Genomic DNA, 72,089 nt, shown 5'->3' with positions numbered 1-72,089 from the left:
CAAATGTGATTGATTGATTGCAGAATATAACTATAAAAAAAAATTATAAATGTAATAAACCATTAAAAAAAAGTAAAGAATTGATTAATCGATTTACTAGTGTTAATAGTCTAACTATAAAAAAATAAAATAGAGTACAGAAAATGTTACTAAAGAACAATCATCCAAAATCCCAATGCGATTGATTCCTTGTGATTCAAGCCAGAGTAACAGCCTAATCCATTATTAATTATATGATTTGAGGATACTAGTCTGTATCTGCTGAGAAGCTGCAGGAAAGGGGGCCTATATGCCTGGATGATAAGCTTGTGATGGATGGCATTGCAAGATACAAAAGAATGAACACCCCAGTAATGTACAGTAATATACAGTAATGCAGCAGCATTTGCAGAAGAAACTGAACAGGTCATGTCATCGTGTCATGTGCCACTTGAGCTGACAACTTGCTCGCAATGAGCTCTTTGCATCTTTTAAAATCCGTGTCAGTTGGAAAGAAAGATATTACGTAGATCTTAAACGTAGGCTCAACCAAAGTTGACAAAATTAGTGATCCAATTGCAAACCATTTACTTGATATACAAGACCAACATACATAAAGAATCGTCTCGTTTCATCTCCTTTTATTTCTCTAGCTGCTTTTACAGTAGTTTAACGGAATCACCTGACTAGAAATGCCTGAACTCACAAAATTGGTTAATATTTCAAATGGTTTCGGTATCTTGCATAAAACGGAGAGTATTCTTCGCTGTGCTGGAGTAAGGTACATTTCCTCTCCTCTCCATATGTCATGGCTTGTTGTCTAGGTTTGGATGGCATGTTGCTGTTCCTCCAGTTTCTGAAGCCTATAAAGGTGAACTGAACATGCGTCTGCCGAATGAAGAAAATGCCATTTCAAAACAAAAAAAAATCTGAACCACCAATTTATGTTACTTTCATGATCAGAAATGTCAAATACTGAAGAGAGTCTTAGCAGGGTAAATCATTTTGCTATGACATTCCTGATTTTTTTTCCAACAGGTTGACACTGATATGCCTCTTAGTGGAGCTGGTGATACAGAGAGTAGCCTGTCTGTGAATGAGCTTGCATTTTTATACTGCTGCTGCTGAAGGTGATATACACCCAGTGAGCTGTCACAGTCATGATCTTTTGTTTGACCAGTACTGCTTGTCCACATATCTGTAGTTATGTGGATAATCGGCACAATGGCATTTTCTAGGCCTAGAATAAGGTTTTTTTTTTTAACTTCCAGGAACAGGCAAGGAATAAGGAGGGTAAAATGGAATCAAGATGGCATTTGGTAGCGAGGACACAGGGCCTCAATTAACTGTCTAAAACCAGATGCATTGATGTCAGATATTGGACGTAGATCTAATGCCAGCATAGCCATCATGGCTTCATTGATCTGCTTTGAAACTGGATGTCTGCTTTCATAATTGCTTCCTCTTGCACTCTGACACAAACAACATCTGTCAGGATACGGCCTGGGATCGGCCTTTACTCACCGCTGAACTGGTGTCTTTAGGCTCTGAGGTGTTTGGACGCCTGTTGTAGTGATGAGTTATGGCTGAGTATTCTCCCCGGGGCTTCCATGTGTGCGTCCTGGTTGCTGTGGTAGCGGGCATGGGTGAAGCCATGTTAGTTCATCTCACCTGATCAGTCTCCTCCAATGGCAGTCCTGCAGTCTGTCAGCTGATGTCATGATCCAATGACCAACTGCCTAGAGGTATTTAAAGGAAGTTGCTGATCAACATCACTGTATTACTGCATGTAGTCGTTTTCTTGTGACAACTGTCCTGCACCTTCGGTGCATTTCAAGTAGCAACTTTGTTTACTTTGTTCCTGTGTTTCAGTACAAGTTTGTCCTGCACCTCTGGTGCATCTCAAGTAGCAACTTTGTGTACTTTGTTCCTGTGTCTCAGTACAAGTTCATCCCTGCACATCCAGTAAGTTCCCAGAGCATCTTTGTGTACTCAGTCCCTGTGTGTCAGTATAAGTTTATCCCTGAACATCCTGTACGTTCCCGGAGCATCTTTGTGTACTTTGTTCCTGTGTATCAATACAAGTTCGTCCTGCACCTCTGGTGCATCTCAACAGAGGAGTAGCGAGAAGCCATGGCGCATGTCATACCGAAATGAGAAAAACAGCAAACAATGGGAGTATCACGCTGGGCATTGAGGTCCCATTGGGTAATAGAATGCTTTGGTGATGCACCATCTGACATTAAGGGGTAGCTCCTTTGGCACCACTTTATTTATGTATAGCACCTAGGATCTGACTTTTATCTCCTTTGAATCATTGTTATTAGTCAATAGAGGAGTTTGTATTATATATTCTGATCATTTAACTTAACCTGACAGAATAAATGTTCTAGAGTGAGATTCCACAGAGTGCACAGCTTATTACTGCAATTACTGCCCCAAGCAGCTTTCACTGGAGTAGGGGCACCTATGGGAAGCTCCAATCTCAGCTATGCTCCTACTTCGCAAATATACATTGCACCTATATTAATGTGAGTACTACTAATCATGTCATGTTCTGTCTGCTACCATTATTATTATATCAGGTCTCCTTATATTTTTTAAAATACCTTTCAAATTACACTTTGTGGTTATGCCTGGAAACACATTCATTACTTTATATAGCAAAGCAGTGAGTTTTATTAATCTAATACCTTATAATTGAAGTTTAGGACTTTACCTCAGATGTGTCACTTTTAAGTCCATAGAACCACAATGAATAAATGAGGAGAGAAGGAGGGAGGGGATCAAAGAGTACAGGTGAGAGGAAAATACCGATCAGAGAGGGGAGGTGACAGAAGCCAATAAGAAAAGGAGAGGGGTAGTGACAGACGCCAATAAGAAAGGAATGGACAGGGGCAAAGAGCCAAACACAGGGTAGAGAGGAGAGGGAATAAAAGAGATGAGAAGTGAATGTAATCAATCTGACAGGAAAGGAGAGTTGACAGAAGATGATCACAGAGGAGAGAGGGCTGGAGGGGGGGCAATCTGGGCAGCTTGAGGGAGCATGAAATGTAGAAACGGATCTCAGATCCGTAACTTATTTAGGATATAGAGCAAACAAACTGATATAAAACTAACAGGTGCCCATCATACTGAGTAGCACCCATGAATTCCGGAACCCTGGATGGCGCCCTCTGTCCATTATGGCGCCCTGAGCTCATGCTCCACCGGAGCCACCCTCACTACTCTCCTGCATCTCAAGTAGCAACTTTGTGTACTTAGGGCCTGATTCAGAGCTGCTCGCTCTGACAGAGCGCTCGCTCTGAATCAGGGCCGGGCTTTTTTTTTTTTGGAGCGGCCTCTTGGCCACCCACAGCTATAGCGAGCGGCCATGATGATGGTTGCGATGGTCAAGACCAACGCGACCATCAGGCTTGCGACAAGACCCTTGTGGTAGGGTCTCGTTCATCACAAGCCCCAGAGAGCTTTCAGCTCTAACAGAGCCGGAAGCTCTCCACTGACATCACTGTCAGTGGGGCCGCCCCCAAATGGCAAGCGTTCCCTTGGGAACGCGTCCGTTTGGGCAGCCACTCCCCCGGCCAGCCCACCAAAGGGGGCGAGCTGTCACTCAACATCGACAGCTTGCCCCCTTTGGTGCGAGACCCGGAGCGACGAATTGCCCGTCGCTAGCCGGGTCTCGTGCATGCGCTGTGGGCCACCATCGACCAGGTCAGCGCTTGTGACTGGGTCTGAATCAGGCCCTTCATTCCTGTATCTCAGTACAAGTTCATCCCTGCACATCCAGTAAGTTCCCAGAGCATCTTTGTGTACTCAGTTCCTGTGTCTCAGTATAAGTTCATCCCTGCACATCCAGTATGTTCCCAGAGCAAAAACCAAATACCAATTGGAGGGGACACTGGAGAAAACCACCAAGTGAGTTAGACTCCGTGCCTCTGAGCAGGTCTAGCCAAACTTGTGTTTGTCCGCAGTTAGGAGACTTTGTCTGTCACCCCGTCATTATTCTACAATTGTCTTAACCCCCCCCGGTTCTTAACCTCAACAGAGGTAATTTTAGTGCCTGGTTGTGACAACATCCTTTTCCTGAATTTGATCAACTGCTTCTTGTTCAACACATTCATCATCAATATCCTCATAAGTGTCAGATACATAAATATCCCCCTTATCCTGTGGCTCATCCACAGTAATATCCTCAATTTATATATCACTATATTTACTTTTACTGCCACTCATTCTCACATTTGCAGACGGTGCAGAAATGGTGGAAGGAGACAATTACAGTTTCAGAAATGTCAGACATAGCACTTGTGGACACCCTTAGGCTCTCCTTATCGATCTGTGAAGTTTGTGAACACAGTTTGTTCTTTAGCCTTAGGGGTATATGTAATAAACTGCAGATTGCAGGCATTGGCAAATTTTGTGTAAGACTGCCCAATGATTTAAAGTAGCAGTCATTTAAAAGGCAAAATCAACCTGCTTTTGCCTTTTACATAACTGCTACTTTAAAACATCGGACAGTCTCACATGGAACTCGCCCATCCCTGCAGGCTATTACATTTACCCCCTAGTTTTATTTTTGTGCCCCAATTTGCCTTTTTGAGGGGTGACACCTCTAGATTCATAGCGAGAATGCGTTGCATGCGAGGTTACAAAAGATGTCTGACTATGTTTGACCCCGGCTTTTGCAATAGACATACTGGGGCATTTACCGCAGTAGCAGGATTACCACTCGGAAAGGAAGGTCATGCTCTGAGCCTTCCCTTGCCATTACATGTAATGTATGGTATGCTGCCATTTATACATTTTTCTGCAATAATTTTGCCCTTTATTGTTTTTTTCTTTAACATTGTAAATATTGTTTAGATTTCAGGTTCACTTTCTTAAGCCGTCTTTTCCCTTGACCACTTTAGTAGATTTTGAAGTACTATCACGACTGGCAACAACTGCATGATGCCTGAATACATACCACCTGTGGGGACATTTTTCAGCCATATGTGAAAATAGTTAGCCAAACAGTTTTGAAACTTTCATCTAATCTTCAGTACACACACGTGCAGTGTCGGACTGGGGCATGAAAGGCGCACCAGACGATTGCAATAGTAGGGGCCTGTTGAAGCGGCATAACCATCTGCCAAAGTGGGTGTACCCAGTGAATAGAAAGCCGTGGCAATAATATGTGGAAATAGATGATGGAGGAGTTAACTAGAGATAGACCTCTGAAAATCCAGAGAAAGGGTTGTCCTGATCAGTGCCAGATAAGATAAAAGTTCACATGGGCCTGGAGCTGAAATGTATTATGGGCCTTGTGTGCCCCTACAGGAGGTGTGACTAGTGATGTGGGAGTGTGACCAGTGCTGTGTGGGTGTGGTCAGCACAGGGGTGTGGTTTGTTCCATGGGGTGTGGCTAGTTCCATGGGGGCGCATAGCTAGTGACTACATTCAACTACTTTAATGTATTGGGGCAGATTCAATTACACCCAATCTGAGATGCGGATTGGGACATATGTGCACCCTGTGGTTTTATAGTATGGTTATACCAAACCGTGGACATTGACACTGACATAGAATCATAATATGATGTAGGCAACTGCAGGCCACAGACAGAGCAGGAGTCACAGTCAAAGGGTTTTAGGACCCACAGCACATATATTAACCCCTTAACTGGCGACGTAGCATGCTTCAGCTGGCAAGGTCGGATCACATGCGACAACGCCGCCCCGCTGCTTCCCATGGCTCTGACTCCCCAGACCACCAGAAGTAATGCAGCAGTCTGTGACCATTGACATCACTTTCGGAATCGCTCCTCAGAATCGCTCCCCCTTAGTTCCCCTCCAAGCACTATTTGGCTGATATCTGCAAGTAAATCAGCTTTAGCAGTAGGGACTGATCATCAGTCCCTCCTGACACACACTCCGCTGTGCTTTGCATATGGGCGAGAGGGGGTGTATGCCCATGGGGAAAAGATTGTCAATTAAGTGGCTAAGAGGCCTATATTTAAAATAATATTTGTAGCATATCCCCCCAAAACACCCGCTTTTGTAGAATACCTTTAAATATTAAGTATCAGCCGTATGTCTAAAGAAGGGATAGCAGTAGTTATCTCAGACAAAAGCCATACCCCCCATAGGTTCCTATGGGGGCTACAAAACGGTCATGTTTACCATTCTAGAGTTTGGTCCTGGCAGAGTTTGGTCCTGACAGCGGCTAATGCCATGCTAAGATGGCATTAGCCGCTGTAATCTTTAGGCTACAATTTGTAAAATGTATTGGGAGAGGATTCCTCACACTGCGCATGCTCAGTAACGTGCCGGGGGTCCCAATTTAGTAGTGATGTGACCGTTAATGTGATCACTTCACTGCTAATACATTGCAGTGATGGACTCCTTTCGGAGTCCCTGTCCCTGCCTGTTTTTTTTTATACATTCAGGCAGTAAATAATTTCTTATTACCGCGAACAGCAATGATAATATATTTCAATTATCAAGTCTAAAGCCCGATAATTGTTAAATATGTTCCTAAATATTCTCAAAGTAAAGCAGTTTGTTGTAAAAATATATATTGTCATTATTAAAAGGGATTGGTATGGGAAGTTGACGCTCGAGATCCCAGCGGTCATAATCCAAATGTCGACATCCTGTTGGGGTTAGGATACCGACACCTGTCGGTCGGTATCCTAACCCTCCCCCTTTCCCTAACCCTCCCAGGTGCCTAAACCTAACCTCCCCCTAGTACCTAAACCTATTCTCCCCATCCCCCCTGCTTAAACCTAACCCTTCCCCCTTAGTGCCAAACCCTAACCCTCCCCCTAATGCCTGACCCTCCCCCTTACCCTGTTATTTACCTTCGGAATGCCGGTGGTCAGGATGCCGGCGTCGGGATTCTGACAAGTGTCAGGTTTCCGGCCACGGCATTCTAACCACCACCATCCCTGTTGTCAGGATGCTGAACATATCCATATTAAAACGATTACAATACAAATCAATATTTCTTAGCATATGTTCCAAATAATTGTACATAATAATAACAATAAATTCAGTTGAATTGCGTGCCACGGCGTTAAAACCCTAGCAATGGCACGGCATCTCACACCCCTGACTACCTGCTCCAAGCCTGCATTTGCATAATTTTTATAGGAGCCCTGTGGGGGTGTGAGCACTTTTATGCAAATCCGAGCTGCGGTCAAGTGTGCCCGTCACTAATGCTGGTTACACACTAAGCGATATGTCGTCCGATCCAGCGGATCAGAGCGTCATATCTTGCACATCGGCCAGTGTGTACCAGTTATGTTGCTGATGTCAGCGACATTGCTTGTCAGACCAGCATGCAGGTCCGACGGGCAACATCGTTAGCGAAGTCCAAGCTGCCGAATGCAGTATGGCCCCTGCCGTTGCTTCGTCGCTGCCAGCATTGGCTAATTTATTAAGCATCGCATCAATGTAGCTTGATCCACAGTGACTGTCCGAGCATTTAGATCCTGTTAGATCCGTAGATCCAACATCTGCAGGCCCAAGGTCTTCTACTTTGAATCTTTCACCCAGCAATGACTTGACATTTGCTATTTGCTATTTCAGCTTCCTGTCCCGCTAACAGTAAGTCATCCAAGTAGACAATGATAATAAGTAGCCTCATATCTTTCCACTTAAAGTACAAACAATGGTCAGTTCTTGAACAGATGAAACCTATCTCCAATAGGACGCTGTCAATTATTTTATGCCAACGACCATCAAACATTTCTTCAGGAGGCACACATCCCCTTCCGGAAACTCATTGACATTGTGTTCTGGTGATTCTATATAAATCTCTTCCTCCAGTTCGCCATTCAGATAAGCTAAGATGAAGTCTAGTTGGTGTAACAGCAAATCATACGCACTAGCTATAGCGATGACCAAACGTAGTGTGTTGTATCTTGCCACATGTGAGAGGTTTTCTCCATGTTCACCAGATTTCTGAGTGAAGCCTTTATTGCATGCAAGGCTTCTACCTGTATTAAGTTTCTTGAAATAAAAAAATTGTTTTTCACAGTCATTTGCTTTTTTGGCCTACAAACAGTCCACATATTGTATACATCCAAGCGTTTGGACTCTTTGTCAATAGCAGACTTCCACTCATACAGTCATCACTTGACATTGCTTCTTGGAGCATTTTAGGGTCACAGTAGACAAAGTTCGAATACTCTTCATCATACCTTTTTGGGGATTTCCCCCTTTGTTGCTCCTCATGGAACTCTGTCTAGCACTATGACCTTCTGTGGGGTTGCATTAAGCTGTTTATTTTCAACTGGAGTAGTTTCTTGAAACATAGCATCCCTGGGCAGTCTGCGCTTTCCATGCCACTGCTTTACTGACTGGTTGGATTTGCAAGTTATTTTTGCACAATATCTTTTGATGTATAGGATATATTGGTGTTGGTACCGGGTTGCTCCAGCAATTACTGTTATTATGTATTAGTTCCTGCTCTTACATGCACTGTGCACCTCAAGTTAATTCTCCTCATTAGCCCTTTATCTTCATAAGCAGAATTACTCACATATCATGTGCTGTCGCTTTACTGTGATTAATGAAATAAACGCGTGATTCTACTGCTAAACCAATTTTCCCCTATACTGTAGTTCTATCTACTTCTTCATAGTTTGGATTGTCCCCAGAAGTGCTTGTAACCTTCCATAACTTCTCCCACTTCAACTGCATCTCCATGGCAAATTTCCATGTAGCAGTTTTCTGCACTTGTCAGCTTCTCAAAACTCATGCTGATCCCTACAATGTACATTTTTTCATACGGGTGAAAAGGGGTCTGCACTCACTCTGTGTCATTTGCAGCTTTGCTGATTTTGGTATTGACTTATTTCACACCAAGGGTAACTGAACTTTTTGCATCCGGATTCATGCATGGTGACAGCCTAGGTTTAGATCCAACTTGCGCTACCCTGGTGGTTAGAATATTTAGTATGTTGTTTCAGCGATGTCTGGGGTGAAGGTGGTGCTGGGCCCATAACCTGTTCTCAGAGTTAGTGTATGGGGACCATACCCTATTAACTTAAGGCTGCTGGACTGCAACCTGGTCCCAGGACTGTAACTAGGGGTGTGCAAGAAATGGAGCTGCACAGAGCGCATGGCTTTGTGGATGGCACCAACTCTGCCCCATGGTCCCTGCATCTGGCTAGCAGGGTCACTGCTGCCATGCAGCCTGGACCAGAATGCTCCGGCGTTTCTGCTGTCCTTACCGGCACACCTGTTCTGCCCCCTCGGCATGACATCATGAGTTCATGGTGGGCATAGCCGGCACAGGGTGCCATAAAGTCCTCTTACAGCTCTGCCTGGTCCCATAACCTATTTGAGTGCAAGGAAAGATGCTATATATATTTATTATCCAGACAGGTCTCCATCCTGGATGACATATGCTTGGCCAGATTACATATGATGTTAGATGTGTTTGCGCAGTTGTTTGGCGCTGGTGGTGGTTAGTCCAAACGTTATACAGCTTTACCAGCTCTTATGTTTATTGAACCAGATTGAATAATAAGTAGTATAAGACATATAGATGTAACAGGTATAACGGCCATACTGAAACAGCCTAGAGCTTATGGGTATTGCTGGGCTTTGTAGTGGGCATCTGGGTTGTAAAAGCACAGGTGGATGCTAACACTATGCCCCCTAGCGGTGGTGGTGTAGTGTACTTGTGGCAGCTGTACAGGCTTTGCACACAGAGCCTGTAAAGACAAGTGGAGACACCGCACATGTGCAGTAGTGCATGTCATGGAAAGACTTGCGGAGACGCCGCGCATGTGCAGTTGAACATGTCAGAGGTCGGAGTGCTCCTCATTTACTGTATATATGTACTAGATGGGGTAATACTGTATTTTGGAAAATGTTGTAAATTCCTACTCATTTAATTGAGACTGACAAACAGGTTTACAATGAATGTCAACTACTTTAACAGTTATGATACCACATAATTATTCACATGGAAAGCTGTTAAGTAATTAGTCAAATTGGATCATTAATTACAGTACAGTGTCAGGAATAAAACAGTGTGGCTTATTAAGAACATTTTCAGAGAAATGTAAATGTCTTATGCGGCCTGCATAAAATATTACCAGTTATCACTATTACTTTTCCTCACGTATTATATCACGTTACCGCACGTTACCACACATATAACCTCAAATATTATCTCACATATTACCTCACATATTACTTTTCCTCACGTATTACATCACGTTACCTCACGTTACCACACATATAACCTCAAATATTATCTCACATATTACCTCACATATTACTTTTCCTCACGTATTACATCACGTTACCTCACGTTACCACACATATAACCTCAAATATTATCTCACATATTACTTCACATATTGCTTTTCTTTACGTATTAAATCACGTTACCTCATGTTACCACACATATAACCTCAAATATTATCTCACATATTGCCTCACACATTTATATTAATTCACAGTTTAAAAATAATCTGTCTGCCTCTGCAGAACATTTAGAAGCAAGTGCCCCTATTTAACAACGAAGGCAAACATTGGTGGGATTTTTTGTTTAGTTTCACTGTGATACTAATGAAAAATCCACTGGTATTTACCAATACTTACCCCTCCGGCGAGGTCCCGCAAACTCCTCGTCCTCGGCAAGGTCCTCCGCTGGGCTGCTGGCAACCTAACACTGCCAGCGATGGGTGCCTGTGTAATGCGCATGCATGACGGTCCATCTGAGCATGACACGGGGACCCAACAGTGCCTCGAAGGCTTCGCTGAAGCCGGAAAGGCACCGCTGGGTCTCCTTTGCCAGAAATGGGAACCGCATCGCACTCGCCATCTAAAAGATGGCGAAAGCGATGCTTGACAAACAGCGGTAATCTTAGAATACCGCTGTTTTTTAAATCCAGAAAGGGTGGCATAACCCCTTTAGCGAGCGCTAAAGGGGTTATGCTTCGTTGTTAAATAGGGCCAGAGTGTATAAAGAGCAACTAGTTTAGTTTTTCTGTTAAATATAATTTCTTATCACCACATATAGTGGCATTAAGAAATAATAAAAATATTGAATTTACTAAATGAATTCTATTGCTGGCACGCAGGCTTCGGTAAGAGTCTATCTCAGCAAAGGTTTAGAGGAAAAAGTGATAGTTCTTGCTAACTTAGGCTTACCATATCATCCCTTTCATTTGGGACACATGTGAATTACACAGGATCTGTAGCTAGTTTAAACTAGGGGAAATTAAAATTGAAATCAGCTAGCCACAGAATCTGTGTAAGTCATAGGTGTCTCAAATTAAAGGGATGATATGGCAAGCCTATGCTAGCCTAATGCACAGGCATGGGCAAAAGAAAAATAAATGCAATACAGTAGTCCATACTGAAGTTGGCGTTAGCTACTGGAGCCAAGCTCCGAAACCTATGGTGGCTGCTTTTGCTATTGAAAACAATCTGGTGATGCTTAAAATAGTTTATTTTGTGAGTTTTCTTGCAAAATTAGTAGTTTTCCCTTTTGATTGCAAACGGTCACAGAACTTTTCATGAGAGAGAAATATTGTAATTTGTTAGATCTAGATCATAGGAGTCATTAAGTATGGATAGGAATGTGCAGTCAACTTTTAGTCTCGGGTAAATTTACTAAGATTCGTGTTGGTCCCGATTTTATCCGTTTTTAAACACGGATTGTATCGATCAAAAACTGACTTTTGTTTTACAACAAAAATAGGGAATTTACCATGCTCTCGTGTTGGTCACGATCCTGTCCGTGTTTAATCCCAGAGTTTCCTCCCTGAGTTTCCCTCTTGAACAAACAGCCTGCACATATGAGAGAAGTATGTGCAGGCTGCTTGTGTGTGTTAGTGTAATGTAATGGTTAAAAATCATATCATATCTGTAATTTCATTGCTTTTTTAAAGTTTGAGTGTCAGAAATTCAATAGGTTTTGTGAAATTTCAGATCATGTCTAAGAATCCTTAATGGGACATGTGAAACCGCAAGGTTTTTTTTGTCTATGGAATTTCATTGGCAGCAAACTAGGCCATCTGCAGGGGAGAAGGGCAACAAAATGGTACACTAGCGCGGGTGGTGGAGGGGACAGCACACAGGTGTTTCAGGGATGCAGAGGGAGAGACGGCTGCAGGCATGTGGGTCAGTTGCAGCAGTGGGACAGTGCACACGGGTAGCAGCAGGGGTGAGGGGCAGTGGCAGCAATGCACAGGGGCAGCAGCGGGGGCCAGTGGGTCTCACTGGTGCTGATGGTCCTAGCCCTGAACTGCTTCTTAAGGCCCCTACACATGGAATATCTTGAACAATTTCCCTTGAACTCTCCCTGGCACTCCAGGAAATGATATGGTACTTACACAGCACATTTAACGAAAGAACTATCGTGCAAAATCTAAAGATAGCTTACTGCATGCACGGATCAGTGAGATCGGTGATGCAGGCATCTGTGTAGGAAAAATGATTCACGGCTGCACGCCGGATCAGTGCGATCTATGTGGCTTGCATCTGAAAAAAAGAAATCAATGAGATACAGATGCATGGACGAATCAGTGAAATCCATCCATGCATCTGTGTTATAAATAATAAAAACAAATGAATTTAATATGAAAAAAAAAAGGTTGTGTCCCCAACCCCCTAAAGCACAACCAGCCCCAAGCTTTGCCAAGCCGGTCCTGGTTGTGAAAAAATGGGGGACAAACATCATAGTGGTCTACCTGTATTTAGCAGAACCAGCACCAGGCTTTTTAGAGCCGGTCCTGGTTTTGGAAATACAGGGTACAAAAAGCGTAAGGATCCCCTATGCTATCCATAACCAGCACCGGACCCTGTCTAGCGGAGGTGTAATGCCACAGCCAGGGGAACCCTTTCACCATATCCGGCCAAAGCACTAGTCAGCCCAGGCCGGGGATCCCTGGGGAGGTGGGGACCCCTAATAAAGGGGTTCAACTCTTCAGGGCACCCCAGGCCTAGTCTGATAGCCCGGGTCTATCTCCGGTACCCCTGGAACGGTGGGTACCAGGTTGATAGTGTATAGTATAGTGCAAAGAAAGATTAAGTAATATTGTCTTATGCAAGAGAACCACTAGTACCAGCAAGCGGGACATTAGGAGCCTGCTGGTACCTATAGTACACCTGTAAAATAAATATTAAAATAAAAACATAACAACGAATGTTTTAATAATTTACTTTGCTGCACCTTCACCTGGGGGGGGGGATGCTGCCTTTAAGCTCTTTTACATGGCTGCCGCATCCCCCAGGACTCCTCGGCTTCTTCTTGGGGGGCCATCTCCTCCCAAAGGGCTTCTGGAGTCTTCACCTGGCGGGCGCCAACTCATCTGGGCTTCTTTGCCTCATGGACAGTGGCCTTTAAGCTATTTTTCATGGCCACTGCCCACCAGGGCTTCCGGCATCTTCATCTGGCAGGCAGTGGCCAACTAGCTCTTTTGCACGTTCACCAACCCACCAGGACTTCTGGCATCTTCACCTGGGGGGTGGCAGCCAATTAGCTCTTTTTCACTGGTGCTACCTCCCCAGGGCTTGTGGTATCCTCTTGACCTAGTGGACGTAGCCTTTGATGGCCATCGCCCACTAGGAGTTCGGCCATCCTTTTTCTTTAGGGGCTCTTCCATTCTCCCTCCCCAAAAAACTACCATGCCGCCGCCTCATGCTTTCTTATATTAGTCAGTTGAGGGGGTGGGGCAATGACATCATGAGCCGTAATTGGCTCGCAGCGGCCATCTTGAATTTCAAAAGTGCAGCTTATAATGCCCTTATAATATATCTATCAATTTTAAATAAGATACATTTGCAAAAACTGTACAACAAAGCACACCTCCAAGGATTCTTAAATTCACCCTGGACATCAGAACGATTGTCGGTCATTCAGGTGTGTACCCATCCTAACACAGTACCCTATCTTGCTGGCTGCTGTGCTTCCCCATGATCCGGGGCCACTGCAGCTCTGACTGTCCCTCTGGCCTCTGCGTGCTGCTAGTGGATTATAGCAAGCCTGGCAGTGGCACTGTGCAGGGACTGATGTGCATGCTGGGGGTGAGCTGCGTGCCCAGGGGCAAATTCAGGATTTTCTTGGATTGGGGGTATATACAGTATATATATACACACACACATATACATACATACATATATACACACACTAACGCACAGGGGTAAATTTACTAAAGTGACAGTTTTTAGAAGTGAGTTTTAGAAGATCAGATTCTAGCCATTATCTTCTAGAAGGTGCTAAATCCTGGCGGGATACTGACGGACTTGATACCGGCGCCAAAATCCAGGCAGGTTGGGATCCCGGCCAGGGCCGTCTCTTCCATTGGGCTTTTAGGGCAGTTGCCCAAGGACCCAAAGCTTCAAGTGACCCTCCAGCCCCCCTGCAACCACTGCCTGTTAGTAAATGTTTTTTTTTTTTTAAAGCACTAGTCTGTGACCTTTCCCCCCCGTGACGAGTGACCCACCCCCCTTTCCCCTGGTACACAGCCGTAGGCAGTCTGTGTCTCTGTGACACAATTGTACCACGTGTGTAGCACTGACCAAACGGAGTTCGGTCAGCACTACACAGTGACAAACACACAGCCGTCGGCGCCAGAAGCTGTGTGTTTGTTTTAGCAGCTGATGAGAGTCAGACAGACTCTCATCGGCAGCTGCTCCCACTGCCAGAGCCGGGCATCTTCTGGCTCCCACAGCGGGTAATGGGAGAGACGTCATGATATCATGACGTCTCTCCCATAATGTAGAGTGGCCCGGAGGAGCGGATGGCGGCGGCGGCGATTCAGGTAAGTGTTTATTTTTTTTTGTCTACTGGGGGGGTGGACCACTACTGGGGGGCACTACAAGGGGGGGACTACTACTACTACTGGGGGCAATACAAGGGAGGACTACTACTGGGGGCAATACAAGGGGGGGACTACTACTGGGGTCAATACAAGGGGGAGACTACTACTGGGGGCACTACAAGGGGGACACACTACTAGGGGCACTACAAGGGGGGGACTCTACTAGGGGCACTACAAGGGGAGAGGACTACTACTAGGGGCACTGCATAGGGGGGACTACCACTGGGGGCACTGCATCGGGGGACCACTACTGGGGGCTCTATATAAACGGAAATACATTGGGCACTGCATAGTACTGCATTACAACTGGGGACACTATTTAAAGGGCACTGCATAAGGGCTACCACTATTGGGGACACTGCATGGGGGTCTGTTGCTGGGGGCACTATATAAGGGGCATTGCATAGGGGTTACCACTACTGGGGAAACTGCATTGGGGGACTACTACTGGGGGCACTATATAAGGGTCTTACCACTGGGGGCACAATGGGTGGGTAGGGGCCCCAGTGCATTGCTTTGCCCAGGGCCCACACTGCTGTTAAGACAGCCCTGATCCCAGCACCAGTAACTCGACCGTCTAAGGTATTGTGGTACAGGGTGAGGGTAGCGTTAGCTAGCGGGGTTTGGATGCGGGGAGTGGGAGGTTAGGTTTAGGCACTAGGGGGGTTGGTTAGGGTTAGGCACCAGGGAGGGAGGGTTAGGGTAGGGGTTAGGGTAGGGCTTAGAAACTTACTTACCGTCACTGTCTATGAGTGTCGGGATTCTGCCTGTCGGGATACCACTGTCGGTATTCTGAACAGCGGCATCCCGACAGCCGGGATACCATACCCAACCCCTAGTTAAATGTTAAGTAGAATCTGATTGGTTGCTATGGGCAACATCCCTTCTAAAACTCACTTTTAAAAACTGTCACTTTAATAAATTTACCCCACAGTCTACACAGGGCTGTATCTACCTATAGGCTAAATGGGCAGTTGCCCAAGGGCCCCAGAATTCCAAGGGCCCATGGCCGATAGCACCCCTACCCCCCCCCATCGCATAGCTACCACTGCTGATAGTCCTGCATGGGGAGGAGGCAGAGGCGGGTACCAGCTGCAGGGTAACACACAGCACAGGGTGTGAGAGTTGCAGGGAGACAGATGCTGCACAGTTTCCTGTCAACGTGTTCTGGGAGGCTTCCCGCACACACCAATCTTCATGCCGTGTCACAGGAGGGCTCCCCCTGCTGACTCTGGCCAAACATGCTGTGCCTCCTCGCATATGGATGTCCAGGCTGGGCAGGAGAGTTCTGGGAGTGATGGTGGGAGAGGGGGGTCGAATGCTCTATATCAGTGGCGTCCCTCCCTTCAGTGACACCTGGTGCGGGGAGGGACACCTTGTGCACAGAGCTTCCACGCTTGCCGCCGAAAAGGGGGCATGGTCTTGAGTAGAGAGTGGTCTCAGGGTAGGGGCGTGGCCTCGCGGCCCAAACCTGGTCCCCGGACTGAAATTATCAATGTGTGCTGGGGGATGTTGAAGATGCGGGCAGTGCCGGCTCCCTCACTATGACAGGAGCCGAGTGCTGGACTTAATGCTACAGTGCAGCACTCGGGTCTCCTGACACTGAGGGGGAGCCTGCATCTTGGTGTCACCCCTCGGCGGGTGACACCAGGGTGCTGCCCGCACCCCCCCTATGACGCCACTGCTCTATATAGTGGTGGTGGGTTTTCACAACAAGAAGAGCTGCCAGGTAAGTTGTGTATTATTGCCCACTGACACCTGCATGATCTTCCCCAGGTACATCCCTCATCACGGTTGGCACCCCATGTCCTGTCTGCTGTACCCCCTGCTATGCAGCACTCACTGATGTCACACCAGCCAGCCTTCCTGCTGTGTATGTGGGATATACACTTTTTACTTGTATCTATTCTGCCATCACGTTATACTGCTGTAATTTTCTTTTATAATGTATGTTCACAATTTGTTTCAAATTTGTTGTACTGTACATGTTCAGACTGTGACTTGTGTTTTTTTTCCTGTAAATGACTTCAGTTTTTCTGCTGATAGCCCCCGGCACAGCCTTCACCGATAGCATCCCATCCCCAGCAAAGGATTGTTTAATAGGGGCCCCAGTACATTGCTCTGCCCAGGGATCTGCACTGCTGTTAAGACAGACCTGAGTCTACACACACTAACACATATATTCATATTAACACATACATACAGTACACATAAACACATACATACTGTATACACTAACACATACATATACACTAAAACATACACAGTATACACACACTAAAACATACACAGTATATACTCAATAACATACATAGACACTAACACATACATACATACATACATACATACATACATACATACATACATACTAGAGATGTGCACTGACCCCCGTGTTTTGGTTTTGGATCTGGATCTCTCCTGGATTTGGATATGAATCTGGTTTTGGATTTTTTTCCTTGGTGTTTTGTTTTTCGGTTTTGGTTTTGGATCTGGATTTTTTTTCAAAAAATGATAAAAACAGCTAAAATCACATAATTTGGCCCTTTTGTTGTCCCTACAGTATTATTAACCTCAATAACATTTATTTCCAGTCATTTCCAGTCAATTTTGACCACCTCACACAATATTGTTCACCAACATAGGCATATGCCAAACCAACTCACAAGTACGTTCAATAGAAAGTAACAATGCAACAAAGAAATGTACTAAAAATTGACATCGTGCATGGAATATCCTTGCCCAAAACAATTAGTCACCCCCAGAACATGCCTATTCTCACTGCCCAATCTGTATTTTCCTTATAGGGGGTGCCGGGCCACCAATAACTGACCCTAGTAAAGCCCCGATCAATCAGACTTTTTCTTGTACAGTTCCCCAAAATCTCCCTGACCATTAAAAACAGTGCTCCGTACCTTCCGTACCTGTGAGTCAGAAACAGTGCAGGTCGGATACAGTGTGAGTTACAGTGCAGCTCTAATATATTGCGGGATACGGTGTGGGTTGGATACAGTGCGGGTCTGATATAGTGCGGGATACAGTGTGGGTTGGATACAGTGCGGGTCTGATATGGTGCGGGATACAGTGTGGGTTGGATACAGTAGAGGCCTGCTGCAGTGTGGGTTGAATACAGTGCGGGATACATAGTGGGTTGGATGCAGTGCGGGTTGGAAACAGTGGGGGTTGGATACACCGAAAGTACACTTACTGTGACAGCAGTGTCGGCAGCGCAGGGTTACTAAAAGTGTCCTCAGTACATGGAATGGCAGTGCTGCAGTGCTGGCAATGTCCTCAGTGAAGGATACCGGCGGTGTCTGCAATGTGGGTGTGCCAGCAGTGTCTTCAGTGCAGGTTTGCTGGCTGTGTCGCAGTGCGGGGGTTGCTGATGGTGTCCTCAGTACATGGACTGGCAGTGCTGCGGTGCTGGCAGTGTCCTCAGTGAAGGGTACCGGCGGTGTCGGCAGTGTGGGGGTTCCAGCGGTATCTTCAGTGCAGGTTTGCTGGCTGTGTTGGCAGTACGGGGGTTGCTGACGGTGAAGGGTACTGGCGGTGTAAACAGTGCAGGGGTTCCAGCGGTGTCTTCAGTGCAGGTTTTCTGGCTGTCGGCAGTGTGGGAGTTGCTGGTGGTGTCCTCAGTATATGGAAGGGCAGTGTGGGAGTGCTGGAAGTGTCCTCAGTGCAGGGTACAGGTGGTGTCGGCAGAGCGGGAGTGCCAGCAATGGCCTCAGTGCAGGTTTGCTGACTGTGTCAGCAGTGCAGGGGTATTCTCAATGCAGGGTGCCAGTGGTGTCAGCAGTGGAGGTGCCGACAGATGGCGTGTTGGCAGTGGGGGGTGCCGGCAGCAGGTGTGTCGGCAGCAGGGGGTGGCCGGCCGCAGGAACAAGCGCCATCTTCTTTTAGTTGTTTTTGCCCTGCATCCAATGGGCTTAACGCTGATTGGCTGATCAGCGCTTTGCCAATTGATGGCAAAGAGATTTTCAAAAATGGCCGCTCGAGGCAAAACCTCGAGATCAGACATCAGATTGCGAGGTTTTGCCTCGGGAGAGTGATCCGGTGCAGGCAGCTTTGCTCGGATGGCCCCAGATCCCCAAAATTCGTGTGGGTTCGGTTCTCTGAGAACCGAACCCGCTCATCCCTAATACATACATACATACACACACACACTAAACCAGTACACATACATAATATACTTAAATCTAATGCAGCAGCTGCTGCAGGTACAGGACGAGTCGCTAATGGGGACACCTCGATTCATTAGGCCCTGTCCCATCATGACGTAATACCATGATTCCAGATATTATGCCATATTGGCTCAGCCTTCATTGCGGCCAGTATAGGGGGGAATCGCTGCGAGGTTCGAAGCTAGCTGGAGAAGTTGGGGCTGGGCGTCGGATGCGGTGACCCTCCCTCTATCCCCTGGTATGCACAGTCACTCTGAGTCTGTGACAGTGCACTGTGCAGACAGCGGGACTCGATGGAAATGTTGGCGGGACCGTGTGATGTCATGGCGTCACGCGTTACTTGCGCAGTGCTCCTCTGGGAGCATTTTGACCGGACGGATTTTTTGGGGCAAAGGGGACCACCTAGGTTGCCTAGTGGGAAATCCAGCCCTGGGTGCAGGGTGTGGACCTGGGGGCCCATGTGCACCGCACACCCTGCACCCATTATAGATGCGCCCCTGCGTCCCGGGTCTCATGCCTGATCTATATTTAATTATTCATATATCAAATCTATGGGCCGTATTCAATCCATAGGATTTAACGCAACTTTTTTTATGACCCCCCTTGAGCAGGTGAAAAATTGGGGAAAATCCCTTTTTTAAGGTACAAATGTGGAGATTTGGTTCAGAACCATTGGGACACCCACCCTTGTGATTAATTACACACTTAGAGGTTCTTAATTAGCTTATTTTGGTCAATAATGAAATGTAATTTTTGTGGTAAAATTCTGCAAAATGTAGAATAATGGGTTACAATATGTAGGACAGGTATAGAGGGGTGCTGTATGAATGGGACAGGTGTTTTTAAGCTCACAGGTGAGAGTTACAGGTGTTTTTATTAACACATTTTTAAACTGGCTTAAAATGACACATATATCTACTTACAGGCATTCTTATGCACCCCAAATTTATCTAGATCTAGAGTATTTATTTTGCAGAATAAAACACTTGCTTTCTATAATATTTTCACTGCTTTTGAAAAATGCATATAACAGCCTGTAGCGGGTAAGTTCAGACAACCAATGGGAGACTGAGATGATGCAATCAGCTAAGCTTTTTATTCCGGGCTTGAAAAGGCAGAGCCAGTGTAATGACTTCTTACATAAGGCAAACACAGTTCAGGAACAATAATACAGTTTATGTCAGAGAGCAGTTCAAACAAGCAGAGTATTCACAGCACAGTCATTGTTCAGATTGTCCAGCATAGGGAGAGCTGCTAAAGGTGCAATCTCTCCCTCACATTTTCACTGACTAATTAAACTTACCAGGTTTTTATACCTTAGCTGGTCTTAATTGAGGTAAGGGTGTGGTTCCTGCCTGGCTACAGGGAGGTTAACCCTTTCCTCAGAATGTGGGAGATGTCCTCTCTGTCCACAGCCATTTGACACATTTTAACAACCCCAAATACTTTGCTTTTGGCCACTTACAGACTTCTATACTGTTATTTAATATTAGTTTGCATTTTTGGGGGCTACAGGCTGATTTTCCCATTTTCACCCACATTTAGAGCAGGTATTACCAGCAAGAATTACACTGCAAATGCTGAAAATCGTCCAGTTTCAGGCCACCTCAAACGACCAACGATGGTCAATGCACGGGCACGAATGGTCGATATAGATATCAACCATCACCCGTGCATGCAGGCCAACCTGGTCGATATCATTGATCGCGGGTTGGTGCATGTGTTGGATGTTCGATATCGAACAGCCAACACATGCAGGACGATCAGACAACGATCGTTATCGTTATCTGATCGTCACCCTGTCTGACCGGGTGTATGCACCAATACAATGTAATATATCACAACAGGTGTATATATAAAATTGATTCTAGAAAGTTTTGAGGTCACATTAAACTAATAAAATACAAATAATATAGAAGACAATGGCCATAAAAAAAGAAAATATTGAAAATAAATAATGTCTAGTTAGATCATAAATTGTCTTAATGAAAAAAAGTGATAATGGTTGAAATCATTAAATATCAGCTCCATGTAATGAATAATAGTAGACAACTATCCTCCTATTTGCTTGGAGTTGATTTTAGATCTAAATACGTATATAGGTTCATCTGACAGTATAAACGTATCAGTTCCAAATTTGAATGTTTGCCCCTGTCATGTATGAGGTTGTAAATAAAAATGTGGATTACAGCTCTTGGGTTTGTAAGGGGTAATTTCACAATGTGAAAGGGGTGTGGCCTCATGTCAGTAAGGCCATGCCCCCTGATTTGTACTATTTCGAGGGCGTGACCTGTCCTTGTCACACTGAGCCTTAGCCTTTCCCATCACTGCTACAGCTCTGCTTGGTGACACAATGCATGGCAGTCTGTCGGAGGGGAGGGAGCGTGGAAGAGCCCCTGAAGAAAAAATACGGCCAAAGTCCTAGTGGGCGGCGGCCATGCAAAAGATTTCAAAGGCTGATGCCCACTAGGTGAAGTGGAGACCAGAAGCCATGGGGAGGTGGCAGCCGTGAAAAAGAGCTAATTGGCTGCCATCCCCCAGGTGAAGACACTGGAAGCCCTGGTGGGTTAGCGCCCACCAGGCGAAGATGCCAGAAACCCGGGGGGGTGCCTAACCCTAACCTACCCCCGGGGGTGCCTAACCCTAACCCCCCCTTCCCCTAGCCTAATCCTAACCTCCCGGGGGGTGCGTAACCCTAATTCCCCCCGGGAGCCCCTAACCTAACCCTCCCCCTCGAGGTTGTTCGCACCCGGCTTATCTTCGATCGGTAAGCCGGATGTCGGGCTCCCGGCGTAGGTCTAATGACAGGCATGGGAATTTCGACGCCGGACACTTGCTGGGATTGCGGACGGTCGGCATTTAGACCGTTGGCATCCGACTGCATCCCGTGTGGAGGAGTGCCCACGTGTGCATCTACCACTATTAATAAGATGCCGGTCATTGAAAGAGGTAGCCACATTGATAACTACATCACCTTATCCAATGATCCTGGGCCGGGATTTCCCGTTGCTGCAAAAGGTGCTTACGTGGCATGACGATGGTAAACAGTCAGCAGGTGAGGTGAGCCAGGAGCTGAGGACCAAGGGTGACCAGAGCTTAGCGACCATGAGAGCTTCCTTAGTCGGTGAGCTACAGGAGGAAACAGAGACTGAGGCCCAGTGGTCCCCTGTTGGTGAGCAAGTGTCTTTAAAGGACTTTGGCAGAGACCAACAGAACAACAGAAATCTGGTTAATGCAAACTGGTCGCTGCTGTGCCACCAAAAGGTGTACCATACTTTATTTTGAAAAAATGATTTGCTGTACCATGTAACCTCTTTGCAGGGTAAAAAGGTAAATCAGTTATTAGTTCCCCGGAAAAACAAGCAGTTGGTATTAGGGACGGCACACACACATCTGTGGGGTGGCCATTTAGGGAAGAAAACTCTCCAGCATATACAACTAAGATTCTTTTGGCCTGGTATTCATGCTGCAGTAAAGAAATTTTGTCAGGCATGCCCAGTATGTCAGAAGACAGCTCCCCGGCCAGGGTTTAGGACGCCCTTGGTTCCCCTTCCTGTAATTTCGGTGCCTTTTGAGATCTGATAGGGGCGGTGGAAAAATCTGCTCGAGGGCATCAATACATACTGGTAGTAGTGGATTATGCAACCCAATACCCAGGGCCAGCCGGCCCTTTACGCCAGGTACACAGCTGCGTACAGCACCAAGCTGCAAGGGCGTCATCCCCTGAGTCCTGCCACTGTGCTGTTCCCCACAGCTGCCAGCATTATAATGAGTCACACTGACTCATTGTATGCCGCTGTGCAGCCAGACGCCAGTGCCACAGCCGCTGCGTGAACACAACACATCACACACATTGAATGACATTTCACGGCCGGAGGAGGAGTGGCCCCTCTCTTCTCCTCCACTCTACTCAGCTCCTTCCCCCAGAGTAACACTGTTCACATGAGTCTGTGCCCGGCTAGAGGGGGAGCAGGTGCTGAGCTCTCTACACTCCTTAGCTCCTCCCCTTTTCACTTTACAACCCCCAGCTGCCTCTCCCTGTGTTTGGACGCCTGGGATATGACGTCACAATCTCATGACCGTCCCCTGCTTTAAGTCCATGGAGGAGCCGCCATCCACGCGTGCAGCACTGCAGTTCTGGCCCAAGGTAAGTAAATTGAAATACCCTGTATTCGTCATGCGCTGGTTGTCATCCTCTCCATGTCACCCAGTGCTGTTACCCTCTCCCTGTCGTCACCCTCTCCCTGTCACCTAGTGCTGTCGCCCACTGCTGTCACCCTCTCCCTGTCATCACTCTCTCCCTGTCACCCTCTCCCTGTCATCACCCAGTGCTGTCACCTTCTTCCATTCGTCACCCTCTCCGTGTCACCCAGTGCTGTCACCTTTCTGTCGTCACCCTCTCACTGTCACCCAGTGCTGTCACCTTCTTCCTGTCGTCACCATCTCCCCGTCACCCAGTGCTGTCACCTTCCTGTCGTCACCCTCTCCCTGTCTCCCAGTGCTGTCACCCTTTTCCTGTCACCTAGTGCTGTTACCCTCTCCTTGTTGTCACTCTCTCCCTGTCACCCAGTGCTTTCACCTTCTCCTTGTCACTTAGTGCTGTCACCCTCTCCTGACGTCATCCTCTCCCTGTCACCCAGTGCCTTCACCTTCCTGTTGTCACCCTCTCCCTGTCACCCAGTGCTGTCACCCTTCCCTGTCACCTAGTGCTGTTACCATCTCCCCGTCGTCACCCTCTCCGTCACCTAGTGCTGTCTCCCTCTCCCTGTCACCCAGTGCTGTTACCCTCTCCTGGCGTCACCCTCTCCCTCTCACCTAGTGCTGGTACTCTCTCCCTGTCGTCACCCTTTCTCTGTCACCCAGTGCTGTCACCCTCTCCATGTCTTCACTCTCTCCCTGTCACCTCGTGCTGTCGCTCTCTCACCCAGTGTTGTCACCCTCTCCTGGCGTCACCCTCTCCCTCTCACCTAGTGCTGGTACTCTCTCCCTGTCATCACCCTTTTTCACCCAGTGCTGTCACCCTCTCCATGTCATCACTCTCTCCCTGTCACCTCGTGCTGTCGCCCTCTCACCCAGTGTTGTCACCCTCTCCTGTAGTCACCCTCTCCCTCTCACCTAGTGCTGGTACTCTCTCCCTGTCGTCACCCTTTCTCTGTCACCCACTGCTGTCACCCTCTCCATGTCGTCACTCTCTCCCTGTCACCTAGTGCTGTCACCCTCTCACCCAGTGCTGTCACCCTCTCCCTGTCGTCAACCTCTCTGTCACCAAGTGCTGTCACCCTCTCCCTGTCACCCACTGGCTGCCTCCCTCTCCCTGAATACGTATCTTAGGGTGTAATTGTAGCTTAGCACCCAGGGTGGTCCTGCTGTATAGAGGCCCTATAATGCTCCGTACACACGGTCAGACTTAGCGATCAGACAACGATCCGACAATCGTCTGATCGTCCTGCATGTGCTGGACCCGACCATCCAGCACATGCAGCAACCCCCCAAACACTATAACGACCCGCGATGAACAGGTCCCTATAGTAAACAGGCTGACATGGTCAATATCGACCTACATGCCTACATGTACCGTCGATGGTTGATATCTATATCGACCATTCGTGCCTTAGCATCGACCATCGTTTGATCATTTGAGGGGGCCAGAAACAGGACGATATGAACAATAACAATAAAACTATATCGTTATCGTTCTTATCGTCCTGTTTAATCGTACCGTGTGTACGCAGCATAACACCATACATTTTCATGTAGGGGCCTATGTGTGTGTATTTTTTTTTTCAATCAATTCTATGTGTTTTATTACTTTTATGTGGGTGCTAATGTGTGTGTTTATTTTCTCATGTGGGGGCCTATGTATGTGTTTTTTATTTATCATGTGGGGCTCCACACAGTGGGGGTTAATGCATACATGCCAACACTCCTGCATCCTGCGGGAGTCTCCCATTTCATCCACCAGTCTCCCGCTGCCCTGCAAAGCCCTCCCAACCACCCAGAATCCCCCAGCCACACCTGTAATTGGAACTGCGGCCTCAGGAGGGGCAGAGCTTGACGCAACCATGCAAAATAGGCCGGCCACGTATTTCAGGTCTGTGGGCATTGTCGGCCGCCCAGCCCAGCAAAGCCTGTGAGTTGCCACATGGACACCACACAACACAGTGTCTGTCTCCAGTGGCAGTGGCCATAGCAGAAGCAGCAGCTGCGGTCTCTCCCCCTCTCCTACCTGCACATTGGGAGCCATGGGAGGAGGGATGATATTGGAGCTGGCTCGGTGCAGAGAGAAGCTCTGGTCTCATGGATAGAGTGCTGTTCAGTGGTGGCTGGGTCTGGGAGCTCGGTGGATAGGCTGGAGGAGGAGAAGTGCCCAGTCCCAAGGTGAGTGCCTGTCATTCTACCCCAGCAGCTCCATGGCACTGACCTCTGTGAGAACTAACCTGTGTGTGTACATTTGTGTGTAGGATGGCACTGACCCCTGTGTATGTGTAGATGGTACTGATCACTGTGTTTGTTGTGTGTAGGCTGGCACTGACCCCTGTGTGTGTGTAGGATGGCACTGACCCGTGTGTGTGTGTAGGCTGGCACTGACCCTTGTGTGTGTATAGGATGGCACTGACCCCTGTGTGTGTGTGTGTGTGTAGGATGGCACTGACCCCTGTGTGCCCAAACAGTGGAGGTTATAAAAACTCTTTGTTAGAGGACTCATTATGGTTGAGATAATGATCACATAAAATAGCGTTATTACTGATTGCACATGCACTCAGTAATTTAGTTTCCATCTGCCACTGCAGGACACCCACCTGAGCGGCAATAGACATGCCCATAGGTGGAGTTAAATCCGCCCTAAATATGGTGTGCCGTGCGAACTCTAATGCCATATGGAATCTCCCTGAAAGTATGGGTTAATGTGTGTGTTTTTTTTCCCCTGTTGGGTCCATTGTATATTATTACTAAGGATTCTGGCCCTGATTCAGAGCCGGACGCTCTGACAGAGCGCTCGCTCTGAATCAGGGCCGTCCTTCTTCATTTTTAGAGCGGCCTCCTGGCCGCTCGTATAGCTGTGGGTGACCACCCACAGCTATAGCGAGCGGCCAGGAAGATGGTCGCGATGGTCAAGACCATCGCGACCATCGGGCTTGCGACGAGACCCTTGTGGTAGGGTCTCGTTGCCGCAAGCCCTGGAGTGCTTTCGGCTCTGTCAGAGCCGAGAGAACTCCCACTGACATCACTTGTGATGTCAGTGGGGCCGGCCCCAGATGGTACGCGTTCCCATGGGAATGCCTCCGTCTGGGCAGCCACGCCCCCGGCACGCCCACCAAAGCGTTTTTGCAGTGGTTTCTAAATGACATCTCTGTTCTATTCTATTCTAAAATGTGTTTTGACTGTGGTTTGGAGGCGGTTTTGCTATCTGCAGATCCAAAAGCGCTGCAAAACTGCCATCAAAACACATTTTAGAATAGAATAGAACAGGGCTGTCATTTAGAAACTGCTGCAAAACCGCCACCAAACCCCGGGGCTTAGAATAGAATAGAAACTGCCAACAAACTGCCAAGGTTTAGAACAGAATAGAAACCGCCGTCAAACCGCTGCTTAGTAAATTTTGCCCCATCCCTCTGTTGTGTAAAAGTAAAGTGATTGCTAATGCGATCAGTACACTTCCAGGTTTTGGGACCCAGCCGTATTACATCAGACTGCGCATGTGCGTGCTGCTATCGCAGTGAGGGTGTCCTGGTAAATTTTTCCAAGTGCAGCCCATAGGCTACAATGGCTTTTGCTTTTGAAGATGACACGGTCTCTGGAACGCTACACACTCTGGAGGTTTAGCAGCCCCATAGAGAACTATGGGAGTTATGGGTTGTAGTTACCGTCCTGGCGCTCAGAATACCAGCACCAGAATCCCGACAGCAGTCAGAAAAATGACGTCAGGATCACAAGAGCAGTCGAAATCCCTGCATCAGAATCCTGATTGCTGGCATCCTGTCGATAACTATTAGGGTTAGGTTTAAGCACGAGGGGAAGGATTAGAGTTAGGCTGCAGGGGGAGGTTATGGTTAGGCTGCGGGGGGGGGTGGTTTAGGAGTAGGCTGCAAAAAAGGTGGGTTGGGGGGTGGGTTAGGCATCAGAATTTTGACTGTCAGGATGCCGCTGTCGGTTTTCCATACCCAACCTGGAGCTACTTTTGCATATGAAAACTGGGTAACTCAGAATATATCTCTGATGCTGCAGTCCCCCGTACATACACCTCTATGGTACTTAATATTTGCAGGTAGCTCCCGAAAAGGATATCCCGCAAATATTTTTTTATACATACTGTATGCCCCATACTATGGAAGTTTACACAGGGGCTTTCAAAATATTTGCCAGGGACACTCTCTAAATTCCATTACTCCCCTGTATATTCAACACTAGAATGGTGCCTGTATTTTATGTGTGTCTTTCGATGCTCCCTATGCTGTATATCAGGCCCTAGAATCCTTTCTGTATTGTATAGAGTTCAAGGAAAGCTTTGTTTTTAATAGTGGTCACTGCAATAGTCTCTGCATTGTCAGGTGAGAATAGTAGATGTTATATTTGTTTATAGCTTTTACACATAACATTTTTTTCTTATATGTCATTGCCTATTAGATAAACCACACCTACAGGGTGTCATTGCAATTAGATAAACCACACCTACAGGGTTTTTTGTCACACCCATTTTTGAATTGCAATGTGCCAGGGCCACTTGCTTGTGTTTTACTCCCCAGGCTGAGTGTAGCCAGCCAGCCCCTGACTACTAGATACCATTATAAGGTAGGAAAATGGGGAAGGAACAATTGCACAGGAATTTTAGGTGTACAAATCAATATACAAATAGGGATATAAAGAAAACAAGGGGTGCTCCCTGGAGTAATCGGTTATGTTAAAGAAAGTAGAGAAAAAGAAAGAACTCCTTTAATGGGGCACACCCCGGACGTGAAAGAACAAATTAGTGAGGTATGTATAGAAATCAGATTCATAAAATAAAAAGCTTTATTAGTATTATCTAAAAATTAAATGTAAACCAATGGACAAGATCCAATAGACAGACAAACATAAAACACATAAGCTAGAGACAGCATTAAATCAAATAGTAGTAAATAATACTGTTGTACAATGTCTGGAATCATATACCACAAAAAAAATATATATATATATCTATTGAACATAAATAGTCTCTGATGATAAATATGGTCATGCACACAAAGCCTGGTGAAGTTTAAGTAACCAATAATAGAATTAATATCTAATGGATAATAGCTGAGTATTAAATGTTATACAATAGTGCACAGAGATATAATCTAATGATCAATAGAATGATATAGTATATAAGGTAAATATGAAAACAGTGTATAAAGTGTATAATAATCATAGAGGAACAATCCTCATAAACAAGGCGAAAATCTGACAAAAACATAACATAACAATAAAACATGAAATAAGGACAAAATTTTCTTTGATGTCCGGGGTGTGCCCCATTAAAGGAGTTCTTTCTTTTTCTCTACTTTCTTTAACATAACCGATTACTTCAGGGAGCACCCCCTGTTTCTTTATATCCCTATTTGTATATTAACTTGTACACCTAATATTCCTGTGCAATTGTTCCTTCCCCATTTTCCTACCTTATAATATCTATTTATGCTGTTTATCCAGTCTCTTTACAATTAGCATGGAATTCACTATATAGTGATTTATAGATTTTCTATATTATATTGATTATCATCAATAATTTTTGACTAATAGGGTTACTCTCATTTAGTTTCTTTTCTATTATTACTTCTCAACCAATGGCAAGTTTTAATTTAAGCAGTGAACTGATTAGCAAACGCCGTACATTAGAGGAACTAGACAATATTTTCCCCGAAAAAATTCATGATATTTTCCCTAATGCCAGTTGGGAACAGGATTTCAACTCTCTGAAACAGGTACTACAAAAAAGGACAAGGACTCATTGGGATGTCACAACACTTGAAAGCTATCTCAACCAAAAAATCTCCCCTAGAAGCCTCAGTCCTAAAATTTTCCCTCCCTTTCAATTAGTCACACCCACTCTCCAAGGGGAGTGGGAAACATGCCTTCTCAAATGTTCCCAAGATTTGATGACAGTATTAGATAAAACATGACCTACTTATTCTTGAGGAGTGTGACAAGGAGATTGAGGCTTTAGTTAAGAAACTCAAATCTTGGGAAAAAGATCTTCATTTTCAAAAACACTTTGAGAAAGCTAAACAAGATTTGGATGAATATGAACAAGGGATCATTGAGAGGAAAAAAACAAAAGTTTGCCAGGGACAAACGAGATTTCATGAATGGTCTCATCTTTAAATGGAATAAGAAAACCAAAAGGGATTATATTAAGCCATATAACCCCCATTATACCTCTTCAGAGGCGGAATCATTGGATACTGAGGATACCCTAGACTCTAACACCACTGCCCCCAGATCCTCCTTATTGACGCCTTTTTTAGAGAATCCCCAAGGACCCAGGTCGAGGTTCAAAACACCAATAGGAAACAGACAAGGAGGGTCCAGAAGAGAAAGAGAGGACAGAATATGGGGCACACCCTTGCCACAGCTACAACTATTGATGCTGAGTCACTTTATACCAGTATCCATCATAACAAAGGTGTACAGGCTGTGAAATTCTTTCTCAATATGGCTGGTACATCAGATTTTCATAATCTCCTAATTGAATTACTTGAGTTCATTTTACATAAGAACTATTTCATATTCAACAGGAAATATTGTCTTCAAACTGGGGGAACAGCTATGGGGTCGGCGTGCGCTCCCACTTATTCCAACCTTTTTTTAAGGTGGTGGGAGCGCACTTGCGTCTTTAATGAGGAAATTACAATTTTAATTCATTGATATCACTCTGGATCAGATATATCGATGGCATTCTGATAATTTGGAAGAGACCAAAGTCGAGATTTCATGACTTCATGAAAAAATTGAACACCAACGACCTTAATCTCAGATTTACCTATGAGATAAGTACTGAATCAATAACTTTTCTGGACCTTAAATTATCTATTGACAAACAAGGCAATTTGTCGTCAGACCTCTACCGTAAACCCACTGCTACCAACAGCTTGCTACATCATAATAGTAGCCACTTCCCTCCTACTATTCAAAACGTTCCAAAGGGAGAATATCTGAGCCTGAGGAGGAATTATTCCAAAATTCAGAGCGATGAACTGGCCCTAAGACTGAGAAACAGGGGATACAGTAATAGGTCCATTAAAAAAGCATACCATATGGTATCTAAAATGGACAGGGATACACTTATTTTTCCCACTAAAAGAAAAATGCAGAAATGCCAGATAAGATCCGATTTATTGGTAATTTCTACCATGAATGGCAACCAGTACGAGCTACCATTCAGAAACACTAGAAAATTTTGTTGCTTGACCAAGATCTTCAACAAGCCTTGAGTCCAAAGTTCAAATAAGCTGGTGCAGAGTCAAAAACCTCAGGGACATGTGTGTTCATAGCCATTTCTCAATGGACTCTAAAAAGAAGCCAGTACTAACAGGTTCATGTCCTTGCGGACATTGCAAAGCTTGTCCCAAGAGTGAAATAGTAGATAGATTCGGGAGGAAACATCTCTTCCAACATTACATCAACTGTAATACATCAGCTGTAATTTATTGTCTAGAATGTTCATGTGACAAAAGATATGTCGGTATGACAACTAGACCTTTGAAACAGCGAATTTTAGAACTCATTGGGAGTATCAAAAATGTGGCCAGAGACCTACAGAGGATGAAAAAGATCACAACAGGGGCCAAACATTTTTCCTCCTGTCATCATGGATACTGGAAAGATCTAAAAGTTTTTGGTTTGGAAAAAGTGTCAATAGGTCCTAGACAAGGAGATTTAACTAAAGAACTTCTAAAGAAGGAATGCGAGTGGACCTTTAGACTGGATACAGTTAGTCCTAGAGACATGAATGAAATGATTAATTACAGTCCCTTTTTGAACATATAATCTTCTTTTCTTTCCTTTGTATTCAGTCATCCTACCTCACTTTCCCTCCCTATTTTTTATTTATTAATTAATGGGGTTTTTTTAAAATTTATAATACAACTGTTATCTATTCATTATCATCACCTCCTTTTTGCCTTTGATTATGCACTTTACACTCACCTGTATACATCTTATTCTGTTTATTTAATTTTATTACTTATTATTTATATCATCTTATTCTTTTTCTATTAGCATCTACATAGTAGGTCACATTTTGTATTCGATTAAATCATCTTCTTATTTCCATTCACTATTATTAGTGATTGGATTTACCTGCTTTGTAAAAAAAAATTTTCACTTCATATTGCTATCTTCACACCTTAGCCTACACATAGATTTTTTATTCACTCCTTTATATCACTTCTTTTTATCTCACTATAATACTTACACTCACATATTTATTTTCTGATAGGATCAGCAATAGGATGTAGCCTATCACACTCATTGTTATAACTTACATTATTATTATTTAGTATTTTTTCTTTATATATCTTTTTTCACCTAATTATTCACTTTATTAATATTGTCCTTATTTTAAATTAATTTTGTATTCGAATGAATTCTGTTTCAATTATTATTTAGATATGATACATTTCACATTGTTAAAAATTTTTTTATATGATTTGGTATAAACTAGGCACGGCAGATATTTGTTTATACCCCTGCATATTTGTCTACACCCCTGCCTAATTGTTTTTTATGTTGTTTTTTATGTTTTTTATGATTACAGTGATGACCAATATTAGCTGATCATGAGACCATTTGATACATTCTATATCTTATTATCTATTTATGCTGCATATAATGTTTATATTATTGGGAATGATGCAATGTGACTAATATACGTTACTCTACTATAATAACCCAGATATGATCTAGCTTTCGTATGGTCTGACATCTGTTGATAGAAGACAGGATTGATGCATCAATATGAATATGTTGATATTTCTCTCCCTATCATGATTGTCGTTTATGATTACAATTACTGATGGTTATACTTGCAGTATACGCATTATAGAGACTATACATTGTCCCTACATTCTGCACATACTATAGTTGTCGTCTCTTTTTGCTACTTGTAGTTTTACATTGCGATATATTAGTGTTTCCTCATTTGATACGGGGACGGCGTTTGATTATACCCGCCTATTATGCTATGTGTGTGTCCGGACTGATTAGGGCAGCTCATTGATGACATGCACCTATCAATGATGCATTATACGCCTGACTGTCATTGCCTCGGCAATGTTATTTTAGGACATTACATCTACAGCCTTCTATGATGACACATCTTGCCCATGCCAGGTAAAATGTCCAAGCCTGAAGTATGTACCTGACGTTAGGAGACTTTGATTATCTAAACAGGGACAGCGTTTGATCCCGCCATCCTGTCATAGCGCTAATTGTTTTGGTTAAAATGGTAGGTCCATCAGGTACTACCAAACAACTATGAATACATCATTGTTATTATTACACTGGGCTCCTACCTTTATTATTATTATTTTTACTTAAACATCTGCACTATAGTCTGCTTCTTAATCCTCTAATAGTATTTAATGATATTCAGGATAACCGCTACTTATACATGCCATATAATGGCAAATGATTGTTATAATGGTTACCATAGGGAAGGCGGTTGATCCCGCCCTCCCCTCTTTAGCTTCACTCTGATAGGCTATAAATGTATGTCAATCAAATGACTTTACCAATCACAGGACGGCCGAGACTATTTACACCCGGCTTTCACTAAGTACTGAGACAGCTTCCTTGAGAAAGCCCACTCCCGGAGAAACGCGCATCGGCTCATCAGCTGGGGGATCCCAGTGCACACTGAGGACCCCTTCACCTTACACCCACTTGGAGAGTTTTTCTGTACAGGTACTGCTCTTATCTCCGTTCCTGCTCTCTCATTAGTTGCTTGTGATGTGAGTTCCTGCGCTGCCTAGAGCAACAGGGACATCACAAACACTTTGGCACTAACAGCAGAAGCAGACTGCACTGTTTCTATGTGTGCCGTGTGACAGTGAAACTCATTCCACGTCCTCTGGAATACATGAAGTGGAACAGCAGAATATGACCTGTAAGAGCACACACTTTGCTTTTCATATCTGTTAAGATACTATACTGCTCTCCAATATTTAATAGAGGGACGCCTCTTACTATTATATTCCAGAATTTATCTGGTTATTATGTGGGTGTGGTGTACAGGTTTTTAAGTTTTATTGTTATGTTATGTTTTTGTCAGATTTTTGCCTTGTTTATGAGGATTGTTCCTCTATGATTATTATACACTTTATACACTGTTTTCATATTTACCTTATATACTATATCATTCTATTGATCATTAGATTATATCTCTGCCCACTATTGTATAACATTTAATACTCAGCTATTATCCATTAGACATTAATTCTATTATTGGTTACTTAAACTTCACCAGGTTTTGTAACCTTTTTTGTGTGCATGACCATATTTATCATCATTGACTATTTATGTTCAATATATATATTTTTTTGTGGTATATGATTTCAGATATCGTACAACATTATTATTTACTGCTATTTAATTTAATGCTGTCTCTAGCTTATGTGTTTTATGTTTGTCTGTCTATTGGATCTTGTCCATTGGTTTACATTTAATTTTTAGATTATACTAAAAAACATTTTTATTTTATGAATCTGATTTCTATACATACCTCACTAATTTTTTCTTTGACGTCCGGGGTGTGCCCCATTAAACGAGTTCTCTCTTTTTCTCTACTTTCTTTAACATGCTAGACACCATTATCAGGGCAGACTTGCACCTAGCCTATACATGGTGCAAAAGATGCCTCCAAACAGGTGTATATTCTCCTACATCCAGCTCTGTATAGCGTGCAGTTGTGTGACCACCTCACTGAACTTTGCCTAAGTGAGAATGCCCCTTTGCAACCCAGTTCCACCTCTTCAATCATATGTGTAGAAGCAACTATGTGCACAAATCTGCATCCCACGCACTCGGGTGCCACCTTTCTGTGTATGTGCCCTGGAAACTGGCTTACAGGCATGCAGTGTGAGCTATCTCACCAGCCAGAAGCTTATAAGGATGCACATTATCAGCATGTGTTAAGGTGCCAATTATTACTACATAATTAAGCGGCTAAAACAGTTAATATACATGTTTATGGGAACATAATAACTTTAATGCATTTAATTTTGTAGGTAAAATGAATATTAAGCCAGAGGTTCCCAAACGTGGTTCTCGAGGCGCAGCAACAGTTCAGGTTTTAGAGATACCATGGTTGAGCACAGGTGTCAAATCAAATTGTCTGAGGAGCCAATATGATTAATTGGGGCCATATTTATTAAATGTATGCTGGTATTTATAGTGCCATAAGAGTGCAATAGAATTGGTTAATGCAATTATTCTCTAATTTTCTGGCCATTTTAAACACAGTGGTTGGTAACTTGCCTAATAATCCACAGACAGACAACTGGCTAATTGACCATATCGCTGCTTAATAAATCTCTCTCTCTCTCTCTCTATATATATATATTATAAGGGCACAGTCGTTTCTAAAAAACGGATTTCTCCATAGAGAATTCCGAAGGGGGGGGGCAGTGTGTTCAAGGGGCTACACCTCAAAAGCTATAGGAGATACGGATCTGAAATTTGGTAGGGGTGGGTAAAACTGTCGCATGGTGCTGCATGCCAAATTTCAGGGCAAAAACATAAAAAAATTAGGATTTGGGAGTAATCTAAATGCTCCAACTGTCAGTTTTTCTGACATTGTCAATTAGGAACCCTGTTGTGCAGTAGTCTATGGGGGATTTTTGGGAAGGCAAAACTAAAGTTAGGGGTGGAATTTAAACTTGGGGTTTCTTTTATTAGGTAGCTATTGTGCCAGGGTACATGCTTTTGGGGTTCAGGTGAATTAGAAAAAGTTAGTTTTCAAACTATTACCTCAAGAATGCGTCATTATAAAGATAGGACTTTTCAACTTGTTGCGCAGCCGCAGTAGGAGCTTCCAGCAGGTGTAGTCATAGTGGCTTCACTTGGGTGCAGCAAGATGGCCGCTGTTTGCGGGTGTAGCGGGCAAAGCAGCGGCGGTGGGGACCTCAGCGGCGGTGGGGGGCGCGGGTGTTGGCGGCGGAGGGTCCAGCGGCGGTGGAGGGTCTGGCAGCGGTGAGAGCATTGGCGGCGGGCATGGACCCGAGTGGATTCAGACTCCGCCAGCCATTATGCCGAATATGGCAGCGGTGCCCATTTCAAAAATGGCTCCTCTGCGCTATTTTTGAAATTCAAAGATGGCCGCCGCTAGCCAATCACGGCTCGCGGCAGCCATCTTTGAATTATAACATGGGCGCTGCTGCCATACTCGGCAGAATGGCTGGCGGGGACTAGATCCTCTCGGGTCCATGCCCGTTGCCGACACCCGAACAGGCGCCGGTCCCGCAGCTGCCGCCGCCGATGACGTCGCGAGCCGTGATTAGCTTGCGGCGGCCATCTTTGGTTTTCAAAGATGGCCGCCGTGAGCCAATCACGACTCTTGATTTCATTGGAGGTGGCGGCACCTGCAGAGAACCATAGAAGCCCTGGGGAAGTGGCAGCCACCCACCAGGTGAAGACACCAGAAGCCCTGGTGGGTTGGAGCCCGCTGGGCGAGGACAACGGAAGTCCTAGTGGGTAGCGGCCATGCAAAAGAGCTGACACAGGCTGCCGCCCACTAGGTGAAGACGCCGAAGCCCTGGCAGGCACCCGCCAGGTGAAAACTCCGAAGCCCTGGCGGGTTGGTGCCCGCCGGGCAAAGACACCGGAATGCCTAGTGGGCAGTTGCCATGCAAAAGAGCTGACAGGCTGCCGCCCACTAGGTGAAGAGGCCAAAGCCCTGGCGGGTTGGCGCCATCCAGGCAAAAACACCAAAGCCCTGGCGGGTTGGCGCCCGCCGGGCAAAGACACCGGAAGTCCTAGTGGGCGGTGGCCATGCAAAAGAACTGACACAGGCTGCCGCCCACTAGGTGAAGAGCCGAAGCCCTGGTGGGTTGGCACCCACCAGGCGAAAACGCCAAGGCCCTGGCGGGTTGGCACCCACCGGGCGAAGACACCGGAAGTCCTAGTGGGTGGCGGCCACGAAAAAGAGCTATCACAGGCTGCCGCCCACTGGGTGAAGACACCTTGGCGCCCGCCAGACGAAGACGCTGGAAGTCCTAGTGGGTGGCAGCCATGAAGAAGAGCTATCACAGGCTGCTGCCCACTAGGTGAAGACATCGAAGCCCTGGCGGGTTGGTGCCCGCCGGATGAAAACGCCGAAGCCCTGGCGGGTTTGGCGCCTGCCAGACAAAGATGCCTAAGTCCTGGGGTGGCAGCGGCCATGCAAAAGAGCTTAAAGGCCACCGTCCCCCAGGTGAAGACCTGTAAAATAAAATATTACAATATTAAAGTGTGTTGTGTTATTCTAATATTTTTTTTACAAGTGGACTACAGGTGGCAGTGGGCCTTAATGCCCAGCATGCTGGTACTTGTGGTTTTCCAAGTACCAACATGCAGGGAAACATGCTGGGACCTATAGTTCACCTGCAAAAGATAATATTCTTTAAAATGCACCACACAACACAATCAATCCAGCACCCACCGCCCAGGGGTGCTGGGGATAGCCCCGGGCTATCAACCTGGGCCTGGGGTGCCCTGAGGAGGGGGACCCCTTTATTGGGGGGTCCCCAGCTCCTCAGGGATCCCTGGCCTGGACTGACTAGCGGTCAGGGTTGATACTGCGGCTGGGGGACCCTGTGAAAGGGCTCCCCTGGCTATGGCATCAGCCCCCCGTTAGAAATAGTCCGGTGCTGGTCCTAAAGAATACAGGGGAACCCTACTCATTTTTTCCCCCTGTATTTCCAGAACCAGGACCGGATCAGAGCCCAGTGCTGGTTGCACAATGTACGGGGGACCCCTACATCATTTGTCCCCCGTATTTTGGCAACCAGAGCTGGTTCTGACTAGCCCGGTGCTGGTTGCGCTTAAATATGGGGGAACCCTATGTCATTCATTTCCTGCATTTAAGCACACCCATGACTGGCTGGCTGTGTTTAAAAAAAAAAAAGGGTGTGGCCCCACCCCCCAGAAAACAGCCAGCCCCGGGCTTTGGAGTCCCAGTACTGGTTGTGCTAAATACAGGGGACAAACAACATAGGGGTCCCCTGTATTAAGCACAACCAGCACCAGGCTTTTGAGAACCTGTCCTGGTTGCCAGAATACGGGGGAAAAATGACGTAGGGGTCCCCCATATTTAGCACCACCAGCACCGGACTAGCGGGTGGGGGGTGATGCCACAGCCAGGGGAGCCCTTTCACCGGGTCCCCCAGTCGCAGCATCACCCCTGACCGCTAGTCAGCCCAGGCCGGGGATCCCTGGGAGGTTGGGGACCCCCCCAATAAAGGGGTCCCCCTCCTCAGGGCACCCCAGGCCCAGGATGATAGCCCGGCACTGAGTGGGATGAGGGAGCCACATAATTGCTCAGACCTCAGTTGCATAGACTGCATGTGTGTATTCCAATGAGCACACAATTCTGTGAACTAGCAGCTCCACCATTTTGTGAGTGACAGCAATCTCATTCTGTGAGAGTGCTGAATCTGCCATTAGCCACAGGGTGTGATGGCATACCATATCTGTATTGCGCAAGGAACATGTCCATTAATCAGGGTTGGACTGGCCCACAGGGGTATAGGGGAAATCCTGTGGGCCCACCCCCTCCTCTAGGTGTCAGGTTTCAGACCCCAAATTATAAATTGTTACACTATTAGACAGTCAGTTACCTGGTGGAGCAGGACCACGGATTAACAATGGGGCTTGGTTCAGTTCTATAGAATCTACACCAAGATTTGCCTAATGGTTAGCCAACCATTTGTTGTGGCAGGCCACACCCCCTCTGGTGGATGACCACTCTCCTTAAGTATGGGCCCTTACCACTGATTATCCCCGTGGGCCCCTCATGCTCCAGTCCGACACTGGCCTTAATGATCGTAATTTCATTGCTTTTTGAAGTTTGAGTGGCAGAAAATCAATAGGTTTTGTGAATTTTCAGATCATGTCTAAGCAGTCTTAATGAGACATATGAAACCGTAAGGTCTTTTGTGTATGGAATATATATATATATATATATATATATAAATATATATGTGTGTCTATCTATCTATCTATCTATCTATCTATCTATCTATCTATCATGAGAAGAAATGCATCCAACTCTAAATGAGCCAGCATTTTATTGAGCCTCAGCCAAATGATAATAAAGTTAGGATACACTTGTATATTATTCATCTGTTTCTATTAATTACATTGAACCTTAATGCAATAGATGATAAGCTCTATTGGTCCTTTATTATATAAACTGTTACCAGGTATTCATACCCAAGACTAATAAGCTAGTGGATTTGCACTCAGTGACAAAGATTAACATTATTGTTTATAATACATTTTTGTCACTGTATACAGGGTATATACAATGCAAACTATTAGACCGAGGTAATAGTTACAAACTAGGGCAATTAAGTTTGACAATTTTGCCTTCCTAGCCTTTCCTCTATGTTAAATTAGGATACATTAATCAAAAGCTGAGCACAAACTAAATTGCAGCAGGGCCATTAATCAAGCTGTGTTTCTTCTACCAGAGCAGGGACACTACCAGATTGAAAACATCACTCTTTGCTGTGACGGTACGATAGGCCAAAAAGAAGAGGTGAGCGAAGATAAGAGCATTCATTGTATAGAGTTTCTACAGATAGAAAAGCATATCGTTAATCATAAGATTTAGGCTTGCCACAAAACAACGCTACCTCTTCCAATAGCTTTTGATGGTGGCTTTGGTGTTTGTCATTCAGAAGGTCTTATATACAGTATATATGACAGATATTGCCAATACTGCTGACTCTATGAAACTAAGGCACACATTTTTCTGATTTTTATGGCAATGTGCGCAGTAACTTGGCATGTGAAATGCACGTTTGTTTATTCATAATTGAACAGTGTGAAAATAATGTGTAGGGATGAAGATATATTTTTTTAGCCACTTTTTTTGGCTGCACAATTTCATTCTATAGTGCTGGCTCTGTACAGTAGGTATCAAAGCCAGACATGGGTGCCAGGTGTCACATACCGAATGTGCGTCCTTTGGTCCTGTATGTTCTCTCATTTCTGGGGTCAGTCTGCATCTACTTCTAACAGATGATCTCCCTCTCATGGCAACCCACATAACTGCAGCTCCCTTTTATAACCATGGCCACTGGTCAGTCAAAGCTGGATTAACAACAGGGCAACCAGGCCCCACATACAGTATAGCTACATCACCAATGTGGGAGCACTGTGGCATAAGTGAACTGGGGGTACCACAGTGTGTTTATTAGATTTGTGGTGCTCTGAGTATTTACACCTTATAATTATTAATAACATTGTGAACATATGTTATAACACGGCCCTGCTGTCAGTTGATCTATGATGTTGAATTGCCCATCTAGTACAAATTATTACCTTTTATATTTAAAGCTGGTCTTGCATCCTCCTCATTTCCAGAACGCTGTCATTACTGCTTGCAGTCAGGCCATTCTTGGCTCCCTGGGATCTCTGGGCCTGATTCAGACCTGCTCTCGAGCGCAGGACGCTCGCAAGCGGGTCGATGGTGCCCTACTGCGCATGCGCATGATGGAGGGAGCTCCGTCGCGCGCATGCGCGAGACCCGGCTAGCGACGGGGTAGCTGTCGCTCCGGGTCTCGCACCAAAGGGGGCGTGCTGTCGATGTTGATTGACAGCACGCCCCCTTTGGTGGGCGTGCCGGGGGCGTTGCTGCCAGACAGAGGCGTTCCCATGGGAACGCCTACCATCTGAAGCCGGCCCCACTGACATCACAAGTGATGTCAGTGGGAGTTCTCTCGGCTCTGACAGAGCCGAAAGCACTCCAGGGCTTGCGGCAACGAGACCCTACCACAAGGGTCTCGTCGCAAGCCCGATTGTCGTGATGGTCTTGACCATCGTGACCATCATCATGGACGCTCGCTATAGCTGTGGGTGGTCACCCACAGCTATGCGAGCGTCCAAGAGGCCGCTCCATTTTAATGTAGGAGGGCCCTGATTCAGAGCGAGCAGAGCGCTGGTCAGAGCGTCTGGCTCTGAATCAGGCCCTCTGTTTCCAGATGGAAACACTGATTCACTATTGTCTTGTGCTTCAGACCTATCTACTACAACACCAGTTGCTAAGCTGTATCATCTATGGTAGCTCATACCACAGACTAACCTGCTACAATACCTGGCAATCAGCTGTATTACCTCTGGTGCCTTGTGCCTTCAGCTATTAAACGTGCAGTCCTTTTGTGCCTTGTGTATTCCCTCTAATTGTACTACTGCATCTTACTTTTATTTATGTACTCCCAATTATGTTTGGTGCTTGCTCAGGGGCCACGATCTATGAGGTGTCAGCAACGAAGCCCATATCCCTTTGCAGAGATCCCTGGTGAAACCTGCACTTGATTAGAATGCGCACCCCTGATATAAGCAATGCCAAATCAGCACTAACTTACCGAATCAATCTTCTCAGTTGTTTCCTGACAATAAGTTTGTATGCTAGGGGTATGCTGTGTGTATTTGTGTGATAAGGACAGCATGTCAGCCATAATAAAATTCATTTCTGTTTTCATTTTATCTGTTTGTATTTGCTGCAATATAAATTGTCAGAGCCTTCAAAATTCTAGCTACCTATTGACTGATAAATACTTGTATTGACATATTCTACAGAATAATGAGTTACTTTATAAAATTCAGGGACGAATTATGGCACGGTCTGCCTGGAAGGGCGCTGCCCTGTGCCCTGCAGCTGGACCTAAAGCCCAACTGAAGAGCTGTGTCAGTGATATAATTGTCAGTGCTTCACTGGCAAACCACTCTACCAGAGCCGTAACTAGGCATTTTGGTGCCCTATCCCAGAAAAAGCATTAGTGCCTCCCCACGCACCAAAAATAAGAGGTGTGGCCTCACGGGGAAGGGACGTGGCCACACAAAAGTACCAATTCACAGTAGTGTCCGTTATTCACATTACATCACAAAATAGTACCCCAAATCCCTTGTACACGTTACACCACACAGTAGAGCCCCTTATACACGTTATGCAACACAGTAGTGCACATTATGCCACACAGTAGTGCTCCTTACACACTATGCCACACAGTAGTGGCCCTAAGGGAGTAGTGACCCTATGTAGTAGTGCTCTAAGGGGATTCTCCTAAATTGAATTAATTATTCGAGATTAATAATCGCCCCCTCAAACCCTCTCCCAACCCTCTCATATGCATGTACTGTGACAGGTCTGCAGCTACAGCACTAGAACAGCGCCACTGATAATGAGTCACTCTGACTGACGAGGTTGAAACACTCTCCCCACTGATACTGTCACACACCTGCTAGTGCTGGCCGCTGCCGCTGCTGCCAGACCTGTCACTGTCTGTGTCAGACCTGCTGAAAACAGTGCTCACTGATGGATACCATGCCGCCGCCTATCATACTGCACCTGATAGTGACTCACCAACAGTTCCTCAGGAATTGTGGGAGAGGAGGAGAGACGTCATGACGTCAGTGCGCCAGTGCGCAGAGGGACCGGGTTGAAAGGGAAGCGTAGACTAAAGTGCATGAGTGACATGCCCCTTCAGGGGAAGAGCCGGGCGCTGCGCACCGCACCATTAATATATATAACAGCGAGCGTCTGGTGGGTAGAAATAGCAGTGGGCGGCCGATACTGCCCTCCAGGCTGTTGCTCTCTGTGCGGCGTCATCAGCCGCACAACCCTAGGTAGGGCACTGCCCTCTGCCACTCCCAACGCGACCCGGGGCCTACCACCTCCTCTGCATTGTGGGCTGCGGACGGGCTCCTCGCTGATCACCACACAGAAGCAGAACAGTGTGAGGAGTGTGCTCAGAGACTGGAGCAGCTGTAGGAGGAGATACCTGAGTGTTGGTCCATTGTGCTGTATGGGTATGTGTCTGTAGGCCACGCTTTCCTCCACGGGACATCACTCGACATCAGACGGACTGGAGGCATAGAATGTCGGCAAGTATGATATAGATACTAATTATAAATTATTTGCTGATTTAGGGCCTGATTCAGTACGGATTCGGACTGCGATTGCAATAGTGATTACGCACACAGTCTCACTGCGAAGATATGCTAATCCACTGCGATTGCTATGTCGTCGCTGCCTAACATAAGGGTGCCCACCTTACCTTACACATCCGGAATACTTAGCAAGACTGCGAAACCATCAAGTACCATCGCAGCGTCACGCACACTTGCACAAGCTCTGACCTCTGAGAAATTGCTAACTTCATTACACGTGTACACAAGCTGCGTATGGCATTGCAGTGGCTAAATTATTCACGCCAATGCAACGGTGTTCAAATGCACTGGCACACCTGTGTTTCGCTGCCCCCCCATCACCACCCCCAAATGGTACTTCCTGTCAATCACCCTGCAATGGGTCTGCATAGCGACTGCGATCGCAGTCCCGATCACAGTGCAGTGTTCATGCATATGCACTGTGATGCATACACTTGCACAGAACGCAACAAACAGCCAATTGCGTGCATAATCGCAGTTGCGATCCTTGCTGAATCAGGCCCTTAGTGTGTGCTGAGAACCTGGAGGGAGACTTGTTGTGTAGATTGAAAACTGCTGTCAGTTGCCCATGAGCCCATGGAGTATGTGTTGTTTGTGTTATCTGTTGGCATAAAGGGTGAGCTACTGCGCTTCCCTCCATGTTGCTTCACCCCTGAAGCATTTGCCTATACATAACCAAGATGGCCACTGTATATAAGTCTGTGCATGTGTGGAGTCATCTTAGCTCCTTACTGTTTTCAAGCACAAAATCCTGCTGCCAGCGCCTACATACATAACCGACTGGTCCGCTGTAAGCTGTGCTCCATATCTGCTACCCATATGTATGAGTACAGCTGTACTATTAGAGGTAAATTTACTAAGAATCAAGTTTGTGTGAGTTTTGGTGAGATTGCATTCTCACGTGAGCTTTGGCATTTTTTTCATCTTCCAAATTTACTAAAGACAAACTCGAGTGAGTTTGGAAGTGAGTTCTCTTTTTTCACTGTTAAAACTCATGTGAGTTTGCAAACTCGAAAAAACTCACCATCGGCCAAAATAGGAAGTACTTTAGATGAAAAAGAAGCAACTCGCAAATTTACTAAGAATCGAGTTTCCAATCTCGTGTGAGATTGTAGCAAACTCTCTGTGAAATAAAAATTTCAAACATACCACCTCCTGAGCTGCCGGAAACATACACAGATCAGTGTGATTTGTGTATGTTTCTGTCTGTATACCTAATATAAAGTGTTTTAATTTAAAAAAAAAATTACATAGGGTCCCCCCCCAAAAGCATAACCAGCCCCAGACTTGCCAGCCAGTCCTGGTTCCTAAAAGTATGTTGAACAAAATGAATAGGGTTCCACCGTAATTTAAGAACCAGCACCAGGCAGCAGTGCCAGATCTGGTTTTAAATATACAGAGAAAAAAAATGTCGTGAGATCCCCCGTATATTTAAAACCAGCTCCAGACCCATTCTAGCAGGGGATGTAACCACAAGGTTAAACACAATTAACATTGTGGTTACATCAATGATACAATGTAGCGGGTCACAGCATAGACTTCAATGGAGATTTCTCACCATTGAAGTCTATGGGGAGACACGCTGACCGCATACAGCCAATCACAAGCTGCTCTGATGCTTGGATTCGGTTACACTCCTGTTTTTTTTAAAACCCTTTGAATGCCTACTTGGAGAAGAGGATGTGAACTACGCAGAGGAGAGGTGAGTATGTTTTTTTATATAGGTACCCCTATGGATTACTTTGGATACTAAGTGAGTATGTGTGATAGTGAGTGTGAGTGTGCATGTATGTTATAACAAAATTATACTTTCACGGTGTATGTTGTGTTTATTTACGTATTGCTTTGGTTGTGGAACTACAAGTGCCAGTAGGTCCGTAATGCCCCGCATGCTGGTATTTGTGGTTCTCCAAATACCAGCAAGCGGGAGAGGTTTGCTGGTATGTGTAGTTCCACAACTAAAGACAATATTTAACCATTGCTTTTACACTACACACTAACACTATCAACCCGGCACACACCGCCCTAGGGTACCGGGGATAGCCCCGGGTTATCAGCCTAGGCCAGGGGTGCCCTGGAGAGGGGGACCCCTTTATTGGAGGGGTCCCCAACTCCCCAGGGATCCCTGGCCTGGGCTGACTAGCGGTCAGGGCTGACGCTGCGGCTGGGGGGCCCGGTGAAAGGGCTCCCCTGGCTGTGGCATCAGCCCCCCTCTAGAATGGGTCCAGTGCTGGTTTTAATTATAGGGGTACCCCTATGCAAATTTTTACCCTCTATAATTAAAACCAGGACTGGCCCTGCAGCCTGGTGCTGGTACCTTATTTACGGTGGAACCCTACTCATTTTGTTCCCCGTAATTGTAAGTACCAGGACAGGCTGGCGAGTCCGGGGCTAGTTAAGCTTTAGGGGGGACCCTATGTCATTTATTTTAATATTATTTAACTCGTAAAAACAGGTCTTAACACGCAAGCAGCTTACACATATCTCACTGATATATGCAGGCTGCTTGCTCAGGTGAGTTTGGAAGAGAGAAAACACAGCAATCTCAGGTGAGTAATCTCATCTCCTTATACTTTCCTCTAAACTCGCAATTTGGTGGTAAAAACTCGATCTGCTTCACCATCGAAAAACTCACTTTCACCTAAACTCAATTCTTAGTAAATTTGCGAGTTGTTAAAGGGAAAATCCACCTGAGTTTTGGTGAAGCAAAGTGAGTTTAAAAACTAAAAATCTCGATTCTTAGTAAATTTACCACTTACTGTGCAATATAGGTCTATCCAGCTGGTGTGCTCCAATAGTTCTTTCCGCTGGTGTCTACTATTCACCATCTTGTGTACATCACAATATAGTACACACATACCAACCTTATCATGTCTATTGCCAGGTCTATAGCTGTGGCACAGATAGGCACTATTGTATTTATAGTATATGGGAACTGTCTTGATGTTAAATGCATCCTACATGTAGTCAGTAGGCTTTGCACCAGTGAACATTATAAATGTAGCAGAATGTGCACCAATTACATGTTATCCTGTTTAATGTAACCAATAAAAGTATGAAGCTGAATCTCCTACTAACATATATGGTGATAAACAGAACAGCTGGAACCACTTAGCTGCAAATAAAAAGTGACTTGAAGATCCTCCTGCATTTAATTATTCAGCATTAATCGATTACTTTGCAAGTCTAACATGACAAACCCCTTATAGTCGGGTCTCTTATGGCATGAGGCACTTTCTGAGAGCGCCAGCTCTACTTTATAGAAAATTACTGTTATATAGTGTTGGCTTTATTTCTATTCCTGTTAAATAGAATCTGATTTTCATATTTCTGCTCTTACAACTATTGTACATTCAGTATGTCACATGGTGATCTGAGGGTATAAGAAGGAACAGAATTGCAGTAACCTGAAGCACAGAAATGTATAAATGGGATCCTATTTTGCATGAGATTATTCCACTGAACTTTTAAGAAGTGGTGAGTGCGTCTTTGTCCTCTGTCCTCTACTATTGCAAAATGACCAGATTTCTCACAGACCATATCGCCTTCTTGAATTCCAGGGATCCTTAATATTTGATTACAGTATATCACAACCATTCCAAAACCCAGTGGTTTCTAAATTCGCTCCTCAACCCACCCTAATAAACATGCTTGAGCACAGGTGATTAAATCCAATTGATATGAGGTAGTTTTTAAGACATCTGTGCTCAAGCATCGATATCTTGAAGTCCTGGACAATTAGGGTGCCTTGAGGACTGTTAGGGAACCACTGCCATAACCTCAATATATTGTAATTTTCTTCTGCTGAATTTAGCACCAATGGCAGTCTGAACCATAGTTATATATAGGTAAACAAATTTCTGACACCAGACTTCTCCATTCAAATTAGGTGTGCCCTTATTATATTTAGAAGGTGCTACAGATATTATATAATACAGTAAAAAATATATTTTACATAGAGATGTGCATGGACCCCCGTAATTTGGTTTGGTTTTAATTCATCATTGTGTTTTAGTTTTGCCAAAACCACCCTCACGTGTTTTGGTTTTGGATCTGGATTTTTATTTAAACATTTTTTTGATAAAAGCAAATAAAATCATTTAATTTGGGCCTGTTTTTGTTCCTACAATATTATTAACCTCAATAACATAAATTTTCCGTAATTTCCAGTCAATTTTGAATACCTCACAGCTCAAAAATTGTTCACCAATATTGGCTGGTTGGCTAAACTAAGCAAAAGAACAGCAGCACAAACACACGGCAGTTTAAAAGAATATGGCGCATCTATGAATTATTGCAACACAGCAGTGGCAGACAGGATGGCAGTTTAATAAACTATATGACCCCATAGAACAAATGTTTTCATTAATCAAGAACTAGATCAGACAGAGGCACAAGGACAGTAAAGGGTAAAGGAGGTGAGGTATGCAGTGGAAGGCAGGTAAAAAAAATTATCGATTGATTAATTAAAAAAATTAAAATTGAGATGTAGCCTTGTGAAAGCTGTTTTGCAGCAACTGAGAAGCAAAACTGCCAGAAAAGAATACTGTCACGACCAGGGTTTCTTGGCATAGGGGATGACGGGTATTAATTGTGAGGGCGCTGTGGTGTGGTCCTTCTGGTGGAGGGGCTAGCGGCAGGCGTTGGCTGTGCAAAGTGTTCCGCAGGCACTGTGTCGTTCTGGCCGGGGTAAGCCTGGTGGTGTTTCCATTCCGCTCTGGTATGGGCACCGGAATCTTGCCTCTGGTTATGTGACTTAGCTGCTCCAGTCCTGGCGTGTCACATGCTCTTTCTGACCTATCACAATTCTGCACTGGGTACAGAGCTTCCCATAGTTGCCAGTGCAATGTGTATCACAGCACATGCTGTGAGTTCCTGTGCTCCTGAAAACCTGTCTGATTGAGTGCTCACCTGTGCTCTTGCTGAATCCCAGCTTCCTAGCAGTCTACATCACTCTGCCTGCTCCCAGTCTCCTGCTGGAACCACTCTACACCTATCTACCCTTTCCCTGCCAAAGGACCTGAGTGTGCAGTTAAACCTGTACCTACACTGCCTTCATTTACCTAGCTCTCTGATTCTACACTGAGCCGTCTCAGTACAACTCTCCACTTAATTCATCAGCCGGCTGCTAATCCAATTACTCTATAACCTCTCTGGATTTCATCTCATCAGTATCAATCAATAATTGTTATCCTGTCTTCAGCCTTGCAGTGAGCTTTTGGATCACAAAGACTTTTTATTAGTTCTGCCACTACCCGGACATTATTTATTCTTACTTCACTACAGTTTCTAATCATCGCCATCCTCTTAATATTCTGGACTTTATTTTATCCGTGTACATGTCTGCAAGTTCACCCACTAAAAAACCCACTTTTCAATTTAAATCTGTTCATGTGTCTACTCCTATTACCACCCAGGTCCACAACAAACCCAGATCCTAACAGTTTGCACTGGCACAATGGCCATTGGTCAGGAGTCCAGAATGGATTTAATTCAGACCATAGCAACCCGTTTGGAAGACTTGGAAACTATGCAACACCAAATGGCTCAGTTCTTTCAAGAAATGGTTAAACGTCAAGATATCATGCAAACTACTTTGACTACTTCAAATGTAACAGTGGTTACATCTACTCCTCCTTCTGATAACACAGGTTACAGAGCATCTCCTCACTTGCACCTACCTACGCCAAGTAAATTTGATGGCAGTCCCAAGCTATGTCGCGGATTTCTTAATCAGTGTGATGTGCATTTTACCTTGCAGCCAGATAATTTCCCTTCTGCTAAAACTAAAGTGGCCTATATATTGTCCTTATTGAAAGGCTCAGTTTTGGATTGGGATTTTCCACTCTGGGAGCGTTCAGACCCTCTTCTGGACAATTATACTGAATATATAACATCATTTGATGAGCCAGAAAGAACAGTTTCGGCCTCATCCTGTATTATGACTTTAAAACAGGGAACCCGTCCTGTCAGCCAGTATGTTGTACAGTTTCATAGTCTGGCATCAGAGCTGAAATGGAATGAAGAAGCTCTTACCTCAGCTTTTTGGCACAGACTTTTTAATCGATTAAAGGATGATTTGGTCACCCGCGAGCTTCCAACTAATCTTAATGATATGATTTCTCTTTGCAATAAAATGTATCTACGATTCAGAGAATGCCAGGCTGGGAAGCATAGAACTGACCATTACAACCACCCCCACTACCCACTCCTACACGCCTACCTCCTTCTCCTACAAATGAAGAGCTCATGCAGGTGAATCATACCCGTCTCTCTAAAGAGGAATGACAGAGAAGAATTTTAAGAAAACTCTGTCTATATTGTGGAGATTCGGGGCAGCTGGTGGTCTCCAGGTTCCCGTAAGCCGGGAAACGCCCATTCCTAACTGGTCCTGTGGACATCAAGTTAGGAGTAATAAGTTCATCCCCAAACTCTAAATATTCTGTCTTGATCTTAGCCATAGATCTTAAGCCTAAACCTGTTTTTGTCACTGCTCTGTTAGACTCTGGAGCAGCAGGAAATTTCGTGACCTCTAGTTTTGTTGACAAGCTACAAATTCCTTGTACATCTCTTGATCACTCTATCTCCCTGACCTCTGTAGATGGATGACCTCTGTTAAATGGAACTGTATCCAAGGAGACTGATCCAGTCTTAGTTTGTATTGGAGCACTCCATTCTGAGCATCTTAAGTTCTTAGTGATACCCAAGGCTTCCCATTAAGTTATTTTAGGATTACCATGGTTATGTTAGCACAACCCCAGGATGGACTGGTGCACTATGCAGGTTTCCTAAAGAATATCAACACTTCGCTGATGTCTTTTCTGAAAAACAAGCTAATGTCTTACCTCCTCACAGAAAATGGGACTGCCCAGTCGATCTACTGCCTGACAAGATACCTCCTCGTGGTCATACTTATCCTTTGTCCCTGCCAGAGACCAAAGCCATGTCAGAGTATATCCAGGAGAATCTAGAGACAGGATTTATTCGACCTTCCACTTCTCCTGCTGGAGCAGGTTTCTCTTTTGTTGCTAAAAAAGATGGTGGGCTAAGACTGTGAATAGACTACAGAGGCCTTAATGATATTACAGTTAAGAACAGATATCCACTTCCATTGATTACAGAATTATTTGATAGAGTCAAAGGATCTACCATATTCTCCAAGTTGGACTTACGAGGGGGCTATAATCTTATCCGTATCCGCGCAGGAGATGAGTGGAAGACTGCTTTCAATACAAGAGATGGACACTTTGAATATCTTGTCATGCCCTTTGGGTTGTGCAATGCACCTGCTGTTTTCCAAAGTTTTGTCAATGAAATTTTCAGAGATCTGTTATACGTTTCCGCTGTTGTCTATTTAGACAACATTTTTATTTTCTTTTCATCCCTAGAGGAACACCACAAACATGTAAAAGAAGTCCTGTCTCGTCTGAGAAATAACCATCTCTACTGTAAATTGGAAAAATGTTTTCAGTGTTCCTAGTGTACCATTCCTTGGTTATATCATCTCTGGTTCCAGTCTAGAAATGGATCCTAAAAAAGTTCAGGAACTTCTGGATTGGTCTCGACCTCAGACATTGAAGGCTGTTCAGAGACTTCTCGGATTCGCCAACTATTATAGACGTTTCATCAAAGGATTTTCATCTCTAATGGCTCCTATTACAGCTTTGACCCGCAAAAATGTCAACCCCCGTTCTGTAGCCTCCTGAGGCAGAAACAGCCTTTCAACTTCTGAAATAGGCTTTCATAACAGCTCCAGTCTTAAGACAACCTGACTTGGATAGACCCTTCCTGTTAGCAGTGGATGCATCTTCAGAGGCAGTGGGAGTTGTTCTTTCCCAACGATTTGAGGATAATCGAATCCATCCATACGTTTTTTTTTTCTAAGAAGTTCTCTCCAGCTGAGAAAAACGACGCCATAGGAAAACAAGAACTTTTAGCCGTTAAATTGACATTAAAGGAATGGCTATACCTTTTGGAAGGGTCTAAATTCCCCTTTACTGTCTTCACTGATCATAGGAATCTTCTTTTCTTAAAAAATATCCAGTGCGTGAGTCCTCGTCTGGGCAGATGGGCAATATTTTTTGCTCGTTTCCAATTCACCTCGACTTTCCGCTCAGGAGCTCTCAACCAAAAGGCTGATGCCTTGTCAAGATCCTTATCCTGTGACAACATTTCTGAGATTCTACGTAGTACTCCAGTGCTAGAGTCGAAAGTATTTGCTGCAATACAACTACAACCTCTTACTGGGAAAACATTTGTGGCCCCGGAGTTAAGGAAGCAGCTACTTACATGGGCTCATTCTTTACGGTTCGCAGGTCACTCTGGCATTCGGAAGACTCTGGAGTTCCTAAGAAGATCTTACTGGTGGCCAGCAATGAAAGTTGATGTAGTGGAGTTAATTTCTTCCTGTACCTTATGTGCACAGCACAAGTCTCCTTGTCAATCCCCAGCTGGTGAACTTTTACATCTGCCCATTCCATCTTGCCCGTGGATGCACCTCTCAATGGATATTATAACAGATTTACCAAATTCTGATGGCTATACCACCATCTGGGTCGTGATAGACCGATTTTCAAAAATGGTTCACTATGTACCTCTTAAGAAATTACCTTCTGCATCGCATCTGGCTCATCTTTTTGTTCAACATATATTTCATCTCCATGAACTTCCTGCCGAGATTGTCCTGGATCGTATTGTCCAATTTGTAGCAAAGTTTTGGAGAGAGCTCTGTTCTATTTTACAAGTGAAATTGAATTTCTCTACGGCTTATCACCCGCAAAGCAATGGATCTACTGAGAGAGTAAACTAGGATTTCAAAACCTTTTTAACAATCTTCATGTCATGAATAATTGGGTTGAATTTCTTCCCTGGGCTGAGTTTGCGCACAACGCTTCTTACCATTCCTCCACCAATCAAACTTCATTTTTTATTGTGTACGGCTTTCACCCTTGAATCCCTGAATTCCGGAGTCTGCCTGTCTTTGACGTACCGGCTGTGAATGACACTGTACAGAGGTTTGCCTGAATGTGGGCTCAAGTATGCACGAATTTGGAGACCTCTTTACATTAGAAAATTCAGGCGGACAGGAAGCCAAGGAAAGTGCCTCAAATGCAAATTGGGGATCAAGTTTGGCTATCCACCCATAATTTGCGCCTCAGAGTTCCATCAATGAAGTTTGCCCCATGATTCATTGGACCCTTTTGCATTACTGAAGTAATTAATCCAGTTTCCTACTGTCTCCAACTTCGATCCTACCTAAGAATTCCTAATTCCTTCCACATATCCCTACTCACACCATTGATTCTCAAAAAGTTTCTCAAAGTTCTTCCAGTTCCTCCCCGTGTCCAAACGGAGAGAGGTGTGGAGTTTGAAGTTTCCCAAGTCTTGGATTCCCATGTCCAAAGGGGTCAGTTACAGTATCTCTGGATTGGAAAGGCTATGGCCCGGAAGAACGCTGCTGGACTAATGCCCAAGACATTCATGCTCCTACACTCATCAGGAAGTTTCACTCTGCCCATCCAGAGAAGCCTGGTAAGTGTCCTGAGGCCACCCGTAAGGAGGGGGTACTGTCATGACCAGGGTCTCTCAGCATAGGGGATGATGGGTATTACCTGTGAGGATGCTGTGGCGTTTTCCTTCCGGCGGAGGGGATGGTGTCTGGCGGTGGGCATTGGCTGTGCAAAGTGTTCTGCTGGCACTGTGTCATTCTGGCTGGGGTAAGCCTGGTGGTGTTTCCATTCCGCTCTGGTATGGGCACCGCCATCTTACCTCTGGTCATGTGACTTAGCTGCTCCAGTCCTGGCATGTCACATGCTCTATCTGACTTATCACGATTCTGCACTGGGTACTTAAGGGAGTTCAGAGCTTCCCATAGTTGCCAGTGCAACATGTTTCACAGTGCATGCTGTGAGAGAGTTCCTGTGCTCCTGAAAAGCTGTGTTTGAGTGCTCACCTGTGCTCTTGCTGAATCCCAGCTTTCTAGCAGCCTACATCACCCTGCCTGCTCCCAGTCTCCTGCTGGAACCACCCTACACCTTCTATCTACCCTTTCCCTGCCAAAGGACCTGAGTGTGCAGTTAAACCTGTACCTACACTGCCTCCATTTACCTAGCTCTCTGATTCTACACTGAGCCGTCTCAGTACAACTCTCCACTTAATTCATCAGTGGCTGCTAATCCAATTACTCTATAACCTCTCTGGATTTCATATCACCAGTATCAATCAGTAACTGTTATCCTGTCTGCAGCCTTGCAGTGAGCTTTTGGATTACAAAGACTTTTATTAGTTCTGCCACTACTCAGACATTATTTATTCTTACTTCACTACAGTTTCTAATCATCACCATCCTCTTAGTATTCTGGACTTTATTTTATCCGTGTACATGTCTGCAAGTTCACCCATTAAAAAACCCACTTTTCAATTTAAATCTGTTCATGTGTCTGCTCCTATTACCACCCTGGGTCCACAACAAACCCAGATCCTAACAAATACAATGTAAATAGCCAAGAATTCCTGACATGGGTTGCAAGAGAAGTTGGCCATAGTACACCCCCCCTTCCTAATTGGGAAACACACCCCTGTTGTCAGAACCGCTATACAATTAGGCAGCTTCCTTGGCACTCGGCATCTGGGGGTTGCCCCTGAGTCTACCTATCACAAAACTAGGGATGTCTCTAAAAGAGGTTTCCTTGTTGCACTTAATGCAGGCGGTGGTGGAACTTTTAAGACGCCAACTCCACACTTTCACTTGAGGAGCTGAAAAGTGGGTATTGTTGGAGGAGGGAGTAGGGGTGGAGCAAGGCTGAAGTAATGTCTAGGGTGCAGAGAACCCTTGCACCAGACCTGCCTGAAGTACATTTATGAGGTGCACCAGAGAGTCTGAATATGAGGGTAACTAGCTCAGAGGCCCGAAGGCAGTACAGGGAAATGGAGAGGGAGTATGTAGTGGAAGGCAGGTAAAAAAAAACTGATCTGTTCAGTAATTAAAATAGATTACATTGAGAAGTGGCCTTGCAAACCTGTTTTGCAGCAACTGAGAAGGGAGGCCATAAAAATACCATGTTAATAGCTAAGGATTCCTGACAAGGGTTGCAAGAGAAGCTGGCCATACTACCCTTCCCCCTCCTTCCTAATTTGGTAACCCCTGTAGTAATTTTTTGAAGTGCACCAGAGACTCCGAGTATGAGGAGAACCAGCTCCGATGCCTGAGGGCAGTACAGGGAAATGGAGGTGGAGTATGTATATATGTATATAGTGGAAGAGAGGAAAATTAATGATTGATCAACTGATTGATTAATTGATTGATTAATAAAATCTAAACTGTGATGTTGCCTTATATATTCTTTATCATATTACCAAAGTATTACTAAATATGCTCCATAATTCTTTTAATTTTTTTTTTATATATTTTGTGAAGCACCACATTATTTCTGTTTAAAATTGTGTTGCAAATTAGTAATGTGTTAGAGCAATAACCAATAAAAATGTTTGTCTGTGCAAAAAGACAGTCACCAATGCTCCTAAACAGCCCATAATGAAAAGAAACACACAACAGTTTAATTTCAATATTTTTTAACACTGTCTAAACACACAACAGTGCCTCACAGTGCCCCTAGTAATGGTACTCTAAAGACATATTTTTTTTAACACAATGCCTGACACACAACACAGTGCCACACAGTGCTCCTAGTAATGTCATACTAATGATGTTATTTTTAACACAGTGCCTGAGCACACAACACAGTGCCTCACAGTGCTTCTCGTAATGGCACCAAAATGAAAATTATTTTTTAACACAGTGCCTTGCGGTTTCTTTTTTTAAATTTTTTTTTATAACACAGTTCCCTATTAACACAGTGCTCCTAATGGCGTTTTTTTTCTTTTTAATAACACCATGCCCCTTTAACACACTGCTCCTAATGGAGTTTTTAGTGCCTGAAAGTGAAATGACAGTGCCTCAGTGCTGCAGACCACAGTCCACACCCTCTCCCTCTGATCCCTTGTGTGAAATGGCGTCCAATCACAAGGGAGGATCTTTTATATTCAATCCAAAACACGCGAGAATTGAGTCTGGGAAGATGATGTTTTGCCTCGTTTTGGGATCTGAAGTTGGCGGGAAGACCCGAGCCGGGGCTAGGTTAAACTCCTAACTCCTAAGTTCAGGTGTGTTCGTATTCCAGGAAGCCGAACCTGCACATCTCTAATTTTAAGGGTTTTTTATATATGTTTTAAAACTGTTATATAATAGAGTAAAAACAATGGTGGGAATTCAATTTCCCATATCTACGCTTCTGAGCTGTTACGAAACGGCACATCATGTCCTGTTTGGTTGTGGGCACTATTGTATGTGTGTAGCTTGAAATCGCATACCTGGCGCCACTTCCCACACAATTCATCCCCCCCGTATTTTAAGTTTTAATTATTTTTTAAGTTGGCAAATCCATGCTTGACATTGCTGTCTGAATGGCCATATCTTCACCTGAGATTTGTTTTGTTTGTACCATAATGTAGGTACAGAAATCAACACATAACACATAAGGTTCATTCCTTTTGGGGGACAAATTGTGGCATGGGATTGTAATATAGAAAGATAATTATCTCAGACTAATTCCTATCTATGTTACAGGTGAGAAAAAATGGAATCTGTTGCTACTAATCTAAGAATAAAAACTGATGCTGATAAATAAACACTGAACACTTTACTACATGGCAGAGGACCAATACAAGTTCCCTTAGGGACGATTTATTGGGCTTGGTGGTAACAGTACACACAAGACTTTGATGTAGCAGCTGGAAAACAATCAGATGTAGTTATAGCGAAGTTATCAGAGGAGATCATAGACCCAGGATGGCTAAATGTGTACCAAAAACAAACAATTATAAAACATAAGTATAGTACATGGCAATGTGTGTGGCTGGCACCAGATCCTTCTTAGAGAAGAAGTGAGAGAAAAGTATGTGTGACCAGGAACAGCTGGGACCTTTCAACCGGGCTCCTTAATTATGCAATGAAGTAGGGGATGGGGTGTGTTGTCCTTGCACTCTCTTTCCTCTGAATGATTAATAATTTTTCCAAATGGGTGTCCCGAAATATGTGGGGAAAAAAGTGTGACAACGGTGTACTGTAATGATATTCGGATAACCTATAAATGTAAATATATCAACTCACCCTTGATTGGTGGCAAACAAGCGTTGGACAGAAATCTCAGCGTTGTCCTACAGTGATACCATTGCTCTCTCTGCAGTCCTGTCATTTTCTTACTCCATAAGGATATAGTAGGAGACACAATGTGGTGCTACCATGGTGCAGATCAAGTAGGAACCAATATATTCTATTTTATAGTCATCATTATTAGCACACAGTGTCATCAGACCTATACCTGGGTGAGGAGATTAATCCAAAGACAGACTGATCTCTGTGTACGCACAGCTCAGCAGAGCCCGCAATTCTGCCTACACGCCCATGACACACCCTCACTAAACTAAGCCAATGTTGCAATGCCCTACCACGCACAATAAGACTTTCCACTAGTTTCCAAACATTTAAGCGTTCTCTGAAAACTCACCTTCTCAGACAAGCTTATCATATTCCAGGACCGCCCACCTAACCTTTTATAGCTCCCTATCTAACGCTCTTCTTATAGTAAACATCTATCACATCTTCTTTTCCTTCAATTTAACATCCTCCTAACCCTAGGCCAACTTTCCAGTGTGATTGGATTATACAGCCCACCAAGAACATCTGCAATTGGGCTGGACCAATTTGCAATATGTAGCACCTATCCTTGTGTATCAACACCTATTTCCCTATAGACTGTAAGCTTGCGAGCAGGGCCCTCTTACCCTTATGTAGGTCTTTTATGTACTGTATGTCTTTTACAACCCAGTATAATGTTAATGTTGATTCAAATTGTAAAGTGCAACAGAATTTGCTGCGCTATACAAGAAACTGTTAATAAATAAATAAACACCCCGCTGTCACCTAGTTACGCCCCTTCTGCTGCAAGAGGTGATGTGTCTGAGTCATCAGTATTTGCTAATAGTTGCATATGCTCAGCCACGGAGTATGCTCTATGCTAAATATCACAATTTCCATCCATTAAATATGGGTATGTGCAACATTGATTCTAGCCTTGTATGTTTTGTGCTAAATCCTTCTAATATTTACCATAATGAATGTGCTTGCATATGTTGTATATGAGAATGTATTCAATTGTTCCATCCATTTTTTGTTATATCTCAGCACTTTTTTTTCTTCTTCTCTTCTTTAACATTTTTGGAGCTATAACAATGTTCCCTTAAAGTAGCTGCAGGTACTTGCACCAAATTTAATTAAATTTCATAAAACTCATTATTGTCTTGCAACAGGACAGTTTATTATTATTACTAGCATGCCCGTGACGAACATTTTTCCAATTACGTACGGAAAATGCTTTGTTAGATCATGGCTAGATGATATGTTAATATGACGGAATCGGGTAATAAAAAATGTGTGTGAAACATAGCCGGCTAAGCCATGCCCTTTTATGGTTTTGGGGGATTTTTTTACTCTAACCTTTAGCCAATTCCAATTTGTAAGTGAGATTCTATATTTGGCCATAGACTCTGAAGCAAAATTAACCGTTTCCAGGGGGTATTGCAAGCTGAGCCTCTATAGATGCAAATGATAATGCACTGTTACTCCGCCTCACCGTCTCCCAGCCTCCCGCCAAATAGCGGCTGCCGACAGCTCTCATGGAAAGCAAAGAAAAGAGGAGTTGCATTCGAGGTGCCTGGGAGTTGCGAGCCTGGAATCAGCGCATTGGAGAAAGTAGGTGAGGGAAGGGCGCCCACTACGGCAGCAGCCTCATGTGTTGTGCCGCCCCTGCACCCTCCCTCATTATATAATAGCTACGTCACGCAGCCAAACAGCCAATCAGGAGCCAAACTGGTCAGAACGTAAACAATGTCCACACATGGCTAGGGCACTGGGTCCATGTGAGAGCACAGACCACCAGTAGTGCGTGAGAACAGCAGCTGGCGGCGATCACCCCTATCCTGCTTTCCCCGAGTCACTGTGCCGTCCCTATATTCTGGTAGTTTTCTTGACATTTTAAGGTGAGCTATACTAAAGAATTTATTATGGTTTTTGTCAATTTTTTTTTTCCATCAAATTTTATACAGTTTTATTGCAAATTCTGTAATTTATTGCAGATTGAAATCCGTCACAAAAGAATCACATTAATATCTTAATGAATCTTTGAGGTATTCAAACTTAAAGAGTGTTCCAGACAAAGGGACTAAGCAAATTATTTATATAAGATTATTAAGTCTCAGAGCTGGTAAATGAAAAGTATATGACATACACATAACATCCGTGTCCTCTTCGTGAAACCAATGGGCGACCACAAGATTGAACGGGCATTGATTAAATCAGAGAGTCATTATCATCCTGGATTACAGCCCTCGTATCAAAAAATAAACGCTGCATCATGGGGAGATTGAGGACTATCACTCAGCACCAGCTACTGTATTAGCATTGCCTTGCTTACTAATAACTGCACCATACCATATACTCCTCAACATCAAGGAATTACCAGAACTTATCACGCTTGGAAACAAGCACTCAGGGCTTTAAGATGGTGCCACAGGTGCACTTGTCCGTGTGTCAAGAACATGGCCTTTGGTAGGCCATTGCCTGTGCTTGCTCCACCACTGTACTTTATCAGGTGTGATGAGCGGTTTATGTACTGCAACCCAACTATGATATCCTGCTCTCTATTTTATGAATCTGATTGTTCACACCACAAGTTGAAGTTGCAGTTGACTGATCTGCAGTACTGTAGCTCATCTGTTTTGTCTTAATCTTTAAATGAATGCATAAACATCTTGATTCATCTGAAGACTTACATTTGGAGTTCCATGCTGACATCACCCTAGACATACAGTAATTACTTGTGAAGCATTAGAAAGTTGAGCTGTCTTGGTCACTGAAGCTCCTGCCTAACATGCCCTAACAATGGGCCTGATTCAGCATTGCACGCAAGTTCTCTGCTGATCGCAGATTCACAATTATCGTATGTGCGCAGGACCCATAATGCGAATGTGCAGAATAGGTCCTGTGTAATCTCATGCAAACCCTTGAATGCCTCTGTCTGATTGACAGGCAGAGGCATTTAAGGGGTGATGTGAGGGCGGTCGCCGTTCCCAGAAACGGGTGCGTGTATGCCCAGTTTTCCGTAAGTGGCTAGCCCAGAATCTGCGTTGATCAACGCAGTGTTCTGGGCTCGTAAACTGGCCAGCCTGAGTAAGCTGAGGCTTACTCAGCTGAGAGGAGGTATGGCACCATCCACCATCGACCACCACTGGTCACGATGCTGATCCCAGCTTGCAACCTCCGTTGCAATCCTGGGATCGCAAATGCAGCGGGGATGTCATACACCTCCTGTTGCATTTGCATTATTGCAAGGATCGCAATTGCAAAACTGCCTGCGTGCATACATCATATCTATAGCCTGCGTGCAGCTTTGCAGTTGCGATCCTTGCTGAATCAGGCCCAATGTCCTTTATTGCAAAGTCAATGTGGACTCCTCTTTCAGCCATGTAACCATAATTATAGGAAACCAGAGTAGTCAAACTTTTTATACAGAACTCTGACATTGCTGGGTTGTTTTTTGTTTGATTAGCACATGGAAGCATTTGTTTTCAACACACTTGATGTCCAAAATTACTAGGTTTTTTTCATATTTTGGTCCACTAACTTTAACTTGGGGAAATATGAAAGACAGAAAAGGTGGATAAATGTTTTTTTTTAGTTATTTTAACCCTAATCCTAACAATCTCCCTGGTGCCTAGCCCTAACCCTCTTCCTAGTGCCTAACTCTAACCGTCCCCTTCTGCAACCTATTCCTAACCCTTCACCAAGTGCCTAACCCTAAAAATTATGAAAAACCATGTGTCAACCTTTTCTGCGTTGGTCATTTGTGTCAAGCCTTTGACTCTGTTGGCTCTTTGACCCTGTCGGCCTATTGCCTGTCGACCATTTGGTGCCGACCTATTGACTATCTAGACACTGTATATCTTCCATCCCTGTACCAGCATTGGAGCAGCGGTTGTATGAAAACTGGGGTTGTGCAGTATTTCTGATCTGTTATGCAGGATGCCGAGACATATTGTGGGCTAGGCCCCCTTCCCTGGTCAATATAAAGCATTTTACCAATATAAATAGCATATATATATATATATATATATTTGCTATTCCATTTGATTTAACTAGAAATCCCTTTAATAATTAAGGGACATATAAAGCCTGATTCATAGTCACATACAATGCCAACGGTCATGGAGTTGAGCGATTTCTGGTTACTGTACATGAGAAGAAATTGCTAGAGACCCATATAATGCATGCGTTACACAGTGTACGCACAGAGGCGCAGTAGCAATTGAGACACACGGTATATGAAAGCTTGGAAAATGTCCTGGGCATTCCTGGGTGGCAATAGGAGATGGTCCGTCTCAGGGGCAAGCTATGGGAGAGGGCATGTTGCTGACGTCTTTGCATACACAGACGCTTCATTATTCATATAGGAGACCATACTCAGATGGAAAATCTGGTGGTGTCTAAAGACGCACCAGGCGTCTCAGTCCTTGCACATTGGGTTTTCCCAATTTATGAATAAATTATTATTATTAGTAGTAGTAGTATTAATAGTAATAATACATGTACATGTAGAGTAAGGATAAGATGGTGTTAGACTATAATTAGTGGGTGACATTAAAAAAGTCTGAACATTAAGTACTAAATTATTCTGCAAACAAATTGCATTTGTGTAAAAAAACCATCAAAAATAATATATTTTTAGTTTAGTAAAAAAGACATTAAAACACATTTAAAAAAAAATAAAAAAAAATTAATAAAATACATCAGATAAGTGAAATTGTTTTTCTTAAAAATCTTTAATATATTTTTAGACTAGTCTTATCACCATTTCAGGCCTACCTCACTTCAAAACACGACTCCCAGTAAACACATATTTTGTTAACTGCTTGTCATGGTATTTTAACAATTTTCCTTGCTCCAGAATTGATGACATTTACACAAACAATTCAAACGAACCTGTGTTTTTTTCAGCAAATGCCACTTCAGTGAATCGAACACCATTCCTCTAGGCCATAGAATCCATTTCCATTGTGGCCACAAATGTGTGCATTCAATATTGACAGATATGACTGCTTGGACCAGAGCCTGATTACGTCATGGACTAAACTAGTTTGGGGCTCTTCTCTCTTTTTCTCAAAGCCCCAACATAAAAACAGGTTACAGTAATTTGGTCTCCTCGGTACCCACCAGGCCTAAGACAGGAGCCTACTGTAGGTTAAATAATGTGTGATGAACTTTGATTATATCATGACAACACAGGTCTACAGAGCTCACCATCTGATGGACATGTTCAGAAATAGCCTTATTGTTTGGATTAGATTATTCCCAGGCATGAAGCTTGTTTTCTGACCACACATCTGGATATATACATATATAGAGGTATGATGTAACACAATGTAATTACATCATAACAACTATACACATAAAAATACTCATTAAGGGGAAGATCTATTAAATCTTCTAAAGTAGACAAGAGGAGGTGTTGCCGATAACAACCAATCAGATTGTAGCTATCATTTATCTAGTACACTGATGGGCAACAGGCGGCCCTCCACGCATTGATTTGTTCCTTTCTGTTTTGATGTTTGTTCTAGCATGTAAAACTTGTTTAAAAGGCCTGTTGATATGTTATTACACAAATGTGTATTGTTCCTTGATTAAATATATTAACTTAACTTGCTTTTGTGATTAAGAGTAATGAAGTTTAGAGGGCCATCCAGTGTGGTCCCCGAAGTGTATCAGGTTCCCTGTCACTGATCTAGTACACTCTATTAAATAATAGCTAGAATTAGATTGGGCAACACCTCCACCTTTCCTTTTTGGAAGATTTGATGCATGTCCCCCTTATAGAACTAAAGGATTTGCTTAGCCATAGTACAAAGGCTTAAAGTTCTCTAAACCAAAATAATCTATGATTGCCACTAACTGAAAGATTGATAAACAACTCATAGGAGAGATACATACAAAGAGACAAAATGAATGAATAATTTACAAATATTTATATTTCAGTGTTAGGGAAGGTGTCAAGTGATGGACAATGATTTATACACAACGGACATTCCAGGCAAAGGGAAGGTAACATATTACAGTGATACAAGGCAAAAAGGTTAGCCACAATATACACAAATGATAGACAGCTCTTCTGAAATAGACAAACAACAGCACTAAATACACATACACCGTGATGAAACATCAGTCTTTTTTTTTTCTTTTTTTTTTTCATAATATATAACCTTTTGTATATGACAATTTTTCGTTATAAACCGCAGTTTGCAAATCACAACATACGTCAGGCAGCATGCAGGGAAAAAAAAGTCATTTATTTTGTTTGTACCCATTGTACTGTACAACAGACTTTGCAACAAGAAGTTTCAATCACTTATGGGTAGCAGTATCAGAAGATATAATCCTTTGCACTTTAATCAGCATCGTTTATTACAGGGTCATCTTCTAATAAATGAATAGCAAAATGCACAGTGATTAATAAGTTCAATTTATCTGATGCACAACTACAGCATTGTCATTCTCCCATGTCGCTCACAAAGGCTGTGCTATCTGGAAAGTCAAGCACCTGCTTATGTATTATAACAAATGTTTCGCGGGGTTGATCTTCCCATAGTTACAGTAGGCAGTCATAAACCATAACAGAGCAAGTTTTCGTGTTCAGTAAATCCCAAAGAAATCCATTAACAATACATTCTTCACATGTAGAAAATACATATCATGCAAATGCAGTCATACCCACGTTGCTGGTTTCTGCAAAACTTTGAGTCTAGGTCTCCATAGCAGTCGGTCGGCGCAGCAACCTTTTAAATCTATAAGTCCATGGTAGACAAATCTTTAAATAAATTTCACCCCATGTTTGTATTTCAAACATGTAATATACATTAAGCTAAATGATTTTGGCAGTACAGTATGTATAGTACAGTAATAGCTGTATTAAGCCTTATTTACACACATTTGGAAATAAAAAGACACACATACCATTTCAACAAGCAAATTGCATCACAGTTACATTTTTTGACATTATACAATCTTCTGTAAACATCAGTAACCAAAAGCTCTTTCAAAACTGTAGAGTAAACGGTGTTAAAAATCACAAACTTGTTTAATACATCCATTTATCAGCTTCAGCTAAGTCTAGGTAAGAGGAAAGTTCATAAGTAATTCTGAATAGAGGGCAATGTAGCTTTGTAAAAAAAAACAGTCCACACTCGCTATATACTGGGTGATCACTGTCAGCAATACAAGCATCAATCAAAATCGAAGAATCCTTTAAGAAATTACCAAAACATTTGTCATTGCAATAGACAGATATCTATGTTTTCCTTTGAAATCACAAAGACTTTAATATATTTTAAAATTTACACAGAATATGAAATATTTTGGTACATACGTAGTGTGAGCATAAATCCATTTATTAGGGCATAAACTGTAAATAGATTTTGCATATAATAAAACATATAAAATCTGTTTTATTCCTTTAGAATGCAGTAACATGCCAATAATATGGTTGGTATTAGGAATTCCCTGATCATAAAGCACCCCTACATTTTAAGGATCACCTGAAATGATATGGATCTGCTCATTACTCTGATGACTGATTATTAGTGTGCTGAGTTTGTGCATGGTGATGTGGAAGTTATGATTAGTCACTGTGGCTTATGCAGAGCAATGATGCTGTAACCAAAAGCAAATCAAACATTAGCTTTCAGTTGTATGGCTACACTAGATTGATAAATCAATATCTGATTGGTTGCTCTGGGTTAAATGCGTCGTTAGTCCTTTTGCCTGGCTATTTAATACTTTAAGCTCCTTTGTGTTGCACGTGCTATGTAATAAATTATGTATGTACCTGATTTTGCCACAATTTAATTTTCTCAATGAGTTACAGTACCTTCTATATTTTCATTTGTTTTACAGCACAGAATGTGAATCTTGAGTCTGCAATGACTTTGTCATGGGTAAGAACAGAAAACTATGATACATAATAAGGTCTTTGCTTTTTAACTGGTCAACCCTTTTCCAATATGCATTAAAGTTGCTTATAAATAATAACTTAGAGGGAGAAAATGTATTAAATAATAATTCCATTAAAATACATTGTCTAATGAAGATTAATTTGCTGGTCACTACAATATACTGATCTAGCTCCTGATATTTAATAAAAGGACTTCTATGTGATAGTTGCCTATACAAATACATAAATAAATAAATAAATGAGAACCTACTGTTTGTCAAATAGCAACAACAGTATGTTCTGAGGTTTCAGTGTGCAAATTTCCGGCAAAAGTACTATTCTGAGTATCAAGAGTTATTCCAGTATTTTGTAGTATCCAAATGTAAAATATTAATTGGCCAAAGTCATTTTTTATAGGAGCATCCCTTTAAGAAATCAAGAAAAATCCAACTCTCTTCAATTAAAGCTATCACTGTTTGGTTCATAGTTTTAGAACTATTCACTTGATCATCACCCATCTTGCACAGCTTTGACCAGCAGATAAACCAGGCCTGGCCAACCTGTGGCTCTCCAGCTGTTGTGAAACTACAAGTCCCAGCATGCCTTGACACAGTTTTGCTATTAGGGAATGCTAAAACTCTGGCAAGGCATGCTGGGACTTGTAGTTTCACAACAGCTGGAGAGCCACAGGTTGGCCAGGCCTGATATAAACAGTTACATTACAAAATGGGTTTGGTTGTTTGTTTTACGCAATAATCTCCCTTATGCAATAAATTATCAATTTTTCATGTGTAATGAGTTGGGTGCTTAAATATTAATCCGGAACACTTTTAATCAAGTTGATTGCTTAAATAGTGTATTTTCTTGATGATTATTATTTAATGTTCTATTTTGCCTTTGATAATAATAGCAGTAAAATAATAGCAGCAATCTATGAAACAAACTTTGTTTGCAAAAACAGTTCCCACAATTCTTTTCATTGTTTTATATAAAAAACAGTTTCAAGGTTCATTTGTACTATATCCTTAAATAATCTCATGTTGCAAGCTGGTCTGTTCAGTTCATACACTATGGGGCATATATATCAAAGCTTGATGTGAAATAAAATTGTCAGATATATATCACCAACCAATCAGCTTCTAACTTACATTTTGCAGGCTGTGTTTAAGAAATGATAGTTTGGAGCTGATTGGTTGGTGATATATATTTCACAATTTTATCTCACATCAAGCTTTGATACATATGCCCCTAAATGCGAGTTGAGCAGAGTAGCCTACTGTCACCTACTGTCAAAACACAAGCTTCAATTTAAATTAATAAATTCCCCTTACTTTCTTCTTTGATAGCTGATATAACTTTCTACACAGCTCACGTGCTACAATCAACTGATTACTAAAATGGAAATTACTTTAATGAAACCATTTTACATACAGACATTGTAAGGACTTCGCCAAGATGCTGCCAACACAGCAGATTGAGATCAACACTACCGCCATATATTACACATTATTAAGTATATATTTGTGTTTATGCTATTTAAAATGTACCCTTGTTAGGTCATAGAGGACTTAACCAATTTAATTCCTGCTAATATAATAAAAATAAGATTATGGCTTTTGGTTTATTGTACAGATACAGAAAAAAAGACATTAAGCAGAGTTACAGCATATACTGATAAGCAAATGACCTAAATACACTATATACAAATATCTAAATAAAATTTTATTTTAACCTCTAAGGAATCATAGGATATTTTGTAGATTTTGAACCCAAGAGGTTGTAATTTTCTCTTTATCCCTGAAAAAATAATATATACGTGTTGTAATTAGACATTTACTGTATACATGAGGCGTCTTGTTTTGAAAAATGCAATGTATATGGGAGATGAGGAAATGGAACAGCACTCTCATTGGTTGGTTGCTGAACATGATATGGAAATTGCATCACCAAAATGATCTAGGCAGCTGGGAGAAAGATGGATGGTTTGTGACATAACCACAAACTAAAGTAAACCACAAGCAAATACAGAATGCCATCCACACAGCTTCACACACAGTCAGGCAGTTTCTCTGTAAAAACCACTATTAGACTTGGAGTTACCAGATTAGACCTCATGTGTTATTATTGTAGATCTCAGCCAATTAACACATATAAGTCTGGTATTAAATGTATCATCTGGAAAGGCTACATAACTATTTGGAACAAAAGTCTCAGGAAAAGTAGAAACTAAAATAGTAATACTACAGAAAAAGTAATAAATCATAATTTCCAAATGTCAAATGAGGATAGCAGGCTAGCAATGCATATTTTCCATCTCTTCGTATATTTTTCAAATATTCACTGATGTGTTGAAATATATGTAACTACAGTAACCCAGAGCCCTCTGATCACCACAATGTTACATTTCTGCAGGATGAGTTGTAGATCCACGTATATTTTGCAGTCTATAATTCTTTTTTATAAAGTGGCAATGCAGACCCACTTATACTCATGGGAACATTGTAATATACTTATTATTATAAGGTATTTATTCTGCACAAGCACAAATGTCATATAACAAACCTGCACTTGTAGGATGATAATAGTTTATATGGATTGTTTGAGAAATATTGAGCATCCATCAAGATTATATTGCATAGTAGATGAGGGACTATTTAAATCTCCTGAGCCATATTAATAGTTGGTACTCCCTAATTTAGTGATTTTGCCATATAGACTTTCTAGTTTTGCCTCTAAGCAATTCTACCCCAGCCAGGAGCATAGTTGGACTATATAATAATACAGAGCCTAGACACACAGCTACTGTGTGCCACAATACAACGTCCTGCAGTGTAAGTTGCTGTACAGTAGTTACTATGTACAGAAGTGTTCCCCAGCTCCACTCCTCAGGGATACCTAAAGCTGGGTACACACTAGGCAATGTCGTTTGTACAGCTGACATACGACATATCGCTAAGTGCATCTGTCCATTTGTACAGCCAATATGTCTGTGAAAGATGTAATTTAGACACATCAGGTCCGCCCTGCAGCACAGCCGATGCCAATATATCTTGCAAATATATCGGTACATCTGTCTGTGTGTACGTGGAACCCGGACACTGGCCACAGGAACCACCGACACTGACATCACAACTGGGCGGGCACATTTAAACACCAGACAAGAAGAGCAAGCAATCAGGTAAGTGTATAGCTTATCAAATCGGTCACTCGGTTGGCGGAACTGTCAGTTGGGTAGGTGTGTACCCAGCTTATAAGTGCATGTATTGCAGATCTTGTCAGTATTACAAGTGTAATAATTAGCTCCACCTGTGGATCTTTTAAAATGTGTCAGCCAGTAATGAATACACCTGTACTCCAATTAGGAGATCTGTAAACAAGGCACTGTTAAGGCCCCCATACATCAGAGGTTGATTGCAGCAATCGTGCAATTTGCAATCGATTGTGTATAAAAATCTTTCCCTTTTTCAATCGATTGTGGCAATTCTGTAATCTGCAATCGATTGAAAAAGGGAAAGATTTTTATATACAATCTATTGCAAATTGCACGATTGCTGCAATCAATATCTGATGTATGGAGGCCTTTAGGTGTCCCTGAGGACTAGGATTGGGAAAAACTGATGTGTAGCTTTCTGATGTCATACCGGTTAGGTATGCTGAAAGCTGATATGTTTGAAAATCTCTTCTCTAGCATAGCATAATTACTGCACACAACTAGTCACTGCACATTGTATAGATGTGCCTCAAGTGTACTATGTTCTGAGCACAAGTAACAGTCATCAAGCAATTGTGCAGTTATCCATGACAATCAGAAAGTCGTCGTCTCTAGCTAACGTGCACTAAATGGATCAAAGCTAATAGACTACTGTGACTATAGTTTACTCTGTCAGTAAACAACCCTCTAAGTATAGTATTACTATACTTAGTATTATTATTACTATAGTAACGCCAGTATATATATGTATAGATAGATTTTAGTTTGGCACGATTTTTAACTTTAAAGGTGCATACACACACCACGATTTTTTTAATGATTATCGTTAAACGATATCGTTTAACGATAATCGTTTGAAAAAATCGTTCAGTTTCTGAGTCAAACGATGAACGATTATTGTTCATGCGCGTTCACGTTTGTAGTTTGTAGTTCAGTCAGACTTGTCAACTCAACGATTTTCATTAAGTTAATGGAGCATACACACGGTCAGATTTGTCAGACTTGTCAGATTTGTCAGATGAACGATTGAACGATTAAACGATTTGAACGATTTGAACGATTTGACCAAAGTTTTGAACGATTTGAACGATTGAACGATTTTTGACTGCATTAAAGTGAATGGAATCGTCCAAGTCTGACTGCAAACACATCAGATGTCAGAAATCGTTATCTGACCATCGGGAACGCGCATCGTTGATCGTCCATCGTTCAGGCATGTCAGATATGAACGATTTTCCTTCAGATATGAACGACTGAACGATTTTTAAATCGTTATCGTTCATATCTGAAGGAAAAATCTGATCGTGTGTATGCACCATTAATATGCAAAAATCGTTTGTAGTTCATAAAAATCGTTCATTACATTTAGTAAATGAACAACTTTAGTAAACGATTTTAAGGGAAAAAATCGTTTACTAAAATCGTTCATTAAAAAAATCGTTGTGTGTGTATGTAGCTTTACAACTAGCTCCAAAAAACAAAATCAGTAACGTTATTTCCTGCTGGAAAATAGCACTGTATATATGCAGTGTATATATATATATATACACCAAACTGTATTTCATTTAAATTCAGGGAACATGTTGCAATAATTTATTGGGCTGGCCAACACTGACAAGTCTTCCCTTTTGGTCAGTCCCTGCACTGACTCACAAATACATGAGATTTGCTCTGCATCCTTTGCTACCAGGTATCACACGGATTTTATACAGAAACTATGCTTTTTTCATGATACAATAATTGTATTGTAATTAATTATAATAAATTGTTGTGCCCTCATTTTCTCTTGCAACCCAATTTCCAATTCTTGTCATCTAATTTTAATTAATTAATAAGCTTTGGGTGATGTTCTGTCTCTTTAAACCTATGAGCTAGCAGACCTAAACCCATGAAGAAAACATAGTTCCCCTTTAAACAAATTCCCAATCTTGTGTGTATTTTCTTGTATAATGTGAATATGTCACAAAAATTCTGATAGTCTTTTTATTTAGTTTGTGTATGCACAGTATGTGTAGCAATAAGTGGCAAATTGTTGTCTAATAGCTATAAACATTAAAAAAAAAAATCCAGGGCCACATTGTTGCTGGGTAAATATACTGTGAGCACTACAAGACCCATTATTCTAATGACATAACTGTAAGGAAGTAAGGGAAATCATAGTGCTCAATATTATAGAAATAGGTCTTTACTCCTGCTAGCAAAGTTATTAGAACAACAGTAAGCCCCTCTACAAATTTAGTTTAACCTTAACCCACCTCATATCTTAAACCATGCTAAATACATAATGAGACAAATACTGCAAGCAATAAAGGTGCAAAACTGGATAAATCCATCAATCCGACAATTACTAATATAGTAGCAACAATCCAATGCAGCTTTGAAAAGGGCATGGTAGGCATGTAATACTCTACAGCAGCTCCCTCCACATTGTAAAGTGGTTCAAATAGAATCGGTATGATTTACCGCATGGCCGGTGGTTCAATCCCGACTGCGGCAGCACGACAGGGGTGAAAAATAACCGTCGTCGGAAGGTAACTATTGACTAACGTATTCTACCCCTTAACCCTCCCTTAGGGGTGCCTAACCCTAATCCCCCCTCTAAGTGCCTAAACCTAACCCCCCCTTCCCTGCAGCCTACACCTAAGTCCCCCGGGGGGTTGCCTAACCCTAACCTTCCCCCGGGGGTGCCTAACCCTAACCATCCCTTCCCCTAGCCTAACCATAACCTCCAGGGGGGGAGCCTAACCCTAACCTCCCCCCAGGGTGCCTAATCCTAACCCTCCCTTCACCTAGCCTAACCCTAAGCTCCCCCGGGAGCCCCTAACCTAACCCTCCCCCCTGCTGCTGTCCGCGCACGGCTGGGATTACGTACGTCGGCTTCCCGACTGCTTCCCGTTCAAGTGGCATAAGTGTGAGAGCCAGATGGAGAAGGTTCTGCAAACAATCAGTTTAACTGCAACTCAGACCCCACAACTAAACTGCATCACAGCATACAACATTATCACAATTAGTACTTATAACTAGACAACTGAGTAATAAAATATATCTGTATTATTCCCACTGATAACTCTTATTCTTTCCCAGGTGCCATACTATTCCTCCTATCATTTTTGCTTTCTGTATCCCTAAATTTTAAAAAAAGATTCTATGAAAACTATTTCAATAATAAAACCTGTGACTGACCCGGGAAATGATGGATACTTGATAACAATGTAAGCTTCCTCGCAGACACTGCAACCTCTCCAGGGTATAACAGTACAGAGCAGGAGGTGATGATCTGCTTATTGTGCAGCCATTATCTGCAGTGTAACATCATAAAGGCACATCATGGAGCTAACAGATGGAAGTAACTGAAGCCCATATTCATTTTAATCTCCTCCTAAGGGATTAAGGACTCCAGTAACAACATTTAATTACAACTCCACGTCTATTTGATTGATAGCCTGGCATGGGTTACTGGGACACGACTTAAGTTTTAAGAAAGGGCAAAGAATTGTAGTAGCTAAGAGTGTCTGACACTGCAGTAAAGATTCACAAGGTGGATAAATAGCAAATGAGGCTTTTATTTGTACAATGCAACCTTTATTATCCAGATTGGCAGGTACTGAACGGCCAATACGATTATTAAAGGGTCCTCCATAAGCCTCAAGACTATTTGGCCCCCTAAAGAATGTTTACTACAAAGAAATCACTAGAAATGTGAATGTATCAGTTCATTTAACAGTTTTACATATAAAATGTGTCACAAAAGTAGGTCGCATCATCTACATGGGTAAAATAGGCATGATCACCTGTTTGGTATACCACACATTTACATATCTGTCACAAAGATGCCACAAATTATCATATTTCTTCATTGCAAAAGGCAAAATTTAAATATATTACTTTTATCTCAACTATAATGCTGTGTAGGGTTAGGGTCCAAGGGAATCCATAATAAAAACAGCATAAAATTAACTTGTAATTATTTTATCATATTATTTCATTTATAGCACAATTTCACATGCTACACCAAATTCTCTTATTTTTTAACTTAATTAAAATGATTCCTGTTTAATGAAATCCTGCATTAAGGATATAAATGCTTGGAAATAAAAGTACAGTCTTCAATGTATTTAATTTTAAAGATGAATTTTGTAAGACAAGAAATTATTATCTTAATTTATATCCTTTAACTTCAACCAGTCTATAAAAGGGGTTACCAGCTGCAAAGGCATGGGGGAGTCTATGTACCTATATCAAGTTGCAGAGGTATCACTACTATTACAAATTAGTGTCTATTTTTGTACATTTAATATATACTGTATATACGTAAAACAATTATATATATATACAGTATATATATACAGGGCCACCATCAGGGGGGACTGCCGGGACTCTAGTACCGGGCCCAGAGAGAGAGGGGGCCCGGCTGACAGCGACAAAGAATGCACCGGGCGGCGGCAGGCAGGGAGAAAGATCATCAGCGCTGTGACATTTCAACTGTTGACTGGAGCCGGCCACTAGTTGTGATTGGTTCGCAGAACGGCAGCCAATCAGGAGCAGCAGCTCCTGATCAGCCAATCAGGAGTGGCCGATGCTTATTGGCTGCCGTTCCTCGAGCTGTGATTGACTGATGGAATGGCAGCCAATCAGGAACAGCAGCTCCTGATCAGCCAATCAGGAGTGGCCGCACCTGATTGGCTGCCATTCCGCAAGGTGTGATTGGCTCGCGGTTGGCTCCATAGTTCAAATGCTGCAGCACCGCTAATGCTTGCTGCCGGCCGAGTCCATAGGTGAATGCCACAGCATTGATGATCTTTCTTTCTCCCTGCCTGCCGCCCGGTGGATTCCTCGCCGCTGCCAGCCGGGCCCCTTCTCTCAGAACAGGAGAACAGGTAAGCCCTGTGCCCCCCCGCTCTTGTCCAGCCAGCCTTCCCTGCACTGTTCCCCCCAGTTCACCAAGCCAGCCTTTCCTGCTCCCCCCCAGTTCAGCCAGCCTGCCTTGGCCTGGCCCTCCCTCAGTCCAGCCAGCCTGCCTTCCCTGCCCCCCCATTCCAGCCAGCCTTCCCTACGCCCCCAGTCCAGCCAGTATGCCTTTCCCCTCCCTCAGTCCATCCAGTCTTCCCTGCGACCCCCCTCATGGTCCAGCCAAGCAGTCTTCCCTGCCCCAGTCCAGCCAGCCTTCCCTGCGCCCCCTCATGTCCAGCCACCCTGCCTGTCTTCTCTGCCCCTCCCCTACTGCCCTGCGCCCCCCCTAGTCCAACCAACCTTACCTGCCCTTTGCCACCCCAGTCCAGTCTTTCCTGCCATGTGCCACCCCCCACCACCATGCCTAGCCATCCCTGGTTTATGCACCAATTTAGGCAACACCACTGATATAGCTCCACCCACGTTATCCACAACTCCGACCAACTCTGCCCTATACCCAGGGGAAGGGGGGCCCTGCCTATATTGTTAGTACCGGGCCCCAGAATTTCTGATGGCAGCCCTTTATATATATGTATATATATATATATATATATATATATATACAGCGTGAATGGCACTCCCACTTGCTACCTGCCTCTGTATTCATTTGTCTTGGAGTGCCACTGGCTTCTTTTGTATATATATATATATATATATATATATATATA

Source organism: Taudactylus pleione, unplaced genomic scaffold (assembly GCF_031769625.1).
Source record: "Taudactylus pleione unplaced genomic scaffold, aTauple2 ptg000201l, whole genome shotgun sequence".
NCBI lineage: Eukaryota > Metazoa > Chordata > Amphibia > Anura > Myobatrachidae > Taudactylus > Taudactylus pleione.
Note: the sequence above shows the minus strand (reverse complement) of the source record.